This window comes from Nipponia nippon, unplaced genomic scaffold (genome assembly GCF_047370975.1).
Source record: "Nipponia nippon isolate SJK-2023a ecotype South Korea unplaced genomic scaffold, ASM4737097v1 scaffold_1, whole genome shotgun sequence".
Classification (NCBI taxonomy): Eukaryota; Metazoa; Chordata; class Aves; order Pelecaniformes; family Threskiornithidae; genus Nipponia; species Nipponia nippon.
Window position 1 is genome coordinate 53458944 of NW_028262290.1, and position 60948 is coordinate 53519891.

At 39.0% G+C, this 60948-nt stretch overlaps 2 protein-coding genes across 10 annotated transcripts; one reads left to right on the plus strand and one right to left on the minus strand.

Moving 5' to 3' along the window:
• Nucleotides 1-14825: 14825 nt before the first annotated feature.
• METTL4 (methyltransferase 4, N6-adenosine) lies at nt 14826-32183 on the minus strand. 7 transcript variants are annotated; one of them, XM_087755478.1, is made up of 9 exons: nt 32070-32183; nt 30917-31428; nt 30061-30123; nt 27225-27591; nt 24926-24995; nt 22867-23041; nt 22547-22653; nt 21853-21941; nt 14826-15092 (listed from the first exon to the last, which is right to left on the minus strand). In XM_087755478.1, exons 2-9 carry the CDS (start codon nt 31346-31348, stop codon nt 14947-14949), a joined length of 1449 nt encoding a protein of 482 aa, XP_087611604.1. In that variant the 5' UTR covers nt 31349-31428; nt 32070-32183; the 3' UTR covers nt 14826-14946. The 7 variants fall into 7 exon arrangements, with proteins under 7 accessions (XP_087611604.1, XP_087611612.1, XP_087611621.1 ...); XM_087755486.1 differs by having other exon boundaries at nt 32066-32170; XM_087755520.1 differs by adding an exon at nt 20932-20965 and having other exon boundaries at nt 14988-15092; nt 30917-32098.
• Nucleotides 32184-32187: 4 nt separating this feature from the next.
• On the plus strand, nt 32188-52056 carry NDC80 (NDC80 kinetochore complex component). 3 transcript variants are annotated; one of them, XM_087755445.1, is made up of 18 exons: nt 32188-32325; nt 32696-32790; nt 33644-33754; nt 34224-34310; nt 35078-35201; nt 35329-35501; nt 37911-38013; nt 38858-38947; nt 40909-41002; nt 42100-42206; nt 43059-43203; nt 43481-43686; nt 44880-45032; nt 45311-45400; nt 46223-46315; nt 47808-47938; nt 48498-48600; nt 48974-52056. In XM_087755445.1, exons 2-18 carry the CDS (start codon nt 32786-32788, stop codon nt 49094-49096), a joined length of 1938 nt encoding a protein of 645 aa, XP_087611571.1. In that variant the 5' UTR covers nt 32188-32325; nt 32696-32785; the 3' UTR covers nt 49097-52056. The 3 variants fall into 3 exon arrangements, with proteins under 3 accessions (XP_087611571.1, XP_087611578.1, XP_087611585.1); XM_087755452.1 differs by lacking the exon at nt 32696-32790 and having other exon boundaries at nt 32199-32325; XM_087755459.1 differs by lacking the exons at nt 32188-32325; nt 32696-32790 and adding an exon at nt 32332-32579.
• The last annotated feature ends 8892 nt before the right edge of the window (nt 52057-60948 follow it).

The window sequence follows — 60948 nt, forward strand, 5'->3', positions numbered from 1 at the left end:
TTTCAACTATTTGCATTAACTAAGTAACAAGAAAAAAACCAAAAAGCTCAGTTGTAACAGCAGTATTTGCTCAGCAACTGATTTTACTCGATGTTATGCAAATACAAGCTGAAGAGATATTGAAGCCCTGCGAATCCTGGGATACACAAAGTTGTGCTACTTTAATAATTGTCTGTCCTTCTTAAATACTCATATGGGTTAGCACTCTCGCAAGAATTACTCTGGCATCATTGGGGTTTCTTGCATACTTTGTAATCACAGGTGCTACTAGATTCACTCAGGGATAACAAATTGTGCTTTCCCCAATACGACAAGCACTTCAGATTTTGACTACTCACAAAAGGCTATTTGCATCCCTCAAAAAATACTCATGCTGAAATATGCACAGAAATTTAATGCATGAACCTGTGAATTTTGCAGCAGGTCTATAAAGGAAAAGGCAAAACTCCTCAAATGATTCCTTATGAATGATCTTTCCAACTGTAAATGTGAAAACTGAACCTTAAAAAAATCAACAGTCCTTTTTCCATCAACGTAACTTTCAAAATGAACAGGTTTGTGAGCTTTTTATTCTTGAAAAACATAACTGAACCAACTAGAGAGGCCAGAGCTATCTTCCCAGAAGAAGTCTGTTAAATAATAAATATAAAACCCAATAACTTTCAGGCACTTCAAACCAGGCACAAAATATAGAAAACTCACAGTAGTTAGTCAGTATATCAGAACCAGGGATTCATGCCATTTTTATTCACTTGTGCAACTCAGAGCAGTTTGTTTCTCACTGAAGTGCTGTTCACACAAAGCAGCCACAGCAGAGAAACATTTTAAATATCTTGTGTATAGAACTTCCCATTGGGAAACGCAGCTTGTGATATGGCAATTAAACAAAAAAGAAATTAAATCTATGCATGACCCTCTCAAAGGAGGAGCAAAGGAAGATTTTGTCTTCCAGTGCTTTGGGGAAAATCCTCCCATTGCTTACATGCTCCTTCAGAAGTTTTCAACTCTTTTCTAATCTGTAGACATCCCTTCATCTTCCCAGTACGGACTCGTGGGCAAATTTAAGCCTATGGCCAAAAGACCTAGCAGGGATTGAGCAAGAAAAGGCCCATAAAAGCATGCAGGTTGGCACAGAGAATCCAGTCAGTCCCTTGGTTAGCATCAAGATGATGGTCTTGCACTGCAAGACGTGAGTGTGCATACCCGTGAGCTAAGTCTACAGCAAAGTTGGCGCGGTCTGGCCTTGGTGAACGGCAGTGGGGAGAGAACGCAGAGGTAAGGGTTTTAAATGCCGGTTGTTGTTTGCTGGGGGCTGCAGCCTCCAGGGTGGACACCTCCAGCAGTGGCACGAGCTTCTCCTCCGGTTGAAAAACCAGAGCACCTGATTTCAAACGCACCTGGTACAGGGCCTGCCAACCCTGCCGGTGGCATCCTTAATCCCGGGGGGAGAAATCCCAACATCTTTCATTCTCTCAGCACTTTGCAGCCATTCCCTGTGCCAGGCTGGGCACGGCATGGCTGCATTGCTGAATCGGATGTTCAGAGATTGCCTTTCAGCAGCACCTTGGCTTTAGCCTGTGCCTCTCATCTGTTCAGAGCTCACATAAGCCCAGGTGAAAAGTTTAAGTGCACTGCTGACAGAGAGATTTGTACTAAAATGTGGGTGGGAGCCTGAGTTAAGCCTGCAGTGAAGACATGCTCTCAGTCTAGATGATCCATCACAAGAGTGGCAGATCCAACACGCATCAATGCGCATTTACTGTCCTAAATCACACTGTTGCTAGCGTCAGGAAAGAAAAACGAATAAAGCAGAGAGAAAATATCACATAAGGACAAAATGCAATGAGTGAAAATACATACGTATATCCATAAGCCCATACGCACACCCCACATGTACACAGTGTAACGTAATTGCATTTCCCCTGGTAATACTCTTAGTGAGATGGTTCAGTTTCAGCCATAAAATATAGCTCCAGCTTCTTGGGTACGTCATAGATTTTGAGGGCTGTAGTTTCTAACTACCAGTTGATAGTTTGGGATTGAAAGAATCACCTTCATTCATTTCACTGAGAGTAATCATGGTATGCAAAGCCACTAATTAAAATGATAACCTAAAACAGGGCCAGAAGTGAGAGAGAACCTCTCTGCTCCCACCTGCCTCTACTTGCTTCCCACTCCTCGGCGCTGGATTCCTTAACCTTTGCCACAACTTGCTGGTAAATAGCCTGGGCTAAAATTAGATATATAGCAAAGGGTAGGTGTTACCATCTGCTGCATGTTGTTAATTCTTGATGGCCTGATAACATCTATTTTTTATGTTCTTTATTAGCTTTCTGGGGAGGAGAACAAAGGGATAGGCCTCTAGTGCCACCATCAGTGGTTTTCAGTATTTGCTGCTTTTCTTCAGTTGACAGCCAGCTTTGCCACAACAGACGGTTTTTAGAAGAACATGCTAGGTAAGACAGGAGACCATGGATAGTCATCTCGAGCACACAGTAAAAGAACTGGCAGTGACGTGTGGATCTGCTTTCAGTTCATTCGGTAACTGGTCCGTCTTCTTTCATGCAACTCTGGACCATTTTCTCCGCTGTGATCTTTTTGTTGTTGTTGTAAGCAACAGGCAGATTAGAACTGAGCAATAATAGACTGTCCATCCATCTTGGTTGTCTGGCAAGACAAAACCTCTCCCTGATACTGAGCAGATTTAAAAACCTACTCACACTGCAAATATAAGCTTAGACTGGCAATGAGTGACTGATGGCTATATTACCTGTTAAGCAAAATAAAGTTCTCAAGCAAAATAAGTATTATTCTGTTCTATTAGGCAGCTGACGAAGTACCAACTGAACCTGCTAAGCATTTTTATTGTTTAGAGCTAAAGAAATACAATAGTCTTGTCTCAGCTGGATTTTCAAGAGTCAGATGACCATGTTTTGTGACATTCAAAATCACATGAAAGCCTAAATAAATCTGAAGCAAATCTAGGTCTAGCATGACATGAGACCAGTTGCTGTGACCACCACAGTGTACCACAACATTGTCTAATAGAATGCTATCCCTTTAAATTACATTATTTTAGACGTTATCCTTCATTGCAGTGTTTTGAAACAATCACTTCTGCTTTTTCTCATCTTGTTCTGGACCCTCTATTTTCATTCTTCACCTACAATCATGGTCCCAAAGATGGAGTAAGGAAACCAGAAAACATGACTCTGAGCCTCTTTCTCGGTTACGAGCATATGAAAGGTGGTTCTTTAAAAACAACAGCTGAAGGCCGGAGTTGCCTTTCCAATCTTTTCCATTATACATGGCTAAGCATTTTGCATCATGCACATCTGAGCATACTGCAAACATAAACTGGGAGGAATAAAAAACTCTGAAATGAGCTCAGACCACACAAGCTAAATGGAATCTTTATCACAGGTAAAATTTTCAAGAAATAAGTGAAAAGATCATTAAATATTTTAAAGGTTAGTAGTGGAGACTTCTTTTTTTAACACAAGCTTGGCATGCATTATCATTTTTCACTGGGAATCCTAACCTTTATACTGACCCTTTATTTTGGAATTCAGACTTTGTGTAGACTTCTTGCTTTTCTCTTGGAGGTTCTCATAAAAGCTCTTTCATTGCATGCAACCAGTAGTCTTCCTAGACTCCTTGTTGGTCATACGCAACAATTCTCTTTCTTCTCCTAGGTGCTAGAGATTCAGTCTGACACGATCCATGACAGTGAAGTCCTTCCTCCTCTAAGGAACCAGATGATGCAGAAGTCCAGCTCTTGCTCCTGTTGAGCTGCTGTCCTGGCTAGGTGCCTCTGCCATCCTGACCTGTCTGCCCAAAGCCCTTCCTGAGAAGGCTTACTTTTGTCCTTCCAACTGCATGAAATAGCCAATCATCCAAGCACTGCTATATCGGGACTGGCAAGCATATTTGTTTTCAGCATCTCTGTGGTGAGTCAGTGAGACAGATGTGCTCTTCAGGGCTAGCAAAGTCGCATTGCCTTTTTATGAATAGCTGAGGTATTCGAAACTGCAAAACAACTTCCCAGAGGAGATAAGTGAGCCTCAGCCTGAGGCAGCTCAGGCCCTCCTGGAAGACTCACTGCCTGGAAACGTTAGAAGGTAAGAAATGGCAACAGCAACTGTAAATGTCAAAGAGACTTACTACTCACAAATGATACATTGAAGATCCCCATCCAGTGGGAGAACTGTATATGATATTAAGCTCTCCCCAGACATAGACCTCTCTTCGGTAGAGCTGGAATATTTGTAACCAAAGTAGATAAATGCTTCAGCTGCTTTTAGAAAGCCTCCTGAAATATTTGGTCTCTTTCAGTCTAAACAGATTTATATCTCAACATGAACAAGCTATACTAGGACAAGTAGATAAAAGGGAATGTCTGCAGGTGAGTGTTATCATAAGAGAGAGAGCATTGCTCCAACACACCATGTGACATAGAAGCGAGAATTGCTAGGTACTTAGCTCAGTATTTCTAAAACTTTGGTCTGTGATGTTTCTAAGGTCAATAAAAGACGTAAAAGATGATAAAAATGTTAGATAGCATGAGCAGCTGTAGTTCATTTCTACAGGAGGTGGGATACGAATGCAGATTATAATGTGAGGCTGCCATGTTCACAGGATGGTGAACTCCAAATACCCTTAACTGCTAGCAGTAGCTCAGTTTCTTCAAGGCAAAGGATTAAGTATAAACACATGCAGCCTGTAATTATGATTTGGTTTGATTCCCCTGCAAGACATGGAAGGACCTACTTCTGATGCAGTGAGTAAAAAGGCTGGGGTCACATGGAAAAAGATGAGTCAAAAAATAGTCACAGATGGTTTAGAAAATACTAGGCCTGCCTTATGGGGAGCAGTCCGAATGAGCTGAGAAATTCACAGAAGAGATCATCAGTGATGGGGAAAGTGGACACCAGAAACTGTCAGGCAAAGAGCTACAGCTTTGCTCATGTAAACTAGCACAATTTCATCAACTCCAGTGAAACTTCCCAAGTTCATACCAGCTGAGGACCATCACATGTACCTCCAAGAACTGCTATGCAGAAAAGTGAGAAAGACTAAAAGTCTTGCAAAAATGAAGGCGTCACCTACAGTACCCACTGGGAGAAAGAAAACTAAATACCTGTATCTGTAAATCTTACTCACATACTCCCGTCTCTCACAAGCACACAAATACATAGAGTATGCAAAAGGATAAGGACTGTTTGCTAATCCCTGGCTATTGCAAAGGAAGATAAGTAATCCTCTGTAATCAGATCTGTACGAAGCTTACATTTTTACATAATAAAACATTCATGTTACAGATGCCCTGACAGATTTTACCATCTTGCCATTTTATTGATTCTTAAATAGGAAAGCTATCATACTTCTGACTGCTTCTCATGAGGAGACTAATTAGATTATTTCATCATCTGGTTCATCAAAGCAAGAAATACTTAAGTGTCACAGCTGGTCTCAGACTAAATATCTACTACCAAGATTTTAAATGAAAACTATTACATCTTCACTGGGTAAGCACTTCATAAACGGCTAGACAGTAAAAAATGATGAAGACAACACATATCATCTCACATCTCCAGGCTGCAAAGGGAGTCTTAACTCTACCAGTGCATTTGGATTTATTTTCACTTGCTTTTGCTACTACTGTCATGCAAAGAGGCTTTGCATAATGATCGGATCTGGAAAACTCAGGGAGCTATTTAGATTTCCAGCAAAGATTTATGGCTGGAAATTAAAAACTCAGAGGCAACATCTTCATTTTAAGTGTATCCCCTGTTATTGATGCAACCTTTCCAAGCAGAGTACTCACCACTATGGAGGGATCAACTGCAAGGAAGTGCATTCCCCACGGAGAGGACCAATCCCATTGTCTGATCATTATTCACTGCTCATCATTTCTCTCCGAATTCATAGGATATCTTCTTCTTTTGCACACACTTTGTACAATAATCAAATCCTTTTGTAAAGAAACATGTGTGACAAAGCCAGATATTCAATTCTATTGTGCTTTACCTGCCTATATGTGTATGCAGGGGACAAGAATAGACAAGCTACTCATTTAAAAGAAGAGTATATTCACCGTAGTGATTTGGAGTGAAATTGCCAGCTATCACCAGCAGACAGTTAGCAAAAGGCCTAGGCTTTGGAGGTCTACCTAAGACCTCAAAAGAAGCAGTGTGATAATGGGTAAATCATTTCCTTTAAACAGCATTCTCATGAAAATCATATGTAAAAACAGAGTCTTAGTATTAGTATAATACCAAAGCCTCAGTAACCTTGTTATGGAATAATATAATCCTGTTTCTCTTACAGACGTATAATGTTATTATGTAAATGGCTATACAAAGCCATGATTATATCAACAAAATGAAATTGTTGTGTAAGACAGTTCCCAGTCTCTGTAAATGAGGTTTTTCAGCACTATAAAAACAGAGACTTTCCTCCTATAATGTTAGGAGGAACGTTAACATTGTTGATTTCTGTGGCATTTTTTACTTTGAGGGTTATCACAGTTAACCTTGAAGATCATAGGACCAAAAATATATATATATATATGTGAGTTGCATCACGCAGTGAAAATTGTAATAATATTTAGATTCCTTTTATGATCTGCAGTTTCTTGACCTTATTAGAAATTTAGAAATCCTTGTAACTTTGCCTGCCCATTAGTTGGTCAGAAATAGCTCTTTGTAATCTAAACCCTCTTGTTGTTTTTTTTTTTTTAATGAGTTAGGCTGTAGGCCTCATAAAATCTTAGATGGAAGTTTTGACTGGGTCACTTTGATGTGGGAAAATGTAATTTTTATGTCAGAACTGTCTCTTTGAAGTTATATGAACCAATAGATGAACCATGAACCTCAGAAAAGGACACATCCTTCCTTTCTGAACTCAGCCTAACTTTTGGAGTGCACAAAGTAATGAAATATACAAAGGTCCCATAGTTAAAACCACACATTGAACAGTTTGAGGGCAGTAACAGTGTCATAAAAATATTTTCAATAAGATGTCTCCTGAATTAATAGCATATAACTGTTAGAAGAAAGTACTATTAAATGGAACAGTAAAATTTAGCTACAAACTTCAGTTAATGATCCTGTAAAATCATGACCTGCGTTGCTGATATTTTTAGCCTATTACATTATTAGAGATTTTTTCAATTTCAAACATATATAATAATTTCTGCTTCCCTTAGGTGGACAAGAAAACTATGACATTTTTCTCTTTTTGACCCTCATCTTGCAATTTGCATGACTAATGTAATTGTTTACCTAGATCCTTCTTTAAGCAAAATAGCTTTTAAAAAAGGAAAATATGATAAGGAAAAAAAGGTGAGAAATTAAATTCAGATTTTTGTACTTTCTGCAATTGACCTGTAACCAGCAGTATGCAATGTCCACTGTGCTAAGGATGCTGGCCAGGGGAACTGCACTCACTCTTTCACACTGAAAAGTTCTACCATCTCCAAAGAGGCTAAGAGATGGATCTTTACAGATTGTAATGTCTCAAATGTTTTTATGAGCTAGTCCACAACAGTGGCTTACAGAGCCATGAGCATTGCAGTGGCAGTAGCTGTGGACTAGACTATGAAAGCATACAATTCTCATTACTCCACTGCATTTTGAGCATCGGTTTCCACTTTGTCTGTTATTTCCTCTTTCCAGCCCCTCATTTTCTTATGCATTTGACACCATTTCCCACTGTATTCTCCTGGAGAAACTGGCTGCTCATGGCTTGGACGGGCGTACTCTTCACTGGGTAAAAAACTGACTGGATGACCGGGCCCAAAGAGTTGTGGTGAATGGAGTTAAATCCAGTTGGCAGCCGGTCACAAGTGGTGTTCCCCAGGGTTCAGTATTGGGGCCAGTTCTGTTTAATATCTTTATCAATGATCTGGATGAGGGCATCAAGTGCACCCTCAGTAAGTTTGCAGACAACACCAGGTTGGGTGGGAGTGTTGATCTGCTGGAGGGTAGGAAGGCCCTACAGAGGGATCTGGACAGGACGGACCAATGGGCCGAGGCCAACTGTAGGAGCTTCAACAAGGCTCAGTGCTGGGTCCTGCACTTGGCTCACAACAACCCCATGCAACGCTACAGGCTGGGGGAGGAGTGGCTGGAAAGCTGCCTGGCAGAAAAGGACCTGGGAGTGATGGTCGACAGCCAGCTGAATATGAGGCAGCAGTGTGCCCAGGTGGCCAAGAAGGCCAATAGCATCCTGGCTTGTATCAGAAATAGTGTGGCCAGCAGGACCAGGGAAGCGATCATTCCCCTGTATTCGGCACTGGTGAGGCCGCACCTCAAATACTGTGTTGAGTTTTGAGCCCCTCACTACAAGAAGGACATGGAGGTGCTGGAACGCATCCAAAGAAGGGCAACGAGGCTGGTGAAGGGTCTAGGGCACAAGTCTTATGAGGAACGGCTGAAGGAGCTGGGGTTGTTTAGTCTGGAGAAAAGGAGGCTGAGGGGAGACCTTATTGCTCTCTACAACTCCCTGAAAGGAGGTTGTAGTGAGGTGGGGGTCGGTCTCTTCTCCCAAGTAACAAGCAATAGGAGAAGAGGAAATGGCCTCCAGTTGCATCAGGTTTAGGCTGGATATTAGGAAAAATTTCCTCACTGAAAGGATAGTCAAGCACTGGAACAGGCTGGCCAGGGAAGTAGTGGAGTCCCCCTCCCCGGAGACATTTAAAAGACGTGTGGATGTGGTGCTTAGGGACATGGTTTAGTGGTGGAGTTGGCAGTGTTAGGTTAATGGTTGGGCTTGATGATCTTAAGGGTCTTTTCCAACCTAAACTATTCTGTGATTCTATGATTCTATTAACTGTTAAAGAAAAGCTGTTTAAGGAGGGAAAGAGAATGGAAAAAAGTGGTCTAAGGCCAAGGTGAGGAATATCCCACCGTTTCCAGGTGCTTGTGGGACTGTCAGCTCCACAAGGTTTAATCTAAGGCAAAGAGGGGTGATGTTACAGACAAAACGAGAATGCCTGACCTCCCTCTCCCTCAGCAGCAGATGCTGTTTGTTTTTTACAAAAGGAAAACGGAATAAGGGTGCCCAATATTCCAACTAGCGATAAGCAATACTGTTATTTTATTTTAAGACAATTTACTTACTGACAGGGGAAAAAAGAAGACATGCCACTGCATATTGAATGTCAGGAGAAAAAAAATCTTACTCAAATATTTGCCATCATATCATTTTATTAGTAGTAAGTTAACCATGAATACTATATCTCCCTCGATGATCTGAAAAAGGTCACCTATGTTGAGAGGCAGGGCTATCATTTCCATTAGGGTCATCAAATGAGGCCTCACTTTGTTCTTTTGTTATCAAACAGGTAGCACCAGAAAACTGATAAATAAAATTCCAGTTGTGGAAAACAATCCTGCTATGGTACTCTTGTTCTGTTTATCTTATTCACTGCTGATTCTTTTCTATCCTCATTCCTACAAATTAAGCAACACAAGGATTAACGGAGAAATGACAGCTTTCTCTCATGTGGCTTGCACATCTTTATGTCCTTGTGACAGCAGCCAATTTTGCTTTTGCCACAGTTTCAAATCCTCAACTCCAAGAGTGCGGCAATGACCTATATCAGATGCCTCAGGATGGCTGCCATTGCACATTCCATGACGCTGTTGCTTGGGTTTACTAAGCAGCCCCTCTTTCTTCCCTCACCTCCAGCTACTTGCTTCCAACCCCATGCTACACTCTGTTATGTACAGTTGTTTGTGCAAACAGGTGACAAATCAATTCAAATTGGGTTTTCCTAAACTGCACCATTTTATGGCTAAGCCTTCTCAACAGTTACATGAAATCCAAGGCAATTCCAGTAACATCAATGAGAGTCTGATGTAACAAAGTTACTGATGTGTAAATGGATGTTTGATTGAAGCAAATCAGCTGAGAAACAGAAGATGGAAAAGGAGAAAGGAAGAAGAACAAAAAGCAATAACCAGAGCTTATGGAAAGTCAGACTTACTTTGTCCTAAGTAAACGGCAAACTACTAACTAAAATATGTAAATGTTCTGAAAGAAGTAATAGAAATTTCAGGTCTTCTTTTCACAGGGAAATGGTCGAAAATGCCACATTTCTTAAGGAAACAAAACTGGGATTCTGGTGCCAAGACCCCAGTGTCAACAGTGCATCCCAGCTCTTCTTCTCATAGGACTGACAGGGAGCTAGAAAGCTAAAAAGCCAGAAGGGAGAACCACTGAGGAGGACTGCCTGCAGTTTGGCAGAGGAGTTGGACTCGATGATCCTTGTGGGTCCCTTCCAACTCAGGACATTCTATGATTCTATGATTCCTTTATGCCAGCAATGAAAATTCTCATAGCTAGGCCCAGAAAGGTGACCCAGCCTAGTCAGAGCTGCTTTGATGGCATTTTAGTAATGCTAAGGCAAATCGAAGCTGCCGTAGGACCAGTGAAATCACCCATCTGCCCAACCCTCTGCGTGCTTCCTGCGCTGTCCAGATGTGGCCGGGGCCATGGGAACCCACCTCGGCAGCTGCTCTGCTGTTCACTTATCAGTGTCAATGTTAGGCCTTCAAAAAAACACCAAGCAAAAATATATCTATCATGCAGTCGCCAGGCAAGCTTTTAAACTGTGTGCATTATCGGCGCATCTCTAACCAAATAAAAAGTACTTTTTCCCCATAAATTAGTAACATCAGGGCACTGTCAAGTGAAAATGCAAAGGTATTACATTTCTAGAAATGCACAACTCTGGTTGTTATTCAAAGGACAGTATACCCCTGATTCACACTACTCCGACAGACCAGCTTTGCACGTACACATAAATATACAAACACACAATTCTCTCTGTGAAACACTGGCAGAGCAGTCACCCTCCCAGGGCTGCCCGATCACAGCTTTACAAATGCTCTTCTGTCAAACCAGGCCGTAGGCTTAGCATCTGTTGCCATGCCCTCCCACATCTGACCACGGGGCCACAAAGAGGACTGTACCTGTTCTCTTCTCAGGTGACCACCACTTAGTTTGGGTTACCCAAGATGCCTTCTCCAGCCGCAAAGAGCACTTGTGGCTGACCCATAGACACAGCTTTGCACTTGTGGCTGACCCATAGACACAGCTTTCTGGGTGAGATTTCCATCATACTGTTCTGTATGAAGCTCCCTTCTCTCCTTGAGAGCAACCTGTAAGACCCAATTTAGGAAGGCTGTCTTGCAGGAGTATCCTCTCCCAAAGGCCTCTGGTTAGACTGGTCCATGCAAGTTGCTTCCGACAACCAAAATCCCCACTCACCCCTCCCGGCATAGTGACTTTTAACTGTTTAACAACTGCAAGCTCAAGCTTTGCCAATGCAACAAAGCAGATTTTGTCCATAAGCAAGACTCATTATGGTTAGTGGCTTAGCCATGCCTCTGTTGTATGGGTAGCGGTTTATCTACACCCACTAGCTGCTCTTCCTGGTTGTTTTTTCCAACTTCCCACTGTTCCTGAAATAACATCAGCATTCAAGTGCTGCCACTAGTGGAAAATACCTCCTCATTCTAGGGAAGGGGTTGTACGGTGGCGTTTCCTGTAACAGCAGAGCCCTTGATTCACACTAGGTCACAGCGCGCACCTCTTCTACCAATACCAGCCCTGACCAAAGTACAGTGGGGCTCCTCCTCATCCTGGCAGTCCTTCCTATGGAGTCAGGGTGTAACCAGGGCACACGGCTAGATCGGAGAAGCATGTTTCAGGTCTTGCAGTTTAGACGTTGGCTTTGTGAAACAGCAGCTCCTTTCCATGGCCGTGTTCCCCACAAAGAGCAATCCCCATCCAGGTAAGGGCTGAAGAGCATGGGACAGCAATGTGCTGCTGCACAAGGACACTCCGAGTCATTACAACCCAAACATGTTACAGTGGCAAAAGTCGTTAAGTCAAGCAAGCTCCACTAGATTGTCAGACCACTCGGAAAATACCTGCCAGCTGGGGCACCACAAGACTTCTTTCAGCAACTTGAACAAACCTCATTCCTTGGCTATTCTCTAGCCATCTTCCATTCCCTTACTGTTGTGTTCAACCCAAAATAAGCAGTAGGTAAGTCTTAAATGGTATGTTGAGGTTAATGAACACAATTCTCAAGGCATAGTAGCATTTTCCTCCTGCTATTTTGTCATTGTCTATATAGTTTAGAAATCGATTTTCAAAGTCAACTCTTTACTGCTGCTGACACCTACCTGAGCTGAATCCTATAAAGAGGTAAGAGCTGCTCACTTACTTCACTTTTTTAATAATGTTTAATCTTGCAAAAGAAACTTTCCTGTTTCCACAGGAGTTCACAACTAGCAATCACTATTCCAAAAACATATCTTACTGGTATAATTCTTTTTACTTTATAAAAGTTTAAAAATACAAGTAAAGGTCATATGCTAATTTGACATTTCAAAATCATACTCAAACCTGAAGCTTCATAAAAGTAAGTTTGATTATGACACTTGATGTAGTCTACATATAGGAGCAGCTTAAAATTACTTCTTATTGCTTTATGAACTGAGATTTTTTTGCAATAAGGCATAATTTTAAAAGGCCTTAAGTAGTGGAGAACACCTAGCCAAAGAATTTTTTTATCACTGTCCTGCTAAAACAACAGCAGATGTACCAAATAAAGTACTTTCTGAAAATTCTTGAGCAATCATAGTTCTCACTTCACCAAACTGCCACACAAAGAATTTAGAACTAAAAAAAAAACCTTCTCTTTTGTCAATGTCATTAGTAAAACACACACTTCACCTATTTTTCCTTGGAACGTGTGAATTTTAACATACCAAAATAGAAAAGCAGAAAACCTCTTTAAAAATGCGGGGAAAAAACCTATCATTCCTTAGGAACACTGAAGCTGTGCATAATGCCTAGGCTGCTACTTACCACACTCACCTCAACATCTCATGACTATCCTGTATTCCTCCATCCTTATCTTCCCCCTTGTTCTTTCATTTCTTACCAAGTTTGTAAACTCTTCAGAGCACATGTGCTTTTTTATACAAGGCTTGACACAACAGAGGGCACCTTTCTACCACAAAAGTAATGTAGAGCAATTGATATAGATAATATTATTCTTTTATAAAAAGAAATTGGATCTTAAATTGTCCTTTTATATTAGCTGGCTTCGCTTGTCACTGATTTTTCAATACGCTTCAGATTCTGCCTCAGGGAATCATCCGACTGACACTGAAAGATCTGATGGCTGGTTGGGGACAGCTGGGATTTTGGACAGCTAGAAAAGTGTAAGAGGCTATTTAAATTATGAATTAAGCATAACAGGCCAATAATTATGTTTTAAAGATGACCCTGAAACTATCAACTGCTAATATTCTGAGCTAGCAACAAACTGAGATATATTGAACCTTCTCCTGAGAAAACCCAATAGCTTCAGGTTGGCTGCAGATGTAGACCACCGCTTCTGTCATATTCACAAGGTTTTCTTCACAGCCAGTGCGCTGGAAAAGTAGCAGAGCAAACTGCTGTCCGAGGCACAATTTTATAACTATTTATGACAGGATCAGATATTATTTAGACTCCAATCTCCAACTTTTGATTTCCAGTCTGAGAAGCTTACAGCCTGCCTGCATGTGCCCTCTACATACAAACCATACTCGGGAGGCTGGATTCCCAGCTGCTGGAATTAGCTGTTCAGCTTCTGAGCACAGCAGCTCAGAAGACAGAGGAAGAGCTAGAAGGCTGCAACTTGCAAAGGGACTCCACAGAAAAGACAGATTAAACAGGTCATCAATTCTTCAACAGCTTGAAGGTCATTCCCTTAGAAGGGTTCTGCTGCTTAGCTCAAAGGAGGAGAAAGGTGGTTTCCTGATCTCTAAGATTGTTCATCCCTTTCCTTTATTTGCAATTAAAAGATAATCTAGAGCTATTCATAGCAGTGGATGTGGAACAGACAATATAATCATTTCTTGTGCTGTTTTATAGAGTACAAAGGGAAAACAAGATATGTGCAGCAGTTATGATTTATTCCATACTTGAGTCTCATACACTCATTTAGTACTGGATGAGACCATCTTGGAAGGGCAGGGGAATTCTGCCCGGGAACTCAGAAGCCCCAGGTAAGGAATGTCTTGCGAAACTGAAAGCAAATAAAGAACCTTCTTATCCCTCATAGTTGTATGTAAGGTTGCTTACATACTGACAGTTTAAAATGTAGGCTAAATAAAATTACGCAGTAAGAAGTGTTTTGCCTGGTAACTACTTTCACTGTTACATTATTTACTTATTTTTATATGCAGAATTTGTAAGATGTTGAGACTGATCATTTACTATGTATTCATAGGATTAGCACCATATACAGAAAGATGGAATTGCTGAGAGTTTTAAAAGTGTAATTTTACACAGAATGTGGTCAGTCAACAATTCATTTGCCAATTAACACAAGCACTGCTCCTTTTATTTCCTCTGAGGTAGACAGACAGATACAAACATGTAGGAGGATACACTGCCTTCATAATTATTTTATTTCAAAATCCACAGTTTTGTAAAAAGCAATCTTCTTTAAGGAAACATACGTAATTCAGAACTGTTTACTCCCATTGCCACTCTTTAAAAACAATACATTATCATTCTTTAAAAATAATACATTAGAAATGTAACACTGTAGCACTTACGATGCTCAGATTTGATTGCTGCAGTGAGAATACTTTAAAATATCTTTCTTTTCTTGAGGTTTGAAAAAAACAGGGATGGACTTATACTCTAAAAATCAGTATTTAAATACCTCAAGATCATCAACATAAAGGACCAGCTTGTACAAATGGAGATAACCACTGAACAGATATCCTGTCACTTCAAGAATGTTAATGGAAGTGTTATTGGTTTTATTTCTGTTGCCTTCTGAGTGCACTATCAGTAAGAAAGGCAAGTTCGAGAGCCTGCTGGGAAGGTGCGGAATTTCAGAATTAAGCTACGAGACCCAACTCAGTTTTCATTCTGCAGAAGAGTGAAATAATCAATGTGCTGAAACTTCAAAACCTCGTTTCCCCAGCTGGTCCAGCCAGGCTGTAGGTTGCGAGCAAACAACTCCAAGCATTCCACATCTGGCTTGATAAACTCTGCCAGAACTGCTGTGCAAGAGAAAAAAAGAAGATAACAACAGTGACAAAAGTACAAATAACAACAGTAAACAAATAAAACCTCCCCTGTGCTGCTAGCGGATGAAAACCTGAATGTTTCATTAAAAAAAGGGAGAGACAGCAAATTAATTTCAGGGGTTTCATCAAACAGCTGGACTACTTATAGTGAGAAAGTCATTTTAAATAAGTGCCCTTGAGATTCTGAACAATATTGTCAAGACCTTCAATAGCGTTGATTTATTGGTTTTCATTTAGAGAAAGGGAATGAGGATTTATTTCCGCCTCTACATAGAGGAGTTCTGAATTTTTCACTAATATCAACCAAACACCTCCTAAAGACTCACTTAGCTCCTATAACACAGGGCCAACATTTCTAAAAATAAATAAATAAAACCTTTCCTTAATTAATATCACACTCTTTTCCTCCACATCTTAAAGGGGATAAAAGCTTTTTTTTTTTTTTTATGACAACTGTTAAAAGGTAAAATAAAAAACACCAGTTAAATAAGCATAGCACTAAAAAGGTTATAAATATGCAGGGTCTTCTTTCTCCCCAATACCAACTTTGCAACTGAAGAAATAATTATATAACCGTGTTCTTTCTCTCAGTAACATAAATCTCAAATTTCTTCTATAGCCAGGCATCTTTACTGATTAAATCCAAATAAATAGATGCCTGTCATTAACATCACTTGTGTCACCGATTATGCCTGGTATTATTGGAGTGATAGAAAAAGGTCTTGCATTTGACCTGAAAAGTATTATTGCAAACAGTTTATTGTTAAACGTGTTACTTGTCATAAAGAGCCAGTTAGTTTGTGGCTGGGTCAAACAAAATCTTAACTAGGTTTCAGGAAATAGCTACAAAGATATTATGTATAAAAATAGGCATGAGAAAAGCAAAGGTTTAAGGAGTACCCAACACAAAGGATGCAGAAGGACTGAAAAACATACCTATACTACAAATTAGATGTTAAGTTCTTATTTTTGTTACTGATGACAAAAGAAGAAAAACTATGAAACCATTTCCTTTTCCAAAGGATACCTTGGTCAGTTTTTATCAGATCTCCCAATGGTTTCTGACTTTGTGTAGCTTAAAAATACAGCTCATAAATCCAATGTTGTGTTGCTTGACTCAGTCTCTTCAGATATGATCATTGCAGAAAGCAAAAATGCATCCAATCAGCATACCTCAAAGTATGAGAGGAAATGCCTTTTTTTTTTTTTTGGTGCAATCCAAGTTCTGACTTTTTGCATCAAGTTTACCAGTCACAGACTCCCTGTGTGAGACATCAGCTGTTCTTGTCATGGATTGCTCCTGTTGCAGAAAGATGAGCATCCACTTCACTTTCTAGTTTGTGTTAACCAACCCCAGATGCATTTCTTGCCTGCGATTGCCTCTTCCAAAGCTTCAATCCATTCAAAAAACTTTTTCATAACTATTTTGTAATGGGTGTTTCCAGACTTTCTTCTATTTTGGTATGGCATATAAATCTATTCTCCTTCCCCCAAATCCTTAACAAATGTCAAATGAATGTCTCAGATGGGTTATCATCAAGGCAGCTTTTAATCTAAAAAATACTGCTACCAGCAGGAATCTTATTCCAAAAAACCTGCTTCTTTTAGAGGCAAGCTAAAATGTTTAAACAAATCTAACATTTGCAGAGAAGAGTCTGGGAGGTTTAGAGGAAAATGTACATTCTGACAGAAAATTTGCTGCACTGAACATTGCTGTTTGGAGTCATGGGAGTTCATCTAATTAGACACCACTTATGAGTAGCTGCTTTTATACCATTTTGCAAACCCACCATATTAAAAAAAATGTGGTAAAATTTATTGTTCTTTTTCCATGCTCTATTTAGTTAAGGATTTCTTGTGCACAATTTGCTTCCAACATTATCAGAGGGCTGGAGCACCTCTCCTATGAGGAAAGGCTGAAAGAGCTGGGGTTGTTCAGCCTGGAGAAGGCTACGGGGAGACCTGATCGCAGCCTTTCAGTACTTAAAGGGGGCTTAAAAGAAAGATGGGGACAGACTTTTTAGCAGGGCCTGTTGCAATAGGACAAGGGGTAATGGTTTTAAACTAAAAGAGGGTAGATTCAGACTAGATATAAGGAAGAAATTTTTTACAGTGAGGGTAGTGAAACACTGAAACAGGTCGCCCAGAGAGGTGGTAGATGCCCCAGCCCTGGAAACATTCAAAGTCAGGTTGGACGGGGCTCTGAGCAACCCGATCTGGTTGAAGATGTCCCTGCTCATTGCAGGGGGATTGGACCAGATGACCTTTCAAGGTCCCTTCCAACCCAAACCATTCTACGATTGTATGACTTTAACAAAGGTCTTCCAAAAATCTATCCTCTTAATCATCTAAGAAAGCCCATGTTGCAGGAGGCTGCACTTTTTCCACAGAAGAAATGGGAGAGACTGTGGATAGCAAAGCTCCAAAACTTTCAAGAAGCTCTCTGTGAGAAGATCCTGACATCTGTAGGCTATCTTTTTGACCCTAATGGGCATAAGATCATGCAGAGCTTACTGCAGAGTCAGGTTTTATATTACTTTCCCCACCCCCCCATATAAAAAAAGAAAAATAGACCCATTTTATGTTTTATACAGGCTTCTAAGTAGAGGAAGCAATTATTTAGGTGACAAAATTTCATTAAGAGCACATTACTAATGTTGACATTTGTTCTTAAAATGTATAGATTAAAAATATAATCACAGCACTAAGTCCAGAAATCAAAAGCAGTTTTACTCAGCACCAAAAGCTTCCATGCCTAAGCGAACAAATTTTAAAAGTACACTTAGGAGATTCAACTAACCTCAAAGATTGGCTCGCCAGAAGAAAAAAGAGGTAGCCAAAAAACGGTCAGTTCAGCAGAAGCAAGAAGCTTGTGCCAATGTTTCAATTGATTTGGTTATAGAATTTAAAAAGGAAGTCGCAGGATCTCCCCCTCTCCTGCTACCAGAGAGAGGGTCTCTTTTAAAGTTATAAGTTTTTGGGTTTTTTTTTTAAATAGAGGCAGAGTACATATAATTCAAGATCACATTATAGTATGATTTTTCATTGCGAGGTTGTAGGTATTTACATAATTACATCAAGCAGTAAGAAATTACCATATCAAGAGGGCAATAATGTGGCTGTGTTTTGTTGGCATAAAATCTCGTTACACTGGTTTCCTTAAAATAGGAAAAGTCAGTGTTCAAGTTGCAAATTATAGCTTCTTTGTCAGGCTTTTATATCACCAGAAGGCTATTTTAACACTCATCTGACTTGCAGCCCTTAAGCAAACTCTGGAGTTTTTTCCTCTGAAAACAGGTTAGAGGATCTACATCAGTAGAAAGAGTAAATATTAAGTTTTTCTACCATAGGAATAGATTAAAAAAAAAAACAAAACCAACCCACACAATTACTTGTATCCACTTACAGATACCACTAACAATAACCAGCTTAAATAGATGATTAATAGATTATTCTTTATCACTTGCAGGTGTCAAACACTATGACAGCAACTCAGGCACCTATACTTGGGCATCTAACGCCCTAGGACACATGAAGCTAGCACAAAGCCGGCTGGTAGATATGACACTGCTCTTCCAGACAACCCACTTCCTTCTGAAGCGCAATCTGGCAGTCAGGCAGGATACCTGCCATACCTGCCTACTCTCAATCCCAAACATGCATTGAAGATGCATGCTACTAAAAATGTTTAAATAAGCAAAAGGAGGAATAATTTTTGAAACAAGCAACAGTTTCCCCTTATCTTATGAACTTCCATTACCTAAATAGCAAGTTCTGCATGGCAACTTGGACACATAAAGTGAAAATGACTGCCAGCTTTTCACTGTCTGATTTGTGAGCCATGCAAACCACGTGACTGAACTCATTTCATAGTAACCCTTCAAAAGAGTTCGCAATGTAGAGGTCTTTATTGCCCAGTTTGTCTAAACTCTGAACAGAGTAGGACCAGAAAAAGATCTGAAACTCAGCATAAAGATGGCTTCACATCTCTGCATCTTCCCTGAACTTCAAGTTAAACCTAGATGTTGATGCACCTGTCAATTAGTCTAACAGTAAGGGCTCACAAGGTACATAAGGGAACAAAAGGCATTTACTTCTTTTTACTTTCAAGAACACTTTGATAACATGGCCTAACAAGCCAGGGTTGCTACAGGAGGAAGGAGTTCCTAAGATTTTCCCATTGCACTCTTCTGCTGGAGAAATGCAAAGCAGCTGGAACATAGCCAAGAATGAATTCCAATGTTTTTCAGATACTCCTATATGGCAATATTATTTTCTAACAGTAAATGCACATACTTAAAAACTGGAGGAGAAATGCCCACAACAAGAAGAACCTATAAAACAGGAAAAGGAAAAAAGGTGTTTCAAGTTCTACATTACTTCACATCATCTGTGTAACAGAATACCTTCTATGTCTTCTAAGAGCAACACTGAATTGAATTAGGAAGAAAAACTGCCGTTATGTAAATCAAAAACAGGAGTAATAAAATTTCATTTTAACATATTTGCATAAAGAAGCTTAAGTACATTTACAATGACATATTAAAGCTCTAAGCATTGAACACAGCACATGCATCACCAAAAACCCCTACAGTCGCAATTTCATGGCTAAACGCACTGTAGGAACCCAAACATCTCTTTTTGATGGCTTACTTTAATTTACATCTTTCTTCTTCCCCCAGAGAGATAAACTATTATAATCAGTCATTAAGTGGCTACATATGTACCAACATACAGCCTTTATAATAGTAATAAGAAATAAAGTGCCAGACAGCAGCAGTAAATACTAATATTTCTGGCTTTGTTACTACTTAAACAAAACATAAAGAATGCATGTGACTCATCAAGTGTCCTTCTCCCCCATTGCCAAATCTCTGCTTCTGTTCAAATTTCTTCTAAACCACTCTAGGATGTAGCTCAGCTGCTCTCTACTGGCGGCTTGAGAATATCGTCTGGTCATGAAAGTGATACCCTTTTACAGCACTGAAGTCAAAGCATCAGCAATTAGCTTTTCTCTTATGGTCTACCTTTTCATTACATAACTGTGTTCTGAATGGAGCTGCCAAAACTGTAGGATACATGTGGATTTTTATAAAAACCTTGTAAATCACTGATATTGCTCAACAGCAAATTCATTTTTCAAATAGAAACAGAAACGCTGCACAATGACATCAAACTTCAGCATTCAAGTAAAGACTCAAGAAATATATAAATTAGCATGGACAATTTCTTTCAAAACCCATTCAGGATCATAATTTATAAAGGATTCCCCAATATGGTTTCTAGATTCTGCCCTACAAAAGAATTGTTCTGAGGACCATTCTATAATACATATGAACTGCTGCTTTGCACCCTTGGATAACTCACAAGTTTCCTGTTTGTGTGTGAGTGTGCTGCTAAGTATTGGTTTTCTAAAGAGGCCCTAGGTGGCTGCCTCACAAATCACTACCCTACCATTCATTACCTTAAATCAACACACATACTTCCTGCTGTAGTCCTAATTCTTAAAGATGTGACTTCAGAACCGCAAAAAGATCCTCCTAGAATTGTGCTTTTTTTTTTTTTTATTTTTAGCTAACCAAAGTATGTGTCTTCTACTAGTTTTTGAACAGGTATATATATGTATGTTAATTTAATAAATACAAGCCCAAAATACAAATTTTAGAGCCTCCCTGAACGTATAACAACTGTCGAGATCAGCTTCCTAACTGAAGTTGTTCTGTTCCTTGGGAACAGAAAAAGAAAAGCATGTCAGTGAAGCAAACTGTGATGCCTCTCCTCTCCAACGGCATTATGCATTTCTTTTACTTGCCTTTTCTGATGTGATTACACAGCACCACGTGCACCTGGAATATTTGCAGATTCATCATGAGTTTTCCCCTTGGGGAAGGATGAAACCATTTTTTTGAGAGATACTAACTATGTTTCTTACCATAGCATTGTAAGACACTCAGATGCTATAATGATGAAAGAAGTACAACTTTCTATTGATGAAATTAGTCAGAGTGCTCCAGAACACTGTGCAAAAGGTAACATATCACACAGAAATCTTGAAATCCTTTGGACTAAACTCTGAAAAGTTGAATTCATATCCACACTGACTGGCTGGCTGGAGTTACTGCATCAATTTCAGTAGATTAAATACAGCTCCTCAGAAATAAGCAGGGTATGCCTTATTTGTTGCTTATTGTCAACAGTTTTTAAATAATTAAGTTTTTGGATTTAAAGGCACAACTGTACTGTAGGTGTATAAGCAACTCATGCACAAATAAAAACATTCCTTTCAGCATGACATAATAAAGAGGTTTTTGCTTTTATTAACTATGCAGAAGATACCCTATTTTATATGTTACCAAAGCTCCCCCGCCCCGCCCCACAAGGTACTTTAGGTTATTTGGCATAACTTTATACATACAGTATCTGTAAACTGTTCCTGCAGCATTTAAAAAACAAATTTAAAAATGCAACTTTTTTTTTTTACATGTCTGGCCAAAATATTCACACAATAATGCTTAAAGTTCTACTTTTCATATGCGTTTTTAGAGACCAAGACTTAGGTACCCGAGAACATTTTCAGAAATGTTGAGGAGCCACAAGTCCTATTAAGCAAAATTGCTTGGCATATGGGAAATTAAGGCACTTCATATATAAAGGTATCTCATTCTAGGTACATCATTTCAGACATCCAAGTCCAATGCCCTACAGAAACATTACGCAACAAAACAAAACATACCAGTAAGAGGGGGTTTATGTGAATGCAGACTGCAGGGTATGCTGACAATTAACTTATGTTCTGGAATTCGAAGTACATGTTCAGATTTCCTGTTGTATAAATCAGAACAAGAAAAGAAGTATGAGTGAATACCACCAAATGTGATGCTGCAGCTCTCACAGAGCTACTTCAGATGGGAGCTCACACACAGAATGTTCATTCACATAAACTAAGGGAAGTTAAATGTTGCTCAGCCATAATATATACAAGGACTGTTTATGAAATCACTGAGGCTTTAGGCAAAACATGGTTAACAATAGCCATACAAAGCCATTGAGAACAAACAACGTAGTCCTGTATGTTTTCATGTGTAGAAAAACACCAGCATCCCTAAAATGGCATCAGCCTGGGCCAAGGACTTATGGTCCAAGAGAACCTCTCAGCAAAGGATGCCCTGTCCAGAAGGCTTTTATCTGAGCCAGTTCACCAACACAGACAGATAGAAGGAACAGACAAAAGGTTTCCATCCTTTAATCTCACTAAAGCACTCCCTTATCCCAAAGCTAATAAGGTTATTTTTAGGTCCACCATCAGCCAAAAGATGATGCCAAGAGAAGATTTTGGGACATTATATTGTATTACGAACAAGTGATATATACAAAGAGAATCCTAGCAGCCTCAAAAAAAGACATTTACCATAAATATCCTGGCATACCTTAAGGCTTCCTTTACATCTTCTTGAACTCTCCCCAATACAAGAACTTCATAGGGCTTTTTGTGTAAAGAATCCAAAGGCAATACAAATTCTCCAGCTCTCGTAATCTGAGACAGAGGAGTTAAAAAATACACAGTGGAAGATTTTCATATCCAATTTTTTCAAGCATTTTCTTTGATAAAAAGGAAGATACTGATAATACCATACCTTTCAAATACAAAAGCACACGGTAGTAAATAGACAAATTATAAGAACATAAAGTGTCATACTGCAAGCCCTCTCAGTCTCCAAGAAAGCAACAAAACAAATTGAGAACTTACTTTTACCCAGTGCCACTCAGCAAGTGTTTTCACAGACCAATGAGGATAAAGTTCATCCTTAACAAAACGTAAGTGCTTCTGTCTATTAGTCACCCACGTGACTACAAGACAATTTGGAGCAGCTAGCGCTGGTACAGGAATCTGCTTGATTTGCCATGAAGACAAGTGGCTGTATCTACATGCCAATACAGTAAGAAAGAAAGTTATCATATACCAAATATAAAAATTGCAAAGCAACACAAACGGATAAAGAAATTACACAGCCAAGACCTTTCAAGAATTATCTCCTGACAACACAAGTCATAAAAATGGATCAAGACTGACACCCAGTGGCCAAATCTGATGGATTCTGATATAAAATCATTAGTGTATGTACTTAAATTTTACTGAGCAGAACCTTTAACTACATATTTGTACTATTCCCCCAAATAAAGTATTAAGAGTTGTGATTCTGAAGAAGTCTAATGTTTAATTTAAGAACTATCATATGTAGTTCAGTACTCCCATCTTTACGCCAGAACAAAGTTATTTAGTGAAAAGTAGCTCTTTAGTCAAAGTAACATTATTCACTTTTCATAATAACCAATCTCTCTTTTGAATTAAAATGACAAGTGAGTCATTTACAAGTGCAAGGGCAACACTAATTTGACGGGCAAGTTAAAAGGTCATAAAAGAGTAACCACTTCTCCAGTTATTTGCAGAAGTTACTCAGTGATTTTAAATTACCATTCATGGTAAAAGTTCTCTAGGTTATTCAGAACAGTTCTCACATTTTCGAGCTAACTGTATGCAACACCAGTGAATACAGTATGCTTTCCAGATTCTGTCCTGTTCTACCTTTTTTCTCGTGATGCTATTCTACACTTAGTGAGTTGCAATTTGTGGAACCTACACGTTGCAGCATCAAAAACATTGGCACACTGCCTACTAGAATCAGGAGCCATTGTCTGGGTACCTGGGATCCCTATACAATAGAACAGTGAGAACAACAATGAGAAACAGGTAACAAGGCTAAAATCCAAAATACCTCCTGGACTAGACTGCCCAGAGAAAACAAGATTCACAACCCAGATGTGAAATGCTTAAGAAAAATTAGCTGTCAACAAGGTAACTAACAGCAGTGATAGCTTTTCCACCTTTTGCCTTTATTTTGTAAGGGAGAGAGGGTCTTGCTGGCTAATTCATGCTTGTGAATAACTACAATTTTCTTTTGAGTACCTTACATAGTTAAGACACTTGAATGAGTTTAACTCCGGGCTTCTAGAGGTTTCTGTAGGGCTTTCAAAGTAAAACCTACTCATCAGTCTCTGCATCTTCAAATTATGTCTTCATAGCAGGCTTCAAAAGCTACAATAGACATTATTCTAGAAAGTTATAAGACCATATTTCCTGTATGCCCTTCTTTCACATGCATACAATTCCATGGTAATCAAGAGAGCTCCACTGGCATAAGCCTGATGTTACTCAGTGGAGAGGGAAGCCCATAAAATTTTAAATTAATGACTTCATAAACTACAGTACTCAGAAAGTTCCTATTGCACTTGAGGATTTTACTGCTGCATTATCACTTTCTCTCTTCTACCCATCAGACTGAAGCTCAAACTACAGCTCAAATTAAAAAAAAAAAAAAAAAAAAATCATAAAACTCAAACTTCTAAATTCGACCTCAGTCCTGGAAGCGCTTACACGTTTATCTAGCTTTATGCCCACTAAAGTAACCCTATTAATTTCAAATTAATATCTGCATGATCTGGGCCTTACAAAACAAGTTGACTCCAGGCTTTCCTTATAAGTCTCAAGGACTAACATTCTCTCACTAGTTAGGTAATTTCAGATCTACTCTTGCAAATATTTTGTATACAAAGTATCCAAGCAATTTCAGTGAAATCCCCAAGACATTTCATAGTCTTGAAGGTAGGCATGTGCCAAAATATTTGCTAGTTTAAGCTACAGTCTCACAGTTATATTGGTCTTGGATTGCATCAATATTTATTAAAATGTTAATCAACCTTTGGAAGCTAAGATGACAAAGTTTGTTTGATTTTACTATAAAATTTACCTGTTACTCCTTTTAACGGATTTGTTCTCCCACGGTGGATCAACTACAATTACATCATATTTTTTCTTGTCTAGGAAGTGAAATTACAAAAAAAAAAAAAAAAGACAGTAAATTAGTTTTAAGATAAATCTACTAGTTAAAACTGATAAAGGCTTAGCTACTCACACACAGACAACATTTAAAGAGCCAGCTATGCAGCAAAACCGCAACTTTCTTCTGTTCTTTCCAAATAAGAAGTTAAAAGGCTTCTAGCATGCTTGTTTTAATTCAGATAATCATGTACTTCAGAGATTTTTAGGCTCGTTACCTAAGGAAAGGATGTTTATCTAATCGGTGTCAGATCCTTCCAAGAAATTTTGAATGTCTTGGGGACTTTCAGAAAAAAAAAACTGATAGCACAGTGCAAGTCTCAAAGATGAAAATTTCTCCGAGTTTCCTGACAGAAGCTATGTAATAAGGCACCCAGCTGAGTGAAAGGCTGCAGCCCTGAACACAAGATTCCTGTGCTGTCTGATCTTTCAGCAGGCCCATTGGGACATGCAGAGCTCCAAATCAGCCCTGGAAAACTGTGTTTTGCACTATTGGAGGTGAAGACAGAGAGCGAGATGCAGTGTATGAAATGGAAATTAATGGACAAGAGGAAGAGAACTGAAAGAGTTGTCACAGGAGAAGCTGGGTTTACTTCAGTTGGAGGACAGAAGATACAGGACATATCCATGAAAAAATAGGACTCTCCAGTTTTATTTTTTCCACAGAACCTATTTGTTCCTTCATTGAGTCTGATGCTAATTATTTAAAGAGCTAATAAGAACACCAGTTTAATATTTAATGTGCATTAAATGTGCTTTCTACATCTTATTTCTTTAACACTGGAGGTGTTATCCTGACAGTGGGCAAGAAATACTTCTCTTTTGGCAGGTGAAAGGGAAGAAGAAAAATAATAATTAAAATGGACAGTAGATTTTCTCAAAAAAAAAAATCTAAAGTCATGGCATTATATTAACATTCATTGTTGGTTACTTCAAAAGCATTTTCTCAAATTTCCTGGACTGCTCTCTGACCTCCAGGAGAATCCAAACTTGCTATATGCACAGTGATAGCACAGTGACAGTGATCTTCCTTGTTTCATACAGTTGAAAACATCTAACTGGCTAAATTCTGGACTTCAAATATAAAATTATTATTTGGATAATAAGATTCCACCTCCTGCATGTCTTAAAAAAAAAGAAAAAAAATCAGTGAACATCTAAGTTGCATATTAGAAGGGAAGAAACATAAGTAACTAATAAATCTAAAATTACTGATTAGAGGGTAGTAATCCCCAGCTCTTGCTCACAGGCAACATCTTTCCTATAAGACTGTCTGTTGAAGCTTAGCTGCTGCTACTAATAATAACAATGAAGGTCAAATTGAAAGCTAATGGGATGGTAAAGTACAGTGAAGACTGATGCATGTTGTCAGCTTAAAGCTTTCTGCATGGCCCATTAGGGCTGGGGATTCCGGCTTGGATAGCTTTTGATTTACTTTTACAGAGGAGTTACTGAATTCTAAAAACCCACCACTTCCCTGTCACTGATTTTGGCTTAATCCAATACTCTCAGCTGTGAAATGTAGCAGCTGAGAAAGTCAACTCATGTTTGCTACTCTGGTCTTGCTAAAGTGGTGTTCACGGCCAGCTGGATGCAGCAGCCTCTCAAACTGTTACCTTCTCTGGGGGACACCGGGGTTGGTTTCACAATCAGTTTATGCCAATCTGAATAGACCCTGCTGCTGAACAGGATGAATCTGTACAGGAACCCTTGCTTTAAAGGTGCATCATCTCATCCCTCTCCCATGACCTAATCTAGCTAAAAACCAAGACAGCAGGAATACCACCCCAGCAGCAGTGTCGACTTAGCTACTTTAAAGCCTCATCCTGTGGGACAGGGACCAGTAGCATAGCTAGTCCCAATTTAATGCATTTACATGACTTCTATACTGACAGTGGCTCAGAACATGCTCACAAACTGTCGTATTTTGGGCTTCATCTAAAATGCTGTGGCTGAGATTTTTAAAGGAGCCTCCTGGAGATGGATAATCCCCCCATTACATGAGCTCCTAACCACTCAAGATTCCTTTGAAAACCCTCACCTATTTGCACAAAGGTACAAATACCACTTTGAAAGCTTGCAGCAGCATTTCCTATCAGTGTGATGCTGTATATTAAAATCCCTTCACTGAGTCTTTAGTCATCTTGACATTAACTGCCCTTCTCAGGCAGGAGAGAATTGGTAAATTCTAATACTTACAAGATACTTACAGTTCAGCAGGGGCTGTAAACACGAAATATCAGATAAAAGGAAACTGCTTTTTGGTGGCACCAAGTACTTCTGCCCCATTAACACAACTATCTTTGCACAGTTTGAGCTGTTTTCTGTAACACATGAAAGCAGGTCCTGCTCTGGAACGGAGGTTTCATCATCTAGCACGTGTACAGTTTGATGGTCACTTTCATTCACAGCTGGAAACTGCTTTGCCATTTCACATAATTCAGCCAACCCACAGCCAATGTGTCCAAGAACAACATTCTTCCTGCAACTGAGTTCTGCAGCTGTGTGGTGAAGAAAACCACTTTTGAGTCCTTCTTGGACTAAATGCAAAGTCCCTTCCCAAATGAGCTTCCTGACCTGTATGGTCATAAAGAAACAAGGGAAAAAGAAATGATCTTTCAAGTGTCTACTTGATCAGGGAATGTGACAGAAATCAAAACATTTTCAATCTGCAGAGTGGGAAAAGGATCCTTCCCAAATACTGAGATCATTGCCTAAAAAGCTACAAGGGCATAATAATGAGGCCATGCTAACTTTTGTTGGTTTTTTTTGGTAAAGTGACAATAATGAGAAGCCTGGAGAAAGACAGAGTGAGATACTACTGAACAAAACATTTCATGGGCAACAGAGGTGGAATATTATTGTTCCAAACTAACATAAATTTCAAAGCAATAATTTGAAGTATAAGTTAAAATTCTAATCTAATTTCAAGTTAACGTGCCCATAAACATATTTTTAATTGAGATGTATACTGGGATCTAAAAATCAGTATTTTTCCACATTTTAATTCACTTTGAAAAACAATAGTTTATGCATTTTAAAAGTAATATGGAAGTACAACAAGTAAATCAAATTAAATTATTAGAATTTGTTTTTATATCTTTTCTAAGTGACACACCTCTCAAATAATCTGCCAGTGAGTCCAGGAAGACAAGATTCTTGGATCTATATACACTCTCATTCACTTCAGCACCCTCCCTTTGCAAAACTTAGAGACCTAATTTATTCCCAAATTACTGAGCCTTTAATTGAGGCTTATTTAACTCAGATTTAATACTGAGTTTTAATTATCAATGCAGCATTTTTGTTCATTTACAATAGCAATATTGACAGTTACAGTAGCTTCATCACAGGTTTCAAATATTTATTATGGTTTCTAAAGCTCCTGATTATGGAACCCTCGACTTTACAAGATGGTCTTACAAAATACTCTTTATTACAATTTCCAAATGAATGGGGGGGAAGGATTTTTTTTTAATAATTTCTTTAATAGCACCACCATCCAGATATCCGAGGGGACAGTCATACATTTTCAGTACCTAAGTTTGTGATAGTAAAAGTTCATACTGCTTTAACAGAATTAATAAATATACCTTTAGAAATGCTACAAGTTGTACAGCTGAATTAATGCTGATGGCTTTTCTTCTTACATCCATGCACTAAGTCACAGGTGGACAAAGCCTCTTGACTATCAAGCACTTGAAACAGTAGTTTTAACAAATGGTTGCTGAAGGAATTTAGCGTATTTTGTACTGTTCCCTATGTTGACTCTGACTGAAATTCGTAAATGAACTCAACGCCTACTTTCACTGGCAGACACAAATCTGGGGTTTTTTTTTGAAAACGATTCTAAAGATATGAATAAGTGCCAAAACAATATGAATTGACTTGCAGAACTACAACATTTAACACTACGAATATGGTAAAAACCAATACATTCTAATCCGTGAATGGTATTAGAGGCTAACTGGGATCACAGATTTTTCAAAACTTTGTCTTTTTTGCATATTCACCAAAAAACATTTGAGGTTACACAGGCCTCCAAGACAAGAAACTTCTTCTCTTAATTTCCTCCCTTATTCCTATTGTTGAATGACTTTATTTTAGCCAAAAGGCTTTCATACTCATAAGCCTCTGTTTGATATCAAACTTCAGAGTTCTCTCCTTTGAGGCAATTCTGCAAAGGCATAGCTCATTCACAACAATAACCACAGGACCTCTACACTGTATCATAGCAAACTGTACATGTTTACTACAAAATTGTTACCATGTAAGAGAAGAAAAATTTAGTCATTTAAATATAGTCCAAGAGGAACAGATTAAACAAAAAGCCCAATATGGCTAACACCTTTGTCAGAGGAAAGAAAGCAAGTGTAGGTCCTAGCTCAGGTTCACATCACTATCGAGGAAAGCAGTAAGAATACAAACATTATCCACAGATTACATTTCTAGGATTTACTAACATCCTTCAATGTAATTCAGTTGTAACTTCACCAATACATCACTGTCATGAGCCTAAATAGAGACTTGAATTCTAATTCATTCATGATGCTTCAATATGACAACGTAAAATGTTAGAGGGAATAATTCTTTCTCATTAGCAGAAGCAAGACATCTTGGAGCACATTTGGTCAGAGAAGCTTTGAATAACTTCAGCACAGTGTCCTGATATATACTAAAGACGAGCTGAACTTCAGAACAGATTACACTGTTTATTTCAAATCAGTCACTTCCTGTTCAACTAATGTTCAACTCATTGCTATATAATGCTCAGTTATCCATAACAGTAAAAGATATTTTGTGAATGCAGCTTCCAGCTCTTTGAAACGTCTCAGCTGCAGTTTCATGTCTAGTTTGTTTCATATATATCTACACAGAAGATATTCTCTGTATGCGCTTCTTCATTTAAGGACTGGAGAGATGACCTTCCCATTAGTGGAACAAGCTACAAGAACAGAACTTGTTTGCAACCATGTCTTGCACTCTGTACATGCCCAAAGTCAGGTATCACGTACTTGCAAAACATACTTCTGTTCAGACTCTTACCTTTGAATGGTATTCTAAAGCATCCAGTTCACCTTGGTTGAATACACATTTTCTTTTACGTTTCTGCAGAATGAACAAAGAGTGGGGGAAAAAAAAAAAATCCATATTACTCCATGATGAAAAGAAACAAAATAAATAATCAAACATACCCGAATTACAAATTAACTCTTTTAAAAGCAGAAGAAACTTCCATCTCTTCCTTTTTTTATCACAAGTATGAGTCCAATAAGCAAAAAGATGATCTCAAAATACCTAGGCTACTGTAGGTATTCTCAAGGTACACAGGCTTAAAGCTGTGTTATGTTATTCATGGCACTGGGATCTGAAGGTACCTAGCGCATGCCACAGTTCATGTTCATGCCTCCTTTAGGCCCATACTAGAAGGTATTTGTTCAGCTGCCAAGTGCAGTTTACCAATAACAGGAGAAAATTAACTAGGTCTTCACGATTACATTTGTTGGTTTAGACCTGCAACTCTTTTTTTTTTTTTTTTTGTCCACAAGGAACAGTACTGAACAATCTACATATTGAAAGTAAATTCATACTGTCCTTCCCTCCTTGTTAATCTGCACAATCTTGACAGCTATCACAGTTTCAGCTCACATGCCTGACCACAACCAGCGTCAGAAGATTTTGTGAGCAACCCACTGCTTTAGAGTCACAGAATGCACATTACTGACATAAGGGACACAAGCATATCTTTGAGTGTTTACATTTTCCATGCATCTTGAAATCTACTGTGGAAAAGTTCCTGCTCTCCTACATAACCTCAGGAAACTGAAATATGCAAGACAACATTAGTTATATATTATTTACCAGGGGATTACTGTAGTTTACTGAATTACAGAGAACGTACCTTCCTAGCACTGGCAACAGAATCTCCAACGCCACTCTTGGTTCCTTCTTGGTGTTCCTCTCTGTTGCTGTTGGACTTTATTTCTGTGAGACTCACCTCAGAGCATCCCTGCCAGAGCTGCTGCTCAGGAGCTGCAGCTATATGGGGCTTAGAAATGTCAAAGAACTCCTCCCGAAACACGTATCTCGTTTTTGCCGTTTTACCTTCTCTTTCTATCGCATCTCCAGGACCAGGAATAGGACCATCTCTTGATGAGGAGGTGGCAGCAAAGGTAGAAGTGCCATGACAATCTCCAGTAGAACTGACAGAAGTATTGAGAGTGACACTACCAGGGTACGCAAAGGAGTCACAGATCTCATAGCCACACTGGTTGATGAAAGAGAGATGATCCACGAGCCACCCTGCCGTCAGCCGATGTACCACAGACATCATAGCTCCCCTTTTCAGGAAGAAAAATCAGCTCCCTCAAACTGCAGCCGGTGATCGTACGCACCTCCCGGAGCAAACTCCTCCTGTGGGAATTTTTTTTAAGAGTTGACTTTTCAGAATTATCAGTATTTACCAAAGTAGCACCTATCTTCTAACAGACATTTCCATGCACACACAGGGCACGCTGTAGAAACTTTTGACTTCAGCTGGTTTCCCCATTGTGACTTCTGTTTCATCCCCATCTCATTTTTTTATAGCGAGCAAGTTTTAAATAAGTTTCTATAATTTTATACAGATAGTTTTGCTCTAAGATGACTCTTTTAACAAGGTAGAAAATAGCATTATAACACAGCAATCACATAAACCAAGACTACGTGACAGCACTCGGGAGCAGGAACAGAAGCACAGGGGCAGCCGCCGCACCGGCGCGGCAGAGGCCGGGCCCCAGTGCCCTCAGGCGCACAGGGCCTGGGAGCTCGGGTTTTTCCCCAGAACCAGCCCCGGCCATGTCCCGCCGCCGCTCGGCGGGAAGAGCAGCCTGACGGCGCAGCAGCCTCCTGACCGCCGCGGCAGGCACAAGCTCCTGTGCGCGGAGCTCGGCACGGCGCTTCCAAGCCGTTACGGGAGCGGGTAGGAAGGGGGCTGCCCTCCGCCCCTGCCCCTCGCTGCGGGCAGAGAAAAGCGCCGGGGCCCGCCATAGCACGGCAGCGCCTGACACACTTGCCGCCGCTACTCCGCCCGCCGTGAGCGCCGCCATCTTGCTGTACGGCCACGGCCTCATCTCCTAAGAACTTCCGGGGGCATCAGGCGGTTTGTGGGTGAGCGGCCCGGCAAACGGAAGTGACGACACCCCCCGCGTCCTTTCACTCCTTATCCTGCTTCTTCGCCGCTCCGCTGTGACGTGAAGTGCTGCGGCGCACACCGTGACGTAGTCGGCGGGCGGATTTGAAATTGAGAGGAAGGAGTCGGTGCCGCTAACGGTAACGTCTGGGCTGTTGGGACGGGTCTCTCCGTGGCGGGGGCCTTCCCCGCCGAGGGGGGCGGCGGGCAGCAGCCGCCCCGGGGCTGGCGCCTGTGGGGCGGGTGGCAGGCGCTGCCCCGCCGGCCCCCGGGGCAACCGTTGGCCGCGCACCGGGGGAAAGCTGAGCCTGTAAGGGAGCGCGGCCGCCCAGCGGCGGTGGCGAGCGTCGGGCTGTTGGCGTGTAAACGCCACTGGCTTCCCTGTTTGCCTTTGGTACGGTTTAAACGCGCTGTTGATGCAAGTGGATGTAGTTGTGCCCGTTTCTGCTGTGCTCCTACCTTTTTTTTCTGCTGGCGTGTTGACTCTAGCAAACTCTCCTCTTAAACTAGGCATTTGGTATGCTTATGAAAACAACTTACTCTGTCTGCGGTGGACCCCTGGCAAAGTAACAGAAGAATGCAGCTTCTTCCCCAGAGAAAATGAGGTCACGGATAAGCTGCCTTATGAAGTGGGCCTAAGCTATACTTCTGTCATGGTTTAAGAGAAGTGGAATTAGAAGTGTGATCGTGAAACACAATTTATATTGATAATGTGCTTTGGTAATTTTGTAATGAAGGTTTTTTGATTAGTTATAATTCAGGCATTTGAGCCCACCCCACAAATAAAACAGATCCTCTGTAGAGAGCAAAAATTGGCATTTTTTTCAGAGTTAATTCTAGTTACCTGAAAATCCCACTTAATATCCCTGTGGAGACGCTTAAGTACTTCCAGTTTGATTTATATTTTGTGTGTGTAGTCTGAAGATAGCCATAATATTATCTCAGAATAGGCTTTCCAGTTATTGTGCTATGATACTGTGAGATCATTTGCAAAACCAATAAGCAGGCTCAGAATTAGTGGTTAAGGAACAGATGGATGGCTGAAGTGCTAGAAACAATAGTATGTTAGTGTGGCCTTCCTCCCAGCTGATGGGACTGAAAAACTTCTGAAGCCGTTTTGCTTTTGGAATCTGTAGGTTACAAATGACCAGATATAAATAAAGGCAAGATAGTAGGTTTGGAACAAGCACTGGCACTTTCATCAATGAAATAGTTAATTTGAAAGACTGTGGCTGCTGCTATGTAGTTCTGGAGTCTGACATACACCCTTTTTTGTCTTTCTTTTTTTTTTTTTTTTTAAGAGAACCCAATATTTCTGTAAACTGTCTGTCATACTGGTTGGTCTAAAGTACTATTCTACTTGGTTATTCTGACCCTTTAGAAAGTCATTATGGTGTTTAAAAAAGCAAATACTCATAGATCCTGGATTTTGCAATACTGACAGATTGTGATTTACAGTTTAGTCACAATGAGACGAAGCTCAACTACTGCCGGAAGCAGTGGTCGGCAATCTATGATGGCACTGAGAGTGCAGGATAACAACAAAATGGTTCTTCAAACACCTCAGATGTAAGTGTTGCTGATTATCTTGCTAAGAATAGGTATAAAAAACTAACTCCGAAGTGATTTACTGTAGTGTGTTTGAGTGTGTGAGTAGCAACTGAAAAAAAAAAAAAATGGGAGCAGCGAGAAGAAAACTGCCTGCAGCCAAGGATATTTGCACAAGTGCTCCAGTTCTGCAAAAACTTTCTTTTTAACCTATTTGTATACCTGTGACACATCTCAAATTGTAACACTTTTTCTTACATATTTCTTAGGAGGTGGCTGGGTGTATGTGTGTATAAAATGTATACTTATAAATCTTCTTGCAGAAGTAGTTCGATAATGGACAAATAATGCATTCAAATCAGTTGACTTTTCTAAGATGCTGTTATGCTGAAGATGCTTAAGCTTATATGCATGTGTTTATAGTTTTCTTACATGAGGAAAAGATGAAATGGTCGAAATAGTCACTTGAATCCTTCTCCCTATCCTTCAGGAAGGACAGAAGTACGTTTGGGAAGCTGAGCGTGAGCAAACCTACACCTGGAAATTCAGAAAGAAAAGTCAGCTTTTTTGGGAAGAGGTATTGATAGCTTTAGATCTCTATACTGTAAATTAAAACAATAACAGTCCCACATAATTGTAATGTAATTTTTCTCTCTTGACAGATTGTCATTGTAGGGAATAATGGACCTGAGGCTAGGAGACCTTCAGGTCTGCCTTCCTTCACTCTTTGATCACTAAACAATAATGCTGTAGAGTAGGAATTGCTTTGAGAGCTGTTCTTCCTCTTGGGAATGATATGCCCTGCAGACCTTAAGAGTCTCTCAATACATTTGCCTATTTAAGGAAGAACAGTATCTCCAGTACACTCTGCCTTAGTTTCTTCTTCTCTCCAAGATGCAAACCTTCCAAAATTCTATAATCTTTCACCTTAGTTCATGGCTTTCTGTGTTCTGATGTATTGCAGCTATCTTATTTCATAGGACCCCACTGTTGCAGGGATTGATGCCTTTTAAATATTCATTAAATATTTTAGTCTTTATTTTCAATCACCTACATCATTTTGTTTCGTCATTGTTGGGGTATTTTTCTGCTCTATAAAACTTTATTTCTTTCAATAAACTGAAGAAAATATGCGTCTAGGATGTGTTTGTTGTATGTGTGCATCATGGCTTCCAGGTTGATGTTGTTTTTCCAGTCATCCTAGATAAAGAGAAGCCTTCAGGCATCCCTTTGCATAACAAATGCAAAAGAAACATACAAATGGCAACTGGAGTGACTTAAACATTAAGAGAGTTTTTCTTTATACGTATTGTCACAAGAACTGTATTTATCTTTTGTTCTTAGAACTAGTGGGGCTGGAGGTTCACGCAACAGTCAGTATGGTGTATTTGGTACAGAGAAGATCAAGGATCCCAGGCCACTACATGACAAGGCGTTCATCCAACAATGTATCAAGCAGCTTTGTGAGGTAACTTATTAACTTATTCTAAGCGTATGTTATTATGCATAAAAGGTACTAATCAAAATATTTCTTTTTCATGGTTTCAACTTTAGATTTTATTTAGTGACTAACATGCCATGTTTCTTTTTCTCAGTTTCTTGTTGAGAATGGTTATGCCCATAATGTTTCCGTGAAATCACTGCAGTCTCCATCAGTTAAGGACTTTTTAAAAATCTTCACTTTTATCTATGGATTTCTCTGCCCTTCTTATGAACTACCTGACTCAAAATTTGAAGAGGAAATTCCCAGAGTTTTTAAAGAGCTTGGGTAAGATCATTTTTGTTAGTCTGTTGTGCTAAATAGATATGATACAGCTAGAAATTTAAATGCTAAGAATTCTGCATGATAGCTGAGGAGAACAGATAGGCTTCTCTATTTAGATGAGACTCTGAAACTACAATGTTGTGATTATTTTGTTTCACTTTTGTTCTGCTCTAAGTTTACTCTCTGATTCTCAGACTCTACTATACATTTTTATATTTGAACTTGCAGAACTATAGGTTCTTGGAAGCTTGCATTGTCACGTAAAATCTAATTATCTTTATTTGTATTAAACTTTGAAAGAGACACAAATTTTTTTGACAGACTCTCCTGGTTCATTCTGTTAAAATCCAAGAACTAAAAAACAATTTCAGAATGTTGGGCCCAGTTCATTTAGTTAAAAATCATTTTTCCTTTAATTTCTCTCATTCTGCCTTCAAAGCAGGGGGTAGAAATAATCAAAATGACTGCTGAGGTGAAAAAAAAAAAAAAACACAAAGTAGCTGGGTGTTTTATTTCTAATCTTGCTCAGTAAGTGTTTGGAATCATTTAATGCACCAATACTTTCCAAGAAAGAAAATCCTCTGCCTGTTGATAATGGTGATTTTCAGTCTCATTAAAAAAAAAAAAATAAGTGAAGTGTATTTTACTTCTGTAGATCTGAGCCCATGATAGTGTCAAAGCGCCTTAGATGTAGTTATAAGTCTGTTCTGTTCACTTCTCAATATTTTAATAAAATTTTGTTTTAATCAATAACATTTGAAACTGCTGACCTAGCTGAAATGTTGAAAAGGGAGTTGCTTTTGAGAGGCTTTACTCTGTTGCACCAAGAGTGTAATCCTGGATAAAAGACTTATTTTGAGAACTCACTTTAGGTTGTCTTTTGAGAGTTAGAAAATGGACCTAAATAATTCATTTTTAAAAATTCTCAGGCTGAATGGCTCATGACCGCTTACTTAGAACTATCAGTTTATCAGTAGCTTTTTGTCCTCAGTTCTTAAAATAACTTTGGGCAGCTGTCAGTCTAAAGATGGAATAAAATCTGCGCTTATTTGTTCCTTGATTTGTAGAAGATTTTGAGAGGGTGTCTGTAATCAGCAGTATAGCCTTTGTGTGTTCCATATTTATAGGCAATATTAATACTTTGATAGGCAGCTGTTCCGAAATTCTTTTCTGTAATTGCATGACATTAAGCTGATTGTCAGCTGCTTTTCTGTTTTCAAAGTGCATTTGACCCAAGAAGCAAGAATCTTGCCCTCGAAGAACAGGCCTCCTGTGTATCAGTTTGTTTTAATATGTTAAGAAATCCTTCAGGCTTGCACATCCAGTTTAGAAGTCTCAACATCATCCAGTGGACTATTACTCCGTCCTTTGTATTTGTTGCCTTTCCTTTGAGGTCTTTGTCGCATCATGAATCACCTTATGCTCACAGGGCACCTACTCCTTTTTCCTTAGTACTGCAGTGCCCATCTCTCCTCCCATAGTAGCTTCAGAAGAAGACAGACAGATCTGGCTGCTACCAAGACCAAGTTAACATACTAAGCTGTATAGGAAGGGGCTAAGGAGTGTATGAAGGACTAGTTGATGCTTTTTTGTATGAGGCCTTAATTGTTCCTAAGATTTGGATATGCAAAAAAAGAAGTCCATTTCTTCAAAAGCTAGCTGGTCGAGGGAGATGATTGTCCCACTCTACACTGCCCTGGTGCAGCCACACCTTGAGTACTGTGTGCAGTTTTGGGTGCATCAGTATAAGAAGGACATCCAGCTATTAGAGGGCATCCAGAGGAGGACGACCAAGATGACGAAAGGTCTCAAGGGTAAGACTTACAAGGAGCAGATGGGGTCACTTGGTTTGTTCAGCTTGGAGAAGAGAATGCTGAGGGGTGACCTCATCGCAGTCTACAACTTCCTCAAGGGGGGCAGTGGAGGGGGAGGTGCTGATCTCCTCTCTCTGGTGACCTGCGATAGGACACAAAGAAATGGAATGAAGCTGCATCAGGGGAAGTTCAGACTGGACATTAGGAAAAGGTTCTTCACTGAGAGGGTGGTTGGTCAGGCTTCCCAGGGAAGTGGTCATGGCACCAAGCCTATCAGAGTTCAAGGGGTGTCTGGACGATGCTTTTAGTCATATGATTTAGTTTTAGGTAGCCCTGTGAGGACCAGGAAGTTGGACTCTATGATCCTTATGGGTCCCTTCCAACTCAAGATATTCTATGAATCACAAAATGAGAAACCCATGATAATTGAATAAAATAGTGCTGTAAGAACTCAGCTTATCTCCCTTTGATGTACAGTATAAAGTACAATTGAGTTTGTTCTTCCTTCTGTGCCTTGATCTACATGTAAAAATGTGCTGTTCTTTTTTCATCACTGTTTGCCACAACTATTAAAAATATATTTTCTTTTGCCTCGTAGGTACCCCTTTCCTTTGTCAAAAAGCTCCATGTACACAGTAGGAGCACCACACACGTGGCCTCAGATTGTGACAGCTTTGGTTTGGTTAATTGATTGTGTCAAGGTAGGATTTGTCTTCTTTAAGCCCAATATTTCTACTTTTCAGGCTGGAATGTTAGTTTCAATACAGATCTCTTAAATGCTTTATAAACATCTTTGTTTGACATCTATGTAAAGAAAAAGGTAGGTGTTCTTACCTGCTATCTGGGGGCTAGCCCTTAGCCTTACTTTTAGTACCTTTTAAACTGAGTTTTTAATGTTATATTATGATGATTTTTTTTTTTTACTGTGTGCACTGGACAAATTTGAGTATAAGAAGGGGGGAAAAAAAATCTGACATGCATACATAAAAATGTGAAAAGTTAGTGGGTATAATCATGTATGTTCAGTGCAGATCTTCTTGTGACATCTGCCATCTTCTAAATTTGAAGTCTAAGGATGGAATTTTCAATAGCAATTATTCAAGTGTCCTGTGATTGTTGTAGAGAGTGGGATGTCTTGTGTTTGGGTGGGGTTTTTTTGTTTGTTTTTTTTTAATAATGGTTACTATGTTGCTGCCAGCTCAGGTCTGAGCAAAATTTGGAACCTGTGACAGAAGTTCACCACTGCTGAATTGGGCACATGTGAAAAACCCATCCTTTATACTGCAAAGACGCATTTGGCTTAGCAAGGCAATTTGGCATGGTTGAATGTCTAGTTAATGCCGCTTCATCTGTGTTTTTAGGCAACTAAAAACAGGCTCATTACCCTGATGTGATTGATCACGTTCTGAAGCAGCACCATTACACCCTGCTTGATGAAATCCTAATCCAATGTTACTCTGCTTCTTATCGTGAACATGAAACTAATATGAAAACTAATGGGGATCTTCACAATTCCTCTTTTGTATGAACACCTCTGTCTTTCAGTTGTATGCTGCCATGAGGGAAAATGCACCGTCGTTTGATGATGGACAAAGCTGGGGAGGAGAGACAGATGATGGCATTGTACATAATAAGGTACCATAAAAAGTAAATGATTATCAGAATCGTTCAACTGAATTTTGCCATATGCAAATTTAAATATATGACACAACAATTTTAACTGTGTTTATATATTCTGTTCAGTTTTACATTCGCAGGGTTCTCCAGGAAATATAGTAGCATTATGTAAAAAGCCTAATTAATTAGTTTCCTGAGCAGGCATCATGGCCAGTCTGTTACTGAAGACTGGGTATTAAATTCAAATACCTTATTCTCTGAGTTGTTACTGTTTCTGTTCTCCTTTGCAGATAAAGGGAGTCATTATGCTGTTTGTTTATCGTGTTAGTAGGTTCTCAGGTATATTTCTCTTTAGCACTTGAGTCTTCTAAGGTTAACAGCAGTACAGTGTAAAGGCAGTGACTTAATTATAAATGTGGTGGCTCCTCCTGGTATCTATGCAGTTTACCATATAAAATTGGTTGTAATGTTTAATTTCCTAGCCACAGAATAGGGTGGCAATGTAATTCAGGCACTTAAAAATCCAGCAGCTTGCTTTCTTTCTAATTTATCATAGATTATTAGTACTATTCAGATTTAACTCAGTGTTAACTCACAGCAGATGTTTGGAAGGGGTTGTATGATGTGCCAGAACATTTAATTAGAAAACTGCAAAAATCAAATTAAATCAGAATTTCGGATTAAGTTTAAAAACCTGACAGTTGACAAGTAAAAATGCTTTTAAACTAAATGTGTGCTTATATACTGATACATGTGCATGTATCTTGAAACAAAATTTACAATACTGGTGTAATTGCTTCTGAAAGATCTGTAATTTAAAGTCTCCAGTAAATTCTTTTTGGGTAACCTCTCTTTAATTCTACATCAGTTCTCTGACATCTGCACATCTGAAGTATAGTGGTCATATTTACTGAAGGGGTCTGCTAAACAGACCTACAGTTATCATAAACTAGCATGAGAGGATCATATTACGCTATAGGCTTGGGGAAGAGTGGCTGGAGAGCTGCCTGGTGGAAAAGGACCTGGGGGTGTTGGTCAATAGCCAGCTGAATGTGAGCCAGCAGTGTGCCCAGGTGGCCAAGAAGGCCAATAGCATCCTGGCTTGTATCAGAAATAGCGTGGCCAGCAGGACCAGGGAAGTGATCATCCCCCTGTACTCGGCACCTCGAATACTGTGTTGAGTTTTGGGCCCCTCACTCCAAGAAGGACATCGAGGTGCTGGAGTGTGTCCAAAGAAGGACAACGAAGCTGGTGAAGGGTCTGGAGAACAAGTCTTAGGAGGAGCGGCTGAGGGAGCTGGGGTTGTTTAGTCTGGAGAAAAGGAAGCTGAGGGGAACCTTATTCCTCTCTACAACTCCCTGAAAGGAGCTTGTAGCGAGGCAGGGGTCAGTCTCTTTTCCCAAGTACCAAGTGACAGGACAAGAGGAAATAGCCTCCAGTTGCACCAGGGGAAGTTTAGGTTGGATATTAGGAAAAATTTCTTCACTGAAAGGGTTGTCAAGGACTGGAACAGGCTGCCCAGGGAAGTGGTGGAGTCGCCATCCTTGGAGGTATTTAAAAGACGTGTAGATGTGATGCTTAGGGACATGGTTTAGTGGTGGACTTGGCAGTGCTAGGTTAATGGTTGGACTTGATGATCTTAGATCTTTTCCAACCTAAACAATTCTATACACTTCAGGACAATAAATTCTTAAATACTGTATCTACTATCCTTGTTAGGTATCCCAGAAAAATTTATCAAGTATTTCCAGACCGTTCTTAATGTGAATTCTAGATGCTTCCTTCTGTCTGGATATAATCTGTTGACATTCTATGTTTAAAGGGACGAAAAAAAGTTGATTTTTACAGAAGTGCAGTCAAACCTGTGAAAGATATTTTTGGTATTTGTTTAATTCCATTGGTTGAGTAGATTTAGACTATCTAGATATTTTTACAGCCCTTCAAATTGTTGAAATGAAAACTTTTTAAATTGTGTTCAGCTTTTCATGGACTACGCTGTGAAATGCTATGAGCTTTTCATGAAAGGGAGAGATACTTTTGAAGAATTGGATGCAGAAGTACAGTCAAAATTAAGTAAGTTTTCATGTGTTAATGAAGTATTTAATTGTGTTACTGGTTTCTTTTCTCCTAGCATCAGTTCTTCTCAGTTTACAAGTGAAAGTGATCTGAGGTAAGGGAACCTGAAATTCCCAAGTGCCTCAGTTACTTTGACTTAATTCTCTTCTTTTTATGCATTGTTACTATTACAGACAGATGGGTAGTGCTCTGCTGTCAGCTGTACCTGTGTAACCCTATTGTTTTCAATATCTTTGTGACAGAAAAGCAGTATACAGTTTTTCAGATGCACGTTCCATCTATGCAGACGATTCTTGTTTCTGTCTGACAAAATTAACAGTTAAAAAAAGAAAAATATTACCAGAAGGATGCACATCTGATGAGTAATAAAAGTTCGGCTTCTAAAAGCTCTGAAAACAGTCTGCAAGAGTTCCAAACTATGTTGTGAAGGTTCCCATATATGATTCAGCATGCACCTGTGTTTGTCTTCAGCTTCAATTTTTTATTTTTGACTCATTCATTTCATCACCTACAGAAATATAAACAGAATATGAGAACAAGGAGGAAAAATAGCTCTCACTTTTTGTGACCTCCTATGAAAAGCCAGACTTCAGGACGCTTCTGTTGCAAACTGGAGCCATCAGCTGGAGAGGAAACAGAAGCTACCAGACTGTTACTAGATATTAGTAGGAAAAAGTAATCGTGCCATTGTTTGGCAAAGACTGAGGGAAGTAAGGGAAAAATGTCTCGAGAGGCAAGGAAGTACATGGATGAGAAAAGAGTATACAAATCAGACTACCTTGTGAAGCTGGAACAGATGAAACTTCTCTAACCATGATCCTATAGTGATATAGGAGTGATTTTGAGCTCTTTTATGACATGAGGACTGAAAAACTAATTTCTTTTCTTGTTTGTTTTGGGTTTTTTGCCTATTTGCTTTATAATGAAAGGGTTCTTTGATGGGTTTGTTGGTTGGTTTTTGGGTGGGTTTAGTTTAGTTTTAGTCCCAATAATGGGTATTTACTGTGCTGAAGCTAAAGCACAGATATTCAGAGTAGGTGATGATATTCAGTGAGATTAATTTGTAAAGCCCTCCCTCCTTTCCCCCCCGCCAGAGGATTTATTTCATATAGATGAATTCCAGATAGAAGGTTTGGCAGCTGACAACAAAAGACTTCATGAAGAGATTGCAAGACTAGAAAAAGAAAAGGAAAACGAGCCGGTTAGTAAATTGTGTCTATGCTTGTTTATATGGTGGAGTTAAATTTTCTGTTATTGACCCCTATTGTCATTATTAAATGAAGATACTGATGATACATTACAACAAATAGAAAATTATTTTCAGTGCTCCGTGAGATTTTAATTAGGCCAGGTTATTACAGACCCTATACCATATTGTACAAGGCATTTATTGTGGAGTCTTCAGTCACTATTTGTTTGATATTGTGCAGATATTTTCAGGTATAGAGATCTTGCATTGCCTGAAATATTAATAAAATACTCAAACCACTTTTTTCTTCTGAACTTCAACATTATAATTTCCAAAAGTGTTGGTATGAGAACTTAAGGGATGAGAGCATGGGATTCAGTGGTAACAATATATTTTAGGGAAAATATTTTGTTTGAAAAGACAAATTCTGCTTTTAATACATCATGAGTTTAAAAATGGTTTACTGGCTGTGCAGCTGGCAAATTGAGACTCCTGCCTACTATGCAGAATGTGCTGCTTGTATTCCCAGCTTTCCTTGCCTTTAGTTTTATCTGCCCTTTGTGTATTATTATACTTAAGTTGTGAATTACCTGTAGTAAGAACTTTCTCAATGCAATGCCTAATGCAAATCAAAGACTAAATGCTGAAATGCAAGAATTAAGTTGTAAACCATCTTTGTCAGCCTTTTTTGTTATTATTTTAAAGATGCTTAACTTTATTCAGCTGTCACAGAGATAAAAATGTATTAAAGTTCATTAATTTTATTTATACTATTGAAGTTGACCAATTATTGTCTTGTCTGGAAAGTAAGATCATTATTTTAGATTACTATAATAGTGGTTGTTCTTTCCATCCATTTACTAGGATCGTAGAGTATCACTACGAAACCTGAAATCATCTCTTCAAGCAGATATCCAGAAATACCAGGCTTATTTGGCTAATCTGGAATCTCATATAGCCATCCTTGATCAAAAACTGGAAGGTGTTAATGAGGAAGTTGAGACAGTGGGTAAGAAGGCCTTGGTCACAAATGGGATATTGAAGCTAGAAATAGGTTTAAAATAATTGTAATTCTCAGCTTCAGAGTGAGATACGTAGTGTATGATGATGCTACAAATAACTTTCCAAAATGGATTGCTAATAAAGAGATTTTTTGGCTGATACCTGTTTGTACACTAGAGTAATGAAATACAGATATTGTTTACTCATAAAAACACACAGAGCTTAGGTTTAACGATATAGGCTGGTATTTTTACATCCATTTCACAAATGTTTTGTGAACTTAGAAATGGAGGTAGAAGCAATGAAGCAGGAGAATGCTCGGCTCCAGCACATCTTTGATAACCAAAAGTACTCAGTTGCGGACATTGAGAGAATAAATCATGAGAGAAATGAGTTGCAGCAAACCATTAACAAGCTGACTAAGGAAGTGGAAGCAGAAGAACATCAGCTGTGGAATGAAGAGCTAAAATATGCTAGGAATAAAGAGGCGGTATGTGAAAACCCTACTACATTGAGAAGTGGCTGTCATTTTCATCATGCAAGCTTAAACTTAGGACTTGGACTATCACTAACTTCTTTTCTAAATAATCTAACAGCAGCATAGATATGTCTTAACAGGCTAAAGTGACAAGAATGGCTTCTGTTTATAATTTCTCTGAAAAATGTTTCTTTTTTGCCCCTTTTCTGTTTTAAGCAAATGGAAATGTATTCTTTCCATTTTTCTCTGCATCATAAGGGACATAGCTAGAATATGCACCACTGTCACAGCATCAAGAGCTTTGATAACATTAGCTTGAAATTGCTTTGATAACACAAGCAATTTGAGGCTAATGTTAAGATTTCATAGCAAGGAAGTAATGCAAAACTGGTGCTTTGAATCAGTATCTCTGCATGCATTTAGGGCTAGATTGGTCCCTTATATGGAAGTTCTAATAGATTTTAATGGCCAAATTCAATTCCCTCAAACAGAATGAAAAGATGTGGTCCTGTAAGTGGTGGGATTTAAAAGCTGCTGCTTTGCCAGATGGAGAACTAAAAAAAATAGTTTCAAATATGTTCTGCATGTGGCAGGGTTACACTTTATCAAGCACTTGGTATTAACTTAAATTCCTCATACTGTCCAAGTATGAAGCACATAAAACTGGAAAATATACTTATGTTGTTTGGTGTTTGCATGTAAATGGCACTCATTAATCAGAACATAGAGCATTTAATAAGCTTTGTCTGGAGGTATGCTCAAGTTAAAGTTTGTGATTAGGATGTGTGGCTATGTGGCATTTCCTGTGAAAACCAATGAGAAAAGGCATATCAACATGATGACTTAGTTATTTGTATTATTCCCAAGCATGTTTTTCCTTCCCTATCAACTAATCCTCAAGAAGCTGAGGCAGGGAAAAATATGGCAGATGAGGGAAAATCACAGGTGGAACCATTCAGTCTCACCCGTACACACTGAGAAACCTTGCAGAGCAAACTCTGAAAAATCATAAAACAGCACTTAATCCAAACAACGCAAACTGCTGGACTGTCAATACATACAGCTCTTGCATACTGTGTCATGACATGGAATCATGTTTGTACAGAGCAACTCAGAAACCTCTTTAAAGTACTATATCAATACTTTTTGCAAAGCTTTTCACTTGTATTTCTTCTACAATTTATGCCCTTTTCTCCTCTGAACAGATTGAAATGCAGCTGGCAGAGTATCATAAACTGGCTCGAAAGCTGAAATTAATTCCAGTAAGTGCTGAGAATTCCAAAGGCCACGACTTTGAGATTCAGTTTAATCCTGAAGCAGGACCAAATTGCCTAGCCAAATACAGAACTCAGATCAAGGTAAGCAGAGTCAACACTGAATGTTTCTGTTACCACTCACAAAAAAAATGTGTTTCTTTGGAAACGGTGGAAAGGTCTCACTTAACCTGTCCATGAAACTTCATTGAAAAGTTTGTGTGATACATTGTCGTATCTATGTTACAGTATAGGAAGGAAATTTGGTATTGGAGTGTACAGCAGCCTAAATAAAACCAGGAGAGCGAAAAGATGTACTGGGGTACATCTTGGTTCAAACTAACAAATTGCATTAGCCAGGTCTTCTTGTATGTGTATTACAGGCTCCCCTTATGGCGATCATAGACCAGACTGAGGAAGAAATTAGGAAAGCTACTCAACAGAAAATGACTTTGGAAGATGCTTTGGAACAGGTGTGTTGGTTAATGAAGATTAGGACTAAGATACTATAATGTTATCTGCTGGTCTCATTTGGTCTTTTGCATGGTGAAGTGTGGTGGGTTCTTTTTCATTTGGGTGTAGGTTTTTTGTTTGGGTTGGTTTTGTTGGGGTTTTTTGTTGGGTTGGGTTTTTTGGGGGGGGCAAGGAGGAAAGCTGAGAGAAGATTGCTTTTGTGAGAATTAGGGTCTCCTCCTGTTGATTGAAATAATGTGTATTCCCTGCATTGAAGATTATGCAGCTTACATATATTTGACCATAAACATTGGAAAGATTTGTTTTTAGTAACTTGCCCATTCCAGTCTGTTGTGTGGCTTACCATCACCGACAAGTTGTCATAAGGAAGATTTTTAGCAATATTGGGTTCAGGATGGATTGGAAGAAGGAGAATTTTATTTCCCCACTCTTCTTCCCTTACCTCAGTTTTTATTGCTGAGCGTGACAGTATATCGTATGGAATATCCTTTTGGCCAGTTTTGGTCAGTTGTCCTGCCTATGCGCCTTCCCAGCCTCTTGCCCACCTCTACCCTACTCACTGAGGGGCTGTGGGAGGGAGAGAAAGCCTTGATGCTGTGCAAGCGCTATTCAGCATTAGCCAAAACATTGGTGTGTTACCAACACTGTTTTAGCCACTTATCCAAAACAAAGCACCATACAGGCTGCTATGAAGAAAGTTAATGCCATCCCAGCCTGGCCCAGTTCAAATATTTCTGGGCTACTGTGTGTTGTTTGTGATGGTATGGTATATGTTGGAATTCTTCTTGAATTATATTTTCTTCATTGTGTTTTCATTCTAGGTGAATGTAATGGTAGTGGACAAGAAAAGCAGTGTGAAAATGTTGAAAGAAGAAGCTGAAAAGCTGGATGATCTTTACCATCAGAAGCTTAAGGTAGAACTTGTTATAGGTTGATATCAATTTATCCTTAATCTTTGTATTTATACATAAGTTTTGAGTTTGTATTTTTGTTTGTTTGGACCTCTGCCCTTGCGTCCTTCCATTCCTCTTGCAGGATTCTCTCATTCTTTTCAGCAATATTTGAGCACTACCGTAAGTGAGTCAGTTTTCACTTTCTCATAGGAGAATCTGGCATCATACTTTGGCAGATCCTGTAAATCATAAGCTACTACACCCAGTAACAAAAGCAGTGGCAATCATCTCCTGACCTCAGGAGGTCTCAAAGCATGTGCTTGAAGGAGATTTTGGAGTTAACAGAATCTGCCTTATCTGTTCAGTTTGTATATAATAAATACACTTACAGTTTTTAGTAAACATGTTTAATCGCTTCATTAAAAACTAAGGAAGACAGTATTTGACTAAAAACACATTAGATGTTCTAATGATATAAAATTGTTGCTTGCTTTGTTTTTCTTCACCAGTGGGGGAGCGGTCCCTATGCTTTTCCTCACTTCTAGTTTAGCAACAAAACATAGCCCTCTCAGTTAACAACTAAGTGGCTGCTTCAGTACCTCCCAACTTCTCTAACAGCATGGCTGTGGTGCCCAGGAGAAATGCTTTTTGAACTAAGCTCGTGTTTAACATATCTGCTCTTTCAGATCCAAACTTCTGTGCTATAATGACTAAACAGGGTTATTTCACTGCTAATACCTGCTTAGGTGGGTGAAGGCAATTAATTTAGTGTATTACTTTCAAAACCACCTGAAATTTAGCTTTCGATCTATGCTGTTGCATATACTTTTCTCTTAAGGTGAACTCATAAAATACTCAGTTGCAACTGGATGGTTATAATAAGACTTAGTCATGTAATTCCTCATGTAATTTTTAAAATGCTATCCATAAGACTTCAGTATTAAAATTATTTTTGAAGGATGATGTTTCAGTAATTTACCAGAATTGCATGTTTTGTTGATGGCGAAATTTAGTTTGGTTTTGTGCATTTGTGCATGCTAAGTATAGTGTCAACAGTGTCATTCTCCTTGGAGAGATGATTACTTACATTTTGTACTCATCTTTCAAACACAAAAGGGAAAACCAATTTCCTTACTCAAATGTGATTTTATTTTTTTAACCTAGAAACAGTTGTTCATGATGTTCCATTTCTAAACTATTTAAAGTATGGAAATAACACTTTTTGAGATGAACTTTGAGGGGAAAATAGCTGGAACACAGACCTTGAAATACGGTTAGAGAAATAAAGGGAAGGTTAGGTTGGTTTTGGGTGGAAGACGATACAGAAAATACCTGAAATTTTAGGTTTAGGGGGATGTCCTTGGGTTTTTTTAATTCTGACTTTGGAGTTACTTGTGTGAATTCTGAATTCAAGTATCAGGATGTAATCAGGTAATAAAAAGGAGGAAAAAAAAATCCGAATTATTCCTGAGTTATGCAATTTATTTTTTTTCCTTTTTCCTTATGTTTATAGGAGGCAGAAGAGGAAGAGCAAAAATGTGCAAATGAACTGGAATTGTTAGAGAAGCATAAACAATTACTTGAGAGTGGTGTCAATGAAGGTCTCAGTGAAGCCACAAATGAATTGCATGATCTTCAACGACAGTAAGGCCCATAACTTCAAGTCGTTTGTGTAGTTTAGTTTGGGTTTCATGTGTTTTAAGGAAAAAGACATTTTCTTGAATCCTAATGTAAAATTCTTTGGTGACCGGGTATCCTCAGTATATTAATTTCACAAATTCACAATTGAAAGATGTTTCTCCTTGACACTTAATATTTTGCTAGAATATTTGTCTGCTGTATCAGAAGTCCTGTTTACCATGTATTTTTTTTTTTATATATATGGTTGTAGTAAGGAAATTAGTGTGTTTCCAAACTTATATGACAGCCACATTTTACAGCCTAAAGTCTGGAAAGACTATTCTGACTCCTATTCGGACTCACTCCTATTCTGACTCCAAGGTACTTTGTTTCTTACCGGTTAGCACAATAGGGTCCTTTTTCTTCTGAGTATTAATATACAAATCTAACTTGGTTCAAGTTAATAATAACAGAAAAAAACTGGCTAAACATGACAATATAGCAGCCTTGGTAAAGTGATTGTTTTAGGTGTCAGGAACTTTATAATTACAGATGTGACTTTCTGAGTGTCTTTACTTTTTAGATATCAAGTTGTTATGCAAACAACAACAGAAGAGAGCAGGAAAGCTGGTGATAACTTGAATCGCCTTTTAGAAGTGATTGCTACTCATGTAGTATCTATAGAGGTAAGCTAAAATTTGATATTCAGAATTAAATCTTTCTAGAGACATTTGCAACTGCAGTTAAACACACGGAAATTAGAACTTACTCTTTTCCATAAAGTATCAGTTATTTAGAGCTGCTGTGCCGAGTCTGTGGATTCTAGTTAAACAAATTTATTTGTTGACAGAACTTTTGGTATAAATAATCAGAATTGCCCATTAAATTTTAGCAGTAACATCCTGTCAGGTTTAATCCGGTTCTGGTAGGCATCTTTCAGAGCAGTGTTTAACTGAAATCACTTAACCTGTGCAATGACTGCTTAAAATGCTTTAGCAGAACCAGTACAATAGAGACCATGATAGTTCTAATAATAAACTTTCTGTAACTCTTTTCTAGAAATATCTTGATGAACAGAATTCAAAAATTGACAGAGACTATGAAGAATTCATGCCTGAAGATCTATTGTCATTCTTGACAGGAATTCTAGACAGTTATAAAAAGAAGGCTGAAAGCCTGTAATTATCAAAAAGGTGAAGACAAAAATTACATGTTTCTGAAACTCTGGTATGGCGCCTTCTAAAAGGATGGGTACTTCCTGAGTTTAGCAGTGAAACTGGTTTTAAGTGTAAGGAAACGTTTATGAACTTCCTTTGTTTTATTGACACAAATACATTAAAGAATTAAACGATATATTTGCATTTTCTTAAAAAAGTCTTTGCTTACACTTCCTCCTTGCAATATATTATACATGATTACAAACATCTGTGACAAGACAACTGTGGAACAACTTCATTTCATTTTTTCTTTATAATCAAATCATTTGTGCTCTTCTAGGAACATTAGTAAGACAAGAGTACAGTTAACCTGTTAAAATAACAAGCCAGAGTGGACTTAAAGATGGAATCGCAAGTGACAGCACAAATGGAGAGGGTACTGACAACTTGAAATACTGCCACTTAAAAATAACTGGTGGCTTTTGTAAGATTGCTAACGGAGAAAAGAGTTACGCTTTCCTTTCTGGAGTATAGTTTGTGCATTTCATAATATACGTACGTATTTACCGCATGTGCATGACTGCACATCCTTCCCTAAGCCTTTCCTTTAGTAGCAAGATCAAATGTAAATGTCTTTCAGTCTCCTGTTTGTTCAGTTATCTGTCAAACTGCCCAGACACCCTTCTTACATGAGTAAGATTTTATTTTTTAACAAAAACCTCTTTGAAAAGATCAGTAGTAGTTATACAGTAGTCTTGTAAATAGTCTAGAGAAAGAAAGATAGCTTGAAAACAAAGTTCTGTCTCTAACTGCTCGTAGTCCCAGATAAACCTCACTGTACTTCTTGAATATGTATACCAGAGATAGCTGTAAGTACGACAACATATGAATTCTGGCAATTCTAATTCTGGCTAATCAGTTGTAGCTATGGCTAATGTTGGATACGTCAAAATGGTCTAAAATGAGTCTGCATTCTTCTTGTTAGACCAGAATGACAGACTCTATTTGATTTTTTTTCTTCCTCAGGAAAGTAGCAGTAAAAATAGTGTATAGGGAGCGCCGGTCCAAATACATTGAAGAAAATGTAATCCCATCTCTTGAACATGTACTTCTTTGTTCAGTGCTATGTGGAAGTAGTATTTTCTCATCTGCTCTGTACATACTTTTGTGTTTAAAAAAAAAAAAAAAATTCAGCATTTATGTCTTGGATAGTTTAGTTTATGATGATATTCCCTAATAAAGTATTGAAGTATCTGAGAGTGTTTTTAAGAGTTCAGTGATAAATATCACTGATTCAAATATACAATGATAAAAACAACTTTGCGGTCTGTTCAAAAGTTTTTAGCAGCTGATAGCTAAATGAAGTTGCTCCTTAATTCTATAATTAGACACAATATTTGAATAAAACACAGATCCCTAGGATATACAACAAAACTTAAGTTGGACCATCTGAACACAGACTGCAAATAACTGAATTGTCTTTAATTCTAGGCTATTTTTGCAGAGCATATATAAAACTCAGTTGTCCTTAACATAATGTGTGAATCTTCCGGCTCTGGTATGACTATTTTTTGTTTCAGATATTATGATAACGATGGCATTATTTAAGGTTCTAACTTTCTGTTCTTTTGTTGTACTCCAGAAGTTTAATTTGACAGGTATAAAAGTTTTCTGACAGGTGGGTAGTATTTCTGCTTTCTTCTGTTGTCCTCTTTCATTTTACCTTTACAAACTCTTACTTTTTTTCTGTAACACCCCAATCCTTATCAGATCTCAGTTCCTTCTCTTTAGAAGCTTTCTTCTTTTGTGATCTTTCTAATATTTTTGTTATCTAAAGCAATATTCTTCTAATTAAGCAAAACTGTGAACCATGCAGAATAATCATGTTCTCTTAAAATATGTGCTTATTTAGGGGTTATGCTCTCTCTTGGCTGCCTGATACCTGTTTGTCTCTGCTTCTATAACTGACTGTTCTTGTGTTTATTAGTATCTACAGGTTCTTTGCCATGTGGAGTAGTCAGTTGACTGAGTAAATTAAAGCAAAATAAATGTCATTTCCAATACTAACTCAGTGGTAATGGGTTAAAGAATCAAGGTCACAACGACCTTCCTTCATGTACTGGCAAATGTAATATTCTGAAATTAAAGTAGTCTGAGTAATAAAAAAAAAAATTACATTTGTAATGTTGGCAACATGTTTTTGTTATTGGGCTGAACTATTGGTCTGTATGTCAGTTAAACTGAATTGATTTTAGAACCAGCTCAGGCTTTGACATAGGTTCTGTAAAATACTATGGGGATTTTTATGTCATAATATAACAGATTAACATCAACCAATGTTTACTAGGTAATATGTCCTCACATTTTAAAATAGAGGTAATTTTTCAATGCTTATTGAACATGGCTCCTGTGTGATATTTGAAGTCAAGTAGTCAGTTATTTTTAATTTCTATTCTGGAATATGGCTTTTAAATTTAGACAATAGACACAAGAATATAATTATTGCTCTTGATTTTGGTTTTGTTTCTTTTTTTACCAGAATGTAAAGTCTTAATCAGAATGTACCACTGGCACCTGCACATTTCAGTAGTGCGAGTAGTTTGTAAATTTTTTGGCTTTTGTATGGATACAGTTCCTTCGTTTATTGCTAGTGTGTATCTTTTGTACAGTTTACTTAATATACCTTAAGTTTATGTATTTTTATACTCGATAAAATTTCTTAAACCTGTTTCTCTGAAGGACAGATTCTTATTGCAAGTATAGAAACATGACATAAAAAGCACAATTAATTTGATTTTCCTGGAGGAACTAGGTAATTATCTTAGCAGCAGATAGTAATTTCATGACTATCCTTATTGTTAAACATGCATTTTATAGAGGAAAAATAAATATAGAAACATCTGTTTCCTATAAATTGCAAAGGAATAAAAATTGTCTTAGCCTTTTTAAAAATAGATGGCTTTTAAAAAACTCTAAGGAACAGAGTCCAAGCTACTTTGACAACTGATTTATACACATAGGTATCCCTTTGGCATTAATCTTCCCAACCAACCTTTTGCTATCTTAAACATTAAAGAACTATTTCCTTTACATGACCACTCTTCCATCTGACTCTTTTTTTACTTAGTTATAAAAAAAAAAACACTTGATGCTGTAGAAGCATGGTAGAACTCTGTGTATAGCTGTGTTCTCTTCCCCAGAGTATGTTATTTTTCAAATTTTGTCAGAAACTCACATCACTGTCAAGAACTGGGTAGTTCTTTTTGGAGTACTTCTTGAGTGCATTATTTGAGCCTGATAAGATTTTTTTTTTTAACTTTGCAGTGTCGCTTCTCAATATGAGACTACTTGGACCCTTCTTATTGGTTTTGCCGATGTACAGTACTGCGTGTCTATGCGAGTCTTTAATTTCAAGCTGGAGAACAATATGTTATTCTCTTGTTCTGTAGTACTTGTAATATTTTCTGTGCTTTGGCCTTTAATGGGAGTTCTCATCCCTGCTCTGACTTTTGTGGTAGAATTGAAAAACCATTTATATATTTTCATCTTCTTTCTGGGAAGAGTACAAAGGAAAAGATCAACAGCTGAAGACATTCCCTTTTCAGTAAGAAGAGGGGAAGTCCATGGTCTTTCATTGCAACTGACTCTACACAAAGCAATGGAGATTTTGTGGACAAGGGTGCTGATGACTACTTGCCTATGTCTATAGATTATTTGGTATGTAAGTATTTTGAGCACTGCGAAGAATCTGAAGAGACTTAATATATTGTCTTTCCACTCTTCTCTGGGGAGCACTGTTTTGTTTTAATATTGGAAACCTTATGTCTCCTTTCGAGTCAGGTAACCTTCCTCTTTTGGCAGTAGTATAGAACAGGGAATTGACCTTCAGGACAAGAGGAAATGCCCTCAAGTTGCACCAGGGGAGGCTTAGATTGGATATTAGGAAAAACTTCTTCACTGAAACAGTAGTCAGGCACTGGAAGAGGCTGCTCAGGGAAGTGGTTGAGTCTCCATCCCTGGAGGTATTTAAAAGAAGGGTAGACGTGGTGCTTAGGGCCATGGTTTAGTGGTGGACTTGGCAGTGCTAGGTTAACGGTTGGCCTCGATGATCTTAAGGGTCTTTTCCAACCTTAACAATTCTATGACCTGTTTTTTCAACATGTGCTCTCTCCAGATTTTTGGCTGTGAAAGGGTCCTGGCATGATGAAATGATGTATCGTTGAGGTCTTTTTCCTTGCAAAGATTTCCACCATATAGGACTATTTTATCTTCATTGGAGTTTTACATTTTAGGTGTTTGAAAGTTTTTGATGGTATCCATTCCTTTTTAAGGAATGGAAGGAGCATGGAAGACTCATACAGCCCTCAGTGTCCTTACTGGTTGAGGAACTATTGATGCCTTCGCCAGTGTTATATCTCAGGGAAGTGCACTGACCTCTTCAGTCCTGTATCAGGAGACTGGCAGAGACTGCTCAGTCAGCCTGAGAAAACCCTTAATTTTGCAGGATTTTCTGTAGAACTTGATTTGTTTACAGGATTTCTCTAGCAGGTGTCAGTTTGCATCAGTACAACAGCAAGATCTGGCAGAATAGTATCTGCATGCAGTTTTGCTGTCTGTTTTTCAGATTTGCAGATTTAAAATTTACTAGAGGAATAAAAGGCAATTGTTACTTACCACAGGTCAGGCAATAGTAATGATTGCCAAGCAGAGAAAATGCTCTAGATTATTGCTCACGCTTGAGACCGGCCACGGTACTGGTCTGACCACCGGATACTATATAAAACATTACAGATGCCAGGTCTGTTGTGCTCTGCTCCCCTCTGGCGCGTGGAACTTTTGTGAATCCCAGTTCATAAGGGTCCACCAGTCCCAGTATTTGCCTAAAGTAGGTAGGATCACATATCTGTCTACAGGATGATTGACTGTGTTGTCCCTTTGGTCCAGAAGTCCTTATCAACAGCTTGGTGGTAACAAGGAGTCTTTGTGTGGTCTGTATGGTGTTTTCCCTAGCACCTCATGCGTGCTGATCAGATCTTATCTGATCAGCATTTTAGTCTTAAGAACTCCTTGCACAGGGCTAAGATTTAAAAGGTGCATGAAATTGTCTGCTACTCCACCGCCACTGAAATATTTACCAGTTTGGCAAGACACCAAAGCAGAAAAAAAGACAGGTGCTGATGGAATGTGTATAAATATTTTGAAACAAGCAAGACAGATGGAATTTTGTTTCACTTTTCATACCAGGATTCAGAATAGTGCATGCCTTTGTATCAGTAGAAATCACATGGCCCTTCTGAGAACACTGAACACCAGTACAGTCATGTGTGACTCCTGGTACACCCAGCTGAAAGGAAAGTCCTGTGCTATTCTGCCTGGAAAAGAGCATCTGGAGTTACCAGTTCTAGTTATCTGTCAGGTCTTAATCAGCAAGGGTCATTACATTACATCTGAAGTGCAGAGAGGACACCAAAGTAATGGGCTCTGCTTGATTAATACTGTATGGTGACTTACTGTCCTCTACCCCTCCCAAGGGCTGGCAGTTTTAAGAAAGTCATGAGGAAAGCTGCAGAGTAGAGTCACACAAGATAAGAAAGGGAAAATTACAGCCAGAGGTTGCACTGTTCAGACAAGTGTAGGTTTTTTAAGAGGAAAACCACCACCTTGAAAGATACAAAATTGTAAAGGGATAAACAAGAAATCAGAGAATGGTAATTCAGCATTGCTGATCAATCTTTCCTGCTGGACTGATTACTCACAATATATTCCTTAGGTGTTTTATCATGGGTGCTGAGCACACAAATGCTTAGCCTAGAAGTTCCTTAAAATCCGAACTGTCTTTTGCTACAACAAAAACTCTGTGATACATGCTTACAGAATCTCTGCACAGCAAAAGATGCCCACACGGAGAAAGGCCAATGGTTACTGTGTCACCATCCCAAAATTCAGAGCATGGGGTAAGGCCATGCAAACAGATTTAAACGAGTAAGCAGTCAACCACTCTTGCCTGGCCTTTTGGCTTGGACTCCATGGTGCCACTGCTACTGGAGCTGGTGATGAAGGCACTTCTTCCTTGATGGTTCAGGAGAAAGCAGGCATTAGTCCAGGATAAAAGGGAAGAGTGAGAAAACAGTGCCAAAAGCCAAGTGGAGAGGAAGAGTAAAAGGAGGAAGCAGCCTTCAGGAGAAAAAGCAAGTAGTAATGATGTTTAGCAAAAAAAAAGGCTGGAAGATACTCACATAAGACCCTGTAGCAGCAATATCAACTTGAATTGAAAACCATAATGTCCTACACATGTAGTAGGACCTTTTCTGTGACAATGTATTCATGAAGTTTTCCTATTCCTTACACATCTTACAGGACAGCGTGATGTATTTGATCCGTCTTTACAACTTGTGAGAGAGTGGTTGGAAGGAATTCTTCAGACGTGGTCTTAAAAAAAAAAATCTTTGCAAGCATAACAGCAACAGCATTCTCTTAAAATATTAATGTTTGAAAACACTAATCTTATACTCCAACAGCCTTTCCACAAATTAAAAACTGTGTTTTCTCCCAATGTGTATTTGTCAGACATGTTTTCCCGTACTTGTTCAAGAATCATTCATGTTTCTTTGTCTCACAGAGGAAAAATGTTTTTAAGGTTTGGTCCATCCTCATTCATTTCCCATGAGAAGAGGTGACTGGTACTCACAAGATGCAGTGGATTGCTATCGAACTTTTTTCATGACCACTGCATTTTTGGCTGCAGTCATTTGTCCCTGGGAGGTGAATGGTAAGAGCTTCTTGCTAGTTCACTTCTCACAGAGATTCCCTGCTATTGCCACAGTTTCCCTCAAAGAATTCCATGACAGTCCTCAGAGAGCTGCCAGGCTAAATCCTACAAGTATCCATCTAGTCTGGTGTCCTCCTTCCAAATACAGCTTTGGAAACACAGTGCAAAAAACTCTATAACAATTAGATATGGGATGACTTGTTTTCCAACTTAAGCTCTTCCTACTCAGTAATTTTTGGATATTTTATCCTAAGGCCAAAGTATATGATTTGTATGTCTCCCAGTAAAAATTTCATTATCTATTTTTTCTAGTTCTTTATCTCCTTTCTATTCATATAAAGAAAAAATGGGTTTAAATCTCACTATATTAATTCTCATTATGTGAAAACATATTTCACAGTTCCATCAAACTTTATGAAATATCTTCCTATCAGTTCTGCATGTTTTTTAATAGAACTCCATGTCCCCCCTTCTTGCTTTGTAAGATAGACCAGAAGTTCTTGATTATCTTTTCTATTTTTATACTTTTAACTATAATATTTTCTTAGTTCGGAAATCCCAGTCCTCTTAGGCACACATTCCACAACAAGTTATATCCTGCCTGTAGTCATGAGAGCCATTATTTGCACTGGATTTTAAATGAGCATGTCACATTGTATTTTTGTTAACAAAGTACACAATGAAGAGTGAGAATTTACATGAGTTTTACTCACAAAGCCCAGCTGACAGAGTTAATTTGGACCACAGGAGGGTGAAGGAATGGTTCCTTGTCCCTCCCCCTCCTCCACCATCTCTCCCTGTGTTGCCTTCAGTTTTTAAAAATATAATTTAATCTGTTATCACATTGGTCAGATATCTCAGAACCATGGACTGTCTTTACAGTCCTCTCAACTTGACTAACTGGATTGTTTTTCACAAATTTTGTCACTTTAGTTGCTCACTTGTTTTTTTTTCAAGTTACAGAGAAGTAAATGAAAAAAAAAAGATAGCTTGCATGTTATGATGACAACTCACTGTTTATTTCTATTCTTTTTTTTTATTTCTATTCTTTGGTTTCTGTCTCTCAGAGGGTTTTATGAGTAAGGATGCTGTCGTTAAGCACCTCAGCAGTTCAAGTAATGATGCTGTTTTGTTCCACACCTCAGGGGTTCTCACTAAGCTATTTTTGTAATGGGCCATGTCAAAAGTCTGTCGAATTCTAAAGGCAAGATGCCACAGGCTCGTCTTCTTAGATATAAAACCTTTGTTACCTGAAGGAGCAGTGGGTTTTGTTAGATAATTTGGAATTTGTAGTTTTGTACCTACAAAGCATACATAGGCAGTAGCACCCAGCATCACTCAATAGACTGTGCCACTGCAGCAAGCCCTACTAGAGGGGCTGTGCGCTTTATTCTAGTGAAGAGACAGTGATTTTCATTACATGTATACAAAATATTTACTATCTAAAAATGTCCAGTGCTGGAACTTAGTTCATATTCTCCCTTAATATGAAGAAATGTTTAGGAGTCTGGTTGAGAGAGTCCCTTGGGAGGCAGTCCTGAAGGAAAAAGGAGTCCAGGAAGGCTGGATGTTATTCAAGAAGGAAATCTTAAAGGCGAAGGAGGAGGCCGTCCCCATGTGCCGTAAGTCGAGCAGGCGGAGGAGAAGACCGGCCTGGCTGAACAGAGAGCTTTGGCTGGAACTCATGAAAAAAAGGAGAGCCTACCACGTTTGGAAGAAAGGGCAGGCAACTCAGGAGGACTACGGGGATGTTGTGAGGTTATGCAGGGAGAAGATTAGAAAGGCAAAAGCCCAACTGGAACTTAATCTGGCCACTGCAGTTAAAGATAACAAAAAATGTTTTTACACATATATCAGCAACAAAAGGAGGGCCAAGGAGAATCTCCCTCCTTTATTGGACGCAGGGGGAAACATAGTGACAAAGAATGAGGAAAAGGCTGAGATACTTAATGCCTTCTTTGCCTCAGTCTTTAATAGTCAGACCAGTTGTTCTCTGGGTATTCAGGCCCCTGAGCTGGGAGATGGAGATGGGAAGCAGAATAAAGCCCCAATAATCCAAGAAGTAACAGTCACCAACCTGCTCCTCCACCTGGATGCCCACAAGTCCACGGGGCCAGATGGGATCCACCCAAGGATACTGAGGCAGCTGGCAGAGGAGCTCGCCAAACCACTTCCCATCATTTACCAGCAGTCCTGGTCAACCAGGGAGGTTGGGGTTGTTTAGTCTGGAGAAGAGGAGACTGAGGGGAGACCTTATTGCTCTCTACAACTCCCTGAAAGGAGGTTGTAGTGAGGTGGGGGTCAGTCTCTTCTCCCAAGTAACAAGCAATAGGATGAGAGGAAATGGCCTCAGGCTGTGCCAGGGGAGATTTAGATTAGATATTAGGAAAAACTTCTTCACTGAAAGGGTAATCAGGCATTGGAACAGACTGCCCAGGGAAGTGGTGCAATCACAGTCCCTGGAAGTATTCAAAAAACGTGTGGATGTGGTGCTTAGGGACATGGTTTAGAGGTGGACCAGGCAGTTAGGTTAACAGTTTGACTCAGTGATCTCAGAGGTCCTTTCCAACCTTAACAGTTCTATGATTCTATGAAATCAGATACTTAATTTATTCCTTGAATGAAAAAATTACGTAAAGGGAGGACATAATGATAAATACATTCTCTCACACACATGAAAAACACATTCCTGAGCATCATCTGAAATATCAAATGGCAAGATGAACAAATAATTGGTTACTCTACTGCTATTATTAATTTTTAAAAATAACATGACATCTGACTTTAAAATCCAGTAGATCAATATAAGCAATATTCCTTTTTCCAGCAAAGAAAGTTCTTTTCCATGAGGACTGAAAATGATTACTCAGTTATTAATAGAACAAAATACTTCATACTGCAGAATTAAAACTTCGCAACTGCAGGCATTCTTTAAACCAGATTGCAGATAGGCTGAATAACGAGGACCTTTTTTTCATGCAAGTGAAGTGCCTGCATTTCAGGTAGAACCATCCTTTTCCCCTTGGCATATTAATTTTGAAACTAGATGAAATAATTCACCATTTTTTTTTCCCCAAAGTAGTTAGCATTCTAAAATGGAAGTGCTGTCTCAACTCTAGAAATACTTTACAAGTATGTTGAAAAACAAAATTATGTTTAATGAACTCATAAAGTAACGAGGTTCAATATACCCTTCCAAATTTCATCAGGTCATCATTTAGAGGGGCTCTGAGTCACAGCTTATATAAAAACTCTCAAAAGGCCCTTTCTCTCTTAACTGGGTAGCACAAATGCTCTTTGTTCTCACGAAACTCCACAGTGCTCAGTTCCACTATGCAATTTGCTTTCTTATAGCATCACTGCATGTGGCAGTGTGCTTCACACCATCCCCTGTCCCCCCCCCCCCATAAGCAATAATCACCAGTGGGGGTCATGATGGCTACATCCAGCTTATGCTGGACTTTGGGGATGGATGGCAACACAGTAGCCATGGGCTGTCTGGAGCAGTGACCCAGACTTCTTGCTGGTATGCAAATATGATTATAAGTCAATGTCCTGGTTTTGGCTGGGATAGAGTTAATTTTCTCCCTAGTAGCTGGTAGAGTTCTGTGTTTTGGATTTATCATGAGAATAATGTGATAACACACTCATGTTTTAGTTGTTGCTAAGCAGTGTTAATACTAAGTCAAGGACTTTTCAGCTTCCCATACTCTGCCAGTGAGGAGGTGCACAAGAAGCTGGGAGGGGGCACAGCCAGGACAGCTGACCCAAACTGGCCAAAGCGATATTCCATACCATATGATGTCATGCTCAGGATATAAACTGGGCTGGCCAGGGGGCAGTGATCACTGCTCGGGGACTGTCTGGGCATCCTTTGGTGGGTGGTGAGCGGTTACATCACTTGTTTTTCCTGCGTTTTTTTCCTCTCTCTCTCTGTTCCCCCTTGTTTTCCTTTTCATTACAATTTTATTATTATTATTATTGTTGTTGTTATTATCGTTATTACTACTCCTACTATTATTATTATATTTTATTTTATTTCAATTATTAAACTGTTCTTATCTCAACCTGCGAGTTTTCTTACTTTTGCTCTTCAGATTTTCTCCCCCATCCTACCAAGAGTGGGGGTGGGGGTGAGCAAGTGGCTGTGTGGTGCTTTGTTGCTGGCTGGGGTTAAACCATGACCGTCCTTTTTGGCACCTAACATGGGGCTTGAAGGGTTTGAGATAATAACAAATTAAACAGAGTGTATTGAGGAATTTATATCTGTTAACAGTCGTGGCTCATAATATTGATTTATCTGTTCTCGATGTTAGTTTATCTAACCTGCACCATGCTCTTGTTTTTGCAGTACATGTTAAACATTGGTGTTGGGTTTTGCAGTTTGCTGTGCTCTGCAGCAATTAGTGAGGTTTTCCCTGGGAAATTCGTTATTAAAACACTGGCCTTGAGCTTAATCTGGTATTTGGGTTCTGTACTGAAGCCATTACTGTACTCCGGGTACCACCTCATGGAGACAATTAGCAATTACACCTCTTCCTCTGAGAGGTTTCTTATGGAGGAAATACAGAATGGCACCTTTGTTGCTTTCTTCTATGATGTTTCCTCCTTCATTGCAAAGCATCTTGAACATCTTTGTGTAGTTAGGATATATCTATTGGTATTTCTTGGGAATATTGTTTCAGCTTTGTCTAAGGTTAATAAGCAGTTTAAGAATATCATCCAGAGACCTGCCCCAAGGCTGGATAGTTATGAGTGGCAGGGTGTGTGGGATAGCATGGACAAATGCCTACAACAGTGGGCACCTCCAGTGTTTTGGAACTTCACCCCTGAACAAGTGCAGAATCCTGAAAAATTAGTAGAGTATTTGGAAAAAGTATGCTGTCACCCTGGCAATTCTAGGGAGACACAAATCACTGCAATGTGCTGGGGCCTGGCCCATGCCCACCAAGCCCTGTTCAACACTATTCAGAACCCTCAAGGGGAAAAGAAGGTCTCTGGATCTGATGACAAAACAACAGGCGCTGTGGCTACACCAACCCCAGCAGCAGGCACTGCAGCTGAAGCAGAGAACCAACCCGTGCCAGTATCAGTCACCCCTATACACA

Excerpts from the sequence above, each read along its gene's own strand:
- NDC80 (XM_087755445.1), top strand. Across the intron at positions 43,204-43,480 it reads TGAGGAAGTTGAGACAGTGG|AAATGGAGGTAGAAGCAATG; the intron begins GTAAGAAGGCCT and ends TTGTGAACTTAG. Across the intron at positions 45,401-46,222 it reads TGGAAGATGCTTTGGAACAG|GTGAATGTAATGGTAGTGGA; the intron begins GTGTGTTGGTTA and ends TTTTCATTCTAG.
- METTL4 (XM_087755478.1), bottom strand. The coding sequence starts at position 31,348 with ATGATGTCTGTGGTACATCGGCTGACGGCAGGGTGGCTCGTGGATCAT. Across the intron at positions 30,124-30,916 it reads CTGTTGCCAGTGCTAGGAAG|AAACGTAAAAGAAAATGTGT; the intron begins GTACGTTCTCTG and ends TTCATTCTGCAG. Across the intron at positions 23,042-24,925 it reads TCCGTTAAAAGGAGTAACAG|ATACAGCCACTTGTCTTCAT; the intron begins GTAAATTTTATA and ends ATTGGCATGTAG.